The sequence below is a fragment of the Pinus tabuliformis genome, chromosome 7 (genome assembly GCF_031772625.1).
Source record: "Pinus tabuliformis cultivar Carrire ecotype Pingquan chromosome 7, CPIR1, whole genome shotgun sequence".
NCBI classification, from domain to species: domain Eukaryota; kingdom Viridiplantae; phylum Streptophyta; class Pinopsida; order Pinales; family Pinaceae; genus Pinus; species Pinus tabuliformis.
Genome location: NC_142293.1, coordinates 296924975 through 296997063, shown reverse-complemented (window position 1 = coordinate 296997063; position 72089 = coordinate 296924975). Strand labels below are relative to the sequence as shown.

The window sequence follows — 72089 nt, the reverse complement described above, 5'->3', positions numbered from 1 at the left end:
GTTTACCTTTCTCAGCCTGAGGTGAAATTTCAAGTGCTAACAGTAACCAGAAGTAGTCACAGAAACAAGAACTCAGCAGTTACGAAATCGATCAATTTTGGAGTATCTTATCAAGTGGAAGAACTTATCCGCTGAAGATTCCACATGGGAGGATGAGAATTTTATACAGAAACATCCAGAACTACTGAAGCGTTGAGGACAACACTTTTTGAAGGAGAGGGGCATGTTGGGTCCCTATAATACTAATGATTACCCCATTACTATTGTAGTTGTATCCCTTATTAATATTGTTGTGACCCTATTGCCCCCATATTGTTATTACTGTGCCCCATAGAATCCCTCTATTGTTATTTTTGTGGCTTTATATTATTATTGTTAGGTCGGTTGGGTTATATTGTGACTCCTTAGACTCCTGTATATAGAAAGGAGGTTTTGTTATTTTAATCATGGAAGAATTTCTCATTTATGTAATGTAAAGGAGGTTGCCCCCTCGAAGAGGCTGAATTCTAAGGCGCGGATCTCTCATTTCTATCTTTTTGTGAGCTGGTTTCATAACAGACTCTTTGGACAGCTGAAATCGCACCCACCATGATGATACTCTACATGAAGCCTACATCTACCATAGGAATCCTTCTAATCCATGCATTTTTTGTAGCATGTAGTCTTTCCAGTATGGTTGAAAGGAGTGCCAACATTCATGCACAATACTAGCACAACCACCATCAATTGTCCAACAAATGTTTCGTATTTTTTATGAAGAAAGGCTTGAAGGAGGTATGTGATATGATAATTGCAGTGCCAGCATCTTCCTCATTGTGTTCATCTTGTCTACAAACATCATTTCCCACTCAAATGATGAAAAAGAGGTGGCGTTGCGCTTCTAAAACTGGTGCTGCATTTTTTTGCTATAGGAGAGTTTGTTGAAGTTTGAGGTTTTGTACAGTAAGCGAGAGCTTCCAAAAGGGAAAGTGTTCATATGTAGGTTTTTTTATATGTGCTAGAGGCTTTATTCAACTCAATAGGCTATTGGAGGCATCACAACCATCAAGCGTTGCACTTCTGATGCTATGTTTTTGGATTTTTGGAAAATTAGGTAGTTGGCACTACGCTTGCACACAAACTTTTGTTTGAGTGATTTATCTTAGTCAGAACATGATGTAATTTTTTTTTTTGGTGTTAAAAATTGTAATAAAACATTTGAACACTCACAAGCTCGATTTGGGGTTGAGGAATTTATGTAAATGCTTAGAAAAGAATTGGTTTAAACAAGTCCCTAGTTTTTAGCAATTAGTTCTATTTTCCTTGCAGAAGTTAGAAACAACAATCCAAATGAGGAATTTGACACCTAGGGTGGGAAATGACTCTTTTGATTCTATTTTATGATGTGCATGTAATGGAAAAAGGGTTGGTTGGTCATATTGGATAAAGAGAGACTTGTGTATGTGATATCGTTTCTGCAATTTTTGCTGGTGAATGAAAGACAGAAGGTGATTTGCATGGATTCATGTGTTAGGTCTAGATGGGGTTGTGCTTATTTCATGTTGTAATTTTATCTTATGTTTTTTACATGTCTTAAATGTATTTCTTCATGCTTGGAAGAACCAGATGTTTAGCTCAGATTTCAGCTAAAAGGTGATCTGACTTAGTTTTACCAAGTGATCTATGTTTTCTTCTTTAAAAAACACTAAAAGTTTATCTACAGTTTGATACTCTTTGTGTTGTTTCCCATTATTTCTCACACTCACCCTCTTAGAATGGATTAATTCCATCACCAAGGCTGCCTACCTTGTCCCTGTGGAAAAACCCTTTCATTCTTCATCTTATCACTAGACAAATAATCAATTTGACATGACTCCATGTCCAATGGATATGTCTCATTTCTTACCAGCAAACCATTGAAAATCATACTGTATTGAGCATTATACCTAGCCTAATATCATATTGGTTGAGAAACCTAAGTGAGAGATCCCTCTCCAAAGCCAAAAGGGCTAGATTCTAGCTTGCAAGTGGTTTTGTAGTTACCTTTGGGATTTCTCTCCTCAACCTAAGGAAATTTATGGAGTTCTAACACACTTCTCTACTTCCTAGTCCTTGGGTGATCCATCCCTTGGCAAGGTTTCCTCACATCAGAAGGTCCCAAAAACAAGGCATATCCCTAGTTCAAAACCATTATACCATTCGTAGCATGCTTTTGGAAATCAATGGAAATTATTGGGTACCATTGTCCCACAATGGCTCTACTCCTAAAGTCCTTTACCAACATACTATTCCTTATTCCAATTCCTTTTGTTGTTGCTACTAACACTCTTGCAACTAGTTCCAACCATCGAAACTGGGAATTTTCCTTACTTTCCTATACCAAGCACATAATTTCCATTAGACTCAAAAGGAATTTTAATAAATTCAAATCATACTTCATTGATTACTCATCAATGAGGTGACATTTGCAATTATGTTTAATTCCTATCATAACAAGTCAAATTAACTCCTTGATCAAATCATCATGTATAAAAATATCACATCCAATTAGCTCGAAACTACAGCATCATAAATGAGAATCATATATTATGTAAATAATTTTAAAATTGAAAAACTAAAACAAAATACAGATACTTATCTTTCAAATGATTCTTTTCTTCTACCTTTGTTCTTTGTATTTTCCGTACACACACTAGATTGATTTCCAAACCCACCAAACACCCAGTGCCTTCTCTTCTCTTGACCACCTACATAGACTAGATCAGTTGCAAAACCCAACAAGAACCTAGTTCCTTCTCTTCTCTTCTCTTCCAAAGCAACAAGGGAATCTAGAGGCTATACTGCCTCCTCACTCAATATCAACAACAAGGGAATCTGGAGACTATACCACTTTCTCCCTCAATATCAACAACAAGGGCATCTAGACAATCCCATACCTACATTTCCCAACATATTACACAACACATAAGCCTACACTTGGTATACCACAACATTTTAACATATACACATGATACAATATAGGACATACACAATACACATGGCATAGTACAACACGTACACAACACATGTACATACCAAAACATGTAGAACATGCACACAACAACAATATTTCACATCTAGAGATGACACATCTCTACTAGGAATTATTGCCTCTAGTGTCTTCCCCATGCCTTAATACATGCATCTAAAATCCAAATACAAGATTTGTGGTGTTTCTAATTATCCATTCTCGTCTTAGAATGCCACAGATCACACTACTAAAATTAAAGCATAAACATGGAAATTTTCAGCAATAACTTCTATAGATATTAAATCAATATTGGTCTCTTCCCAAGCTATCTAGGGCTCCAGGAAATACGATCTCCACCCATGGCCTCTAGGGAACCTAGGTTGTTACAAGCCTCCAACCTGCAACCTCTAGGTGTTGACAAGAGATAATCCCTAAGACCGGGGTTGAAAGCCTCAACATATCGGAATAAATCAATCAACAAAGAACACTCAATCAAGAATTCCAAACATTCAAATTATTAAATTTGGACTTAGGAGCATAATTGAGGGTCCTACATTTGAAGTTGTTCCCATATGGTCCAAACACGTTGCTTCCTCAAGGATGTGTAGAGCTACAAATAAATCACAAAAGCATAGATAGAATACATAATTCAAAGTATATGCATAATAATATGTTAGATAATCATAAATATAAATTTAGACTATCATTCATAAGATGAAAACACATATCGGGAACAAGACATGAGCTTATTTATTGATGAATAACATTAAGTATAGGATATATACAACCTTATCCAAGTCAAAGGCATTGACAAAGCCTTCCTCCAGATCCATCCATCCCGAGCCACAAAGAAAACCTCTCTAATAGATGCAAGAATATGAAAGATAAGGAGAATGAGCATCTCTGCAGATGAAACCAGGGTTTCTTAGAGACTAGGAGTGCATGAGGCACGCGAAAAGCAAACTTGGTCTAGGGGAAATCCAAGGAAAATTTTAAGGATGGAAAATTTTCTTGAAGCTTAAAAACATTGGCGAATCTCACTAATCCCTAATATGCAAACTATAAAATGTTTATTTATATATTTGTAAAATTATTCAAATTTATAATGATTTTATATATAGTCTCTATATAATGTTGGCGATTTTTAAGGTAAAATAATTTTATATTCTAAAATTTGGGCGAATTGTCTTTTATAAAAATTGGAAATTGGCGAATCTTTTTTGTGGAAAAATGTTAGGAAACCATCTCAAAAAAAGATATAAAAGATAGATCAAGGCCTTATAATTCAACCTCTTCGAGGGGGAAACCTCTTTTACATTACACAAATGAACAATTCTTGGATGATACAAATGACTAAAACTCCCTTCTATATATAGGAGTCTAAGGGGTCACAATATAATCAAGCCGACCTAATAGTAATAACATAAGGGCACAAAAATAAAAATAATGGGTTTCTATGGGGCACACTAATAGCAATATGGGGATAATAGGGGCACAATAATAACAATAAGGGATACAATGACAATAGTAATGGGGGAATCACTAGTGTTGTAGGGACCTAACATGTCCCTTTCCTTCCGAAAAGCGTTGTCCTCAACGCTTGAGTAGTTTTGGATGCTTCTGTATAAAATTCTCATCCTCCCATGTGGAATCTTCAGCAGATAAGTTCTTCCACTTGATGAGATACTTCGAAATTGATCGATTTTGTAGCTGTCGAGTTCTTGTTTTTGTGACTGCTTCCAGTTCCAATATGATTTTTCCTTCCACGTCAAGTTCTGGCAATATTGTTTGAACTGGGAGCTTGTCACATATAACCTTCTTTAAACATGAAACATGGAAAACTAGGTGCACTTGAGAAGTTGCAGGAAACTCCAATTTGTATGCCATAGGACCAATCTTTTGCAACACCTTGTACAGACCATAATACTTAGGTGATAATTTATTATCCTTCTTAGCTTGCTTGAGGGACATTTGTTTATATGGATGTAGCCATAGGAATACCCAGCCACCTACATCAAAACTTCTTTTGTTGTGATGTTAATTTGCCCGTTGTTTCATTCTATTCTACAACAACGTGAGGTTATCCTTTAAGAGTTGGAGAACTTGTTGTTGATGCTCGATGTGATGTTCCACTGCTTGAACCTTAGAATTTTCTCTTAAATATGATATGATGGATGGTGGATGATATCCATAAAGTGCCATAAATGGGGTCATGTTTGCTGCAGTATGGAAGGAAGTGTTATGCCACCATTCAGCCAAAGGAAACCATTTGACCCATTGTTTCTGTTTATCAAATACAAAGCAATGAAGATATCCTTCCAAACATTTTTTTGCTATCTCAGTTTGCCCATCAGATTGAGGATGATAAGATGAGCTGTGAGCTAACTGAGTACCGAGACAAGAAAATAATTTTTTCCAAAAATTTCCAGTGAAAATGGGATCTTTGTCTCTTACAATATCTTTGGGTTTCCATGCAGATTTTGAATTGTTTCCTTAAATGCAGTAGAAACTATACTAGCTTTAAATGGATGCGATAAAGAAAAAAAGTGTGCATACTTGGTAAGTCTATCAACTACCACCATGATGATACTCTTTCCTTTGGACTTGGGTAAACTTGTGATAAAATAAATTGAAACCTTCTCCCAACATTGGCTTGGAATGGATAAAGGTTGTAATAGACCTGGGGTCTTAATTGATTCAACTTTATTTTGTTGGCAAACCAAACATTCCACCACAAAATTTTGAATATCTGATTTAAGGTCATCCTAAAAAGTCCCTCTTAACCTTGTGGTAAGTTTTTAAACATCCTGAGTTCCCTCCTAAGGGAGAAGTGTGCAATTCCATAAGAATCTTTTGTTTGAGTTGGGAATTCTAACATAGGTATAATCGATCTTTGTACCATAACGAATCATTTTTCCATCTAAATCTATCATATGTACTGGGATCTTGTTGTAACTTTTGAATGAGTGCCCACACTTCTTCGTCATTCTTCCATTCATCCCTTGCTTCGTTTATCCAATCCAATTGGATAATAGAAATGGCGAACAACAATGCTTCCACATCCTCATCCTTTCTTGAGAGTGAATCTGCCACAACATTTTGCTTCCGTTTTTTGTAGATGATTTCAAAGTCATAACCCAACATCTTTGTGACCCATTTTTGTTTCTCTTCAGAGGATAATATTTGCTCTAAAAAGTATTTAAGACAAGCATGATCCGTTTTTACCTTGAAGTGTCTTCCCATTAGGTAGGGTCGCCATTTCTTAAGTGCATGTAGTATTTCCAACATTTCCTTCTCATAAATAGCTTTGTGTAAATACTTTCCTTTGGTTGGACGACTTTCGAAAGAAATGGGTCTTTCATCTTGCATTAAAATAGTACCAATTGCATTTACTGAAGCATCACATTCCACAACATAGCTAAGACCAGTGCTTGGCACATTTCCTCTTTAAGATGCTCGAAGGCCTTTGTTGCTTCTGGAGTCCATGAAAATGCATATTTCTTCAATAATGTTGTTAGAGGTGTTGCTATTCTCCCATAATTCTTAACAAACTTGTGATAATACCCTGTCAACCTAAGAAATCCTCACAAATGCTTTATGGATGTGGGGATTTTAAATTCCTTAATGGCTTTAATTTTGCTAGGGTCTACCTTAACACCTTCATGCGATACAATATGACCCAGATATTCCGCCTCTTGTACTCCAAATAAACATTTGGATCTTTTTGCATATAATTTTTTCTCCTTCAATAGTTTGAGCACCCTCTGAACCTGTTCAACATGATCCTTCCAAGACTTGTTGAATATTAGTATATCATCAAAAAATACTAACACAAATTTTCTAAGGAAGAGTTTGAAAATGGAATTCATCAAACCTTGAAATGTAGAAGGTGCACTGGTAAGGCCAAAAGGCATGACCAAAAATTCATAATGACCCTCATGAGCTATAAATTTTGTTTTTGAAATGTCTTTAGTCTTCATTCTGATTTGATGATATCCTGAACGAAGATCAAATTTGGTGAAGTAAATTTCTCCATGCAATTCAACCAATAATTCATCAATGATAGGAATGGGAAATTTATCGTTAATAGTAAGCTTGTTGAGCTCCCTATAATGCAGACACATGCGCCATGATCCATCCTTCTTGTGTACCAATACTACTGGAGTCGAGAAAGAACTTTGACTAGGTTGAATTATACAAGCCTCTAACATTTCTGCAACCATACATTCAATTTCACTATTTTGGGCATAGGGATATATGTACGGCCAGATGTTGGGAGGAACACTTCCTAGAATCAAATGAATATCATGATCATGATCACGAATAGGTGGGAGGCTTTTGGGAGTCTCACATGCCTTGGAATGATTGTCCAAGACTTCTTGGAGATCTGGATAAATAGATGATTTCAATGTGGGAACCTCTAGCAAACATAATTGTGCTATTAAGCCTCGTTGTTCCTTCTTTAGAAGCTTTGTCATACCATTAGAGCTGGTTATCTTTCCTAGTTTCCTTGCAATACCCCTTAATTCAACTTCCTTTCCTTCTACACAAAATTTCATGAAAAGTTCTTGAAAGTTAAAAGCTATTGTACCCAAGGATTGTAGCCATTGGACTCCTAATACAACATCATCACCACCCATTGGAATGGAAAGCATTGGGCTATTGAATACATATTCTCCCATGGATATCTTGATATTATGGCACTTTTTAGAGCAATTCATGGTTCCTCCACTTGCAACCCTCACTTGACACTCTGGTGCTAGATATAGGAAGCAATTCAATTCCTCGGCTATCTTACAATGAATAAAATTATGGGTACTTCCCGAATCAATCAGCACTATTAACTTTTTCTTCTTGATATGTCCTTCTATCTTGATAGTTTGAGGAGTGGTAATTCCAGCCAATGCATTACAAGATATCGTCGGATTCATTTATTCTTTATCTAGGGTTTTTTCCTAGAGTATATCCTCTTCTTTTGACATTTCTTTTTCCTTTTCTTCCTCCTCTTCACAATCTATGTAGAATAATTTCTTCTCAACACACTTATGACCTTTAGTGTATTTGCTATCACAACTGTAACAATGCACTTTTTCTCTTTTTTCTTCCAAATTTTGTGCTGTCAACCTTGTAGGTTGTGGAAGGTTAGGGGCAACAACACTTCCATCTTTATAGTTGTGAATGGTAAGCTTCCTAGTTGCCATAATTTTTCTTTCCATTTTTCTTGCTAACCTGAATGCCTTCTCTAATGAATCAAGTTCCCAAAGGCAAACCTCATGCTGGATATTATCCTTTAAATTCCATATGAACACATCAATCCTATGCTCCTATGGAATATCTTTTACCCTTATGTTCAATTTTTATAAGTCCTCAATGTGCTCCATCATTGAACCCTTTTGTTTGAGATTTATCAATTGGCTAAAAAATGTGTTTCTTTTTGTATCCTCAAAATGTGCTATCATTTCTTCAATAAAAATTTCCAAGTGACAAATTTTTTACGAGAGAAAAGACATCGATACCATACAAACTAATTTGGTTCCAAATATAAAGTTGCAATACGTACCTTTTGTGTGTTTTGCACATTATGGAGATCAAAAAATTGCTCCATTTGTAATATCCATGTTCCGGGATCCTTACCATCAAACTTCCTCATATCGATTTTTGGAACATGGTGGGTCTTCAATCCAAAATTAGATTCTATGAAATCATGATTAAAATTTCTTTTGTTCTCATCATGATTTTCCTTTACCACACTTTCACCATTAGTAACCATTTCTTGTAGCAACTTATTCAAATTTATCTTCAATCCTTCTATCTGAGCGTCCATGATCTTAGCATCCATGTCATCCATCTTAACTTGCATACCATTCATATTAGCTTCCACGCCATTCATCTTGGCTTCAGTTACCTTTGTGAGAGTGAAATTTGTTGTACTTGGTCTTGTAATTTTGATATATCATGTTGCATTTCTTCCTCTTCTCCACGAGTCATGCTAGATCTTTAAAGTTTCTTACTAGGTGTTTCCATTTTATTTCTTTACGGCATCAATTAACGCTAATAATTCTTCACTATTCCCTTTTAATTCCTTCAAATTAATTTTTAAAACCATTCTTATGCAAAATTTAAAAAAAACTACACACCTTTTTTTCACTTTGTAAGAGCTCGATATTGAATCTATTTTATCTTTGTAACTACAGATCTTGAATATTTGAAATCACTTCCTACAGTACCCCTTTGATTCCTCTTTCTAACCTTGCAAGTCTAATCAAGATTGGATTCTCCAAGGAAGATTTATGCCAAATCGCCCACAATGACCTGATTATAGACTAGTTCAGTCGAGCAAACTTGTACAAAGTGCCAAGTGTCATTGTTTCAACTTTAGTACATGAAGCTGATATACAGAAAACTACAAGCTATCCTATTTCTAAAACTTATTACGAGATTTCAATCTGATACTCAAAACAAACGTTATGATAATTTTCCCCAGGTCACTTGTTTGGAATGTAATTCAGGAGTCTGCAAAAACCCTAACTCCCCAGATCATATCTCTCCAAATATAGCGATAAAAGCTCTAAAATTTGGACCCCGAGTTTAGAACGATTTCGCATCAAATGGGTTTTTTTTTAGATTCTAAAACGAGCAAAAAAAAATTATAGCGAAAATGCCACGATGACCTGTTTGGAGCAACAAAACCATAGAATCCAAAGCTCTCATACCAAATGTTAGGAAACCAACTCACAAAAAGATAGAAAATATAGATCAACACCTTATAATTCAGCCTCTTTGAGGGGGAAATCTCCTTTACATTACACAAATGAACAATTCTTGGATGATACAAATGACTAAACCTCCTTTCTATATATAGGAGTCTAAGGGGTCATAATATAATCAAGCCGACCTAACAATGATAACATAAGGGCACAACAATAACAATAATGGGTTTCTATGGGGCACACTAATAACAATATGGGGACAATAGGGGCACAATAATAACAATAAGGTATACAATGACAATAGTAATGGGGGAATCACTATTATTATAGGGACCTAATAAAAAATCATGGAAAATTAGCCCACTGGGCGAACATTAGCCCCTAAAATTTTCCATGGGGAAATTGAGTATGATGTCTATATATCTCTTCTCTTAAGAATTAGGCCTACCCAAGGGGTGTATATATACCACCTAAAATTGGTTATTTCGTTAGGCCATAGGATCCTGTAGGTGGGCTCTCGGTAAAACCCGCAAAACCTGCTCGAAAAATAGCTTTTTATTTTATTTTTCCAATTTTAAATATGTATACACTGGTATAGAGTTTTGAGACTCGTGTGTGTATGCTTTTTTGTGTGGTAGATTCACATAATTTGAAATATAGTTTTTAAATATAAACTCAAGTCACAAAAGGGTAAAAGGACTACCCAAGGCCATAAAAGAGCATCAGGTCTACATGAGTGTTGAATGATGCTATAACATATGCCCCCTAATATATGAGGTCATAGGGGAACGTGATGGCCAAAATATATTAATTATAAAGAGAGGAGTCATTCAATAACCCAGGAGGAGATCACTAGATTCTAGCCCATCAAAAACCTGTGGAAGGAGTCAGAATGAAAACTCCTGTCTAAGCTGGGCATACCCATGCTTATAAGTAATAAATCATGTTCGTTGATCAAGTATATTGTGGATCTAAAATGTATACATAAGTGTACAAAAGGAGCTAAAGAATAAATAGTGGATCAACATATCATAGCTGCAAAATTACACAACAGAGTTATGTCTTGATATAAAATAGAAGGATGTTTGATCAATGATGTTATATAAATGATCCTCATAAAATTACCAAGTCATAAAAGTAGAGTAGTGGTACTTCATAGACTTGGGTGCCAACATATAGGATGTTGCTGAGAAATTCTGCAACATATAGAGCGGAGAGATGTCACTGGCAGAAATCTTAAGGAACTACCAAGTGAAGAAATATGTTGACACAACCGAAGGTCTTCACCGACCGCAGATGGTACACTTCTACACCATGGGCATAAATGACCTGAATTCGAACATGTGAGAAATCGTTTGATTATTGGTTATTGATGTAAATTGTTAACGAACGTGAGACAAATCACCAATAATGATAACGAGTGTCAAGGTAACCTAATACAATCTAACAAGTGTGAATATATATGTTGAATTCGAACACTTGAAAGAATATACCAATAAGGAGACATTGATGTATCCTCACTTTCAATACTGAAGGAGTATTCCACTGATGACTGCAAACCCTATGGTACTGAAAAGAGAACTCTAGTTCTTTTACCTAGAGAAATGAGTTGATTTCTATGGGAAAATATCTTCTAGAAGGAAGGCATTAAGGCATCCCACATTAACCAATGCGAGCGTAACTCGCAGACTAATAACTTGGAATATCTCAGATGAAGAAAGACGAAGCAACAACCTCGAAGGTCATTTCTAGCATGCACAAAATGTAGCTAGCACACAAAATAAATCCTCTGAACCAACCAATAATTAAAGATGACACAAAGGCAAGGAATCCACCAATAGGGTCAAATGGAAACTAAGGTACTACATGAATCCCAATGTGTGATAATGTAAGTTGACTTTTGGGTTTAGTATATGTTTGAATTATGGACCAACATTAAATGTCAATCGTCGGTCCGTGGACTTCAAGGCATAGCACTGGAAATTCCAGAGAGAGCCCCTAGCAACCCGCAAATCAAATTCTAGTCTAACTTGTGCATCAACCTCTTTATAAATTCCTGCAATCAATGATCAATTCAAATCTTGTACTCAAAATAAAACTTTAGAAATGAAACCATAAGAACTAATCTTGCAATCCATCAACAATTGTAAGCAAACCCTAGTTATTGGCAACTTAAAAAGTAAACCCTAATTAAAGAACAATCCCTAAATATTAATCAATCGGGAAAGCATGAGAATCAACCAAGCTAATGTAAATATTGCCTTTCCAACTATAGAACACAAAAATGAAAACTTTAAACAATCTAAGCTCTTTTAATGCTAAACAAGACTCTTAAATCAAAAGAAAACCTCTATTCAAGTTCCTACACTAAATCCTCTTTCCTCTCAATTCTATGTGTAAGCAAAAGAATCAAAACCACTCTACTCTGGGTGCAAACAAGAAACCAAAATTCTAACTCAATTTTTTTATCAATTCAACAAAGAAACCATTGTGTGCATACAAAAAATTAACATGTCTTCAAACTAATGTTTTCTTGAACCCTAAAACACACTTCAACAAGTGATCTATTCAAACAAACTTAAGGAATTAGAATCAACAATGACCATACTCATGAAAAAGAAATATTGACAACAAAGTATCCCATGTCAAACCAATGAATAAATATCAAACAAGATTGTTGGTCTTCTTCTCTCAATTACCGTTCCTTCAGTAAATACATGTCAATTTTATAGGTGCATATTTAATACAAATCACTATTTAAATAACCAAATATATAAACTCTTTAAACTATATCAATAACAATGATTCGAGTATGTACTTAGGTGAATCAGGCAACCACAAAATCATATGTGCATACTTTGTTTGTGCACCAATCCAACATAGACCAAATCACATCACAAAGTTGAAACAACACTCAAACAGTGGTTTTATTTCTAGATCTATATTAATTAGCGTTTAGAGCATCATTAACAAGCTTCATATTGAATGGTTATGAATGAAGTCTTATCACAGTTCATATCTTGACAAAATTACTAACTCATTCAACAATATTGAAGGTATTGTTATATCATTTACAACCCTAGGTTACAACACACACAATAAAGTCTTCAAAGGTTCATATATATATATATATATATATATATATATATATATATATATATATATATATATATATATATATATATTCCTAAATATTGAAGGATCTTCCACTTTGGTATAAAAAAAGGAGTCACACATCCATGCAAGATCAAGTACACACTATGTTTTGTACCAATCCAAAGAAAATCACAGAGTTGCAACTATGTTTTTGGGTGCTAAAAGGTGTCTTTTAAAACTCCTAATTACCTCACATTAATTATCAACTTGGGTAAGTCCTTTTATTCCAAGAGTGTACACAATATGTGCAAGCTATAAATCAAGAGACTAATGCTTTAAAATAAGTTATTAAATTCAATACAAGAGTAAACGGATGCAATCATAAATCTCAAGCTTGTAACTTTAAGGGAAGTAATTCATCTAAGCATCACGACTCAATCTCAAACAAAAACATAATTCAATCTTAATCAACCAATTCAAATGATAATCAACTGAGAGCACTGTAGCATTAACTGAGCTCTTTCAGTTGGACTTAAACTACTAGCTAGAAGGAAAGAATTTTATCTAATCAATAACACTCTATCCTTTAATTAATCGGAAATGATGCTTTAACTGATGACTAATTCAATTCACGACATGAATAAATAAAACCAATTATAATTGCACATTAATGAAATGAATACCAGAAATCCAAATTAACGGAAGTAAATCAACTGCAAAGTTGTAAAGCAAAAATAAACTTGCAGGAAACGGAAAAGTATAAAACAAGGAACAACAGTAAGATCCACCAGAGACCGGGCCCTAGCCACTAGCAAATACTTCTTAGTTACTTCAGAATATCCAAATGAACAGCAACGCAAGTTATATATTAATCATTAAATTCACCTATCATTACAATATAATCTCGTTCTTCAGAATAATGCTTCTGTAAATTGAAATTACAATTGAAGTAAAAGGCGAGAGATAGATATCCCTTTCTTCAGTTTTCCCCTTTATAGTCAAAAGGAAAGAGATAAATGTGATCCCTCAAGATGAGGAGATCCTGAGGGATTCACAACTAAATTCTATCTTCAGACAATTCTTTCATCTGGTGCTGATCTTCTTGATTCGTTCCTTGGTTCGACCCAGGGGAAATTTTAAGAACCCCCCCTAAATTTATAAATATAATAAATGGGCGAATCTCCATGGTATATAGGAAAAATGGAAGGCGATTTTATCAATAATATAATATGTATATATAATTTTTTGGCGAATCTCTCACCAGGCATGGCGAATATTTTACTCAATTATAAAATCTTGTAAGATCTTGGTGAGTCTTTCACTAAATAATAAAACTTTGTAAATTCCTAGTGAATCTTAGCATAGGCTACATGCTGGTTTAATTCCCCCATTTAAATAGACTACATTCCATGTGAATACCATGGGTCAATACCATGTGCCATTTTTATTTTTATTAATTCTAATATTAGGGTTAATAATGGTTTTTTGCATGGTATTAATAACAATCTAGTCCATGGTATTTGTCCCATAGTATTTTGGCCATAGGTTTCACCTAAATATAACCCATTTTTTGAGTGTTCGTAAATATAAGGTGACTTATGGAGTAAATATAAAAAAATGTTTCATTTGTTTACCATACCTCTCGTTTATTTATATTTTTATTAATTTACCATACCTCTTTTACAAATATGGTATTTGGCCCATAGGATTCACTTAAATAAAACCTCTTTCTTGAGCCTTCATAAATAGAACGAGGGTTATGGACTAAATATAAAAAGAGGTTTTATTTATTTACGATACGTCTAGTTTATTTATATTTTTATTTATTTACCATACCTTTTGAGTAAGTATAAAAAGACGTTTTATTTATTTACCATACCTCCACTTTACTTATATTTTTATTTGTTTACACCCTTACATATATATAAGGTGACTTATGGAGTAAATATAAAAAATGTTTTATTTATTTACCATACCTCTCATTTATTTATATTTTTATTAATTTACCAGACCTTTTTATAAATATGGTATTTGGCCCATAGGATTCACTTAAATAAAACCTATTCTTGAAAATAGGCGAATGTATTCACTTAAATAAAACCTATTCTTGAAAATAGGCGAATGGAAGGTTGTAAGTCCTAATTTCAAGGGCTAAATTTACCTTTTTTACCCTCTCCCTTAAAATAAGGTGGGCTATTTGAGGTGATTTGTAAAAATGTACTATGATACAAAATATTCGCCCACTAAAAATTTAAAACCCCTTAATTTCGCCAAAGGGCGAACATTCGCCCCTAAAATTATCCTTGGTTCGACCGCACATGACATGCCTCATTTCTCTTGATTAGCTTTTGTTGTTCCGACTTTGGAACAACAGTTGTTCCATCTGCTGTTTTTCTACATAAAAAGCAATGAGAGATAGTTTGGACAATCAAATCGTATCAAGAGAAGTTTCATTCATCCCTTATCAAAATACTATCAATATGTTATTATATTATGGCACAAAATGGATAAGAAAAGAGGAAAAAGACAGCGTAATCAAGAGTAAATACATACCTATTGCAGAGCTCAACATACTCCCCTGCTTACCTTGTTTCATGTCCTCATGAAAAATGAATAGTTCCTATGTAATGTAGTTAAGGAGTAAGCTGGAAAGAAGGTTTCTTTATCAAGCCTAAAACCGTGATGTTGTGCCAGAATTGCAAAGGCTTCCTTTTCGTGTCCTTCAGGCAACCCATAGTCAAACCGATACCCTTCACGAGGATACCAAATAATGGGACTCCTAAATCGACATCCCAACCAATAAGGCCCTTCCCTCAAGATAAGATTGTTGTATGTGATCAATCGGCTTGTAGAAGCTTTGAAATTCCCATAATTAAATGGTTCTATTTCCTTAACATTGTTAGTTGAGATCGTCCATCTCATTTTGGATGCAATCAGGGATCTTTCCTGAATGGAGAGGAAATATGTTGTTCCTTTTTGTATAATTTCCTTATCTATGGGCCCTAAAATTTTAATCACGCCCTCTTGTGTCATCAACCTTTTATGTTTAGAAAACAGTTGCAAAGGATGAGTAGGTTCACTCCTTACCCAGAAATCCAACCCATGTTCCTTTCTTTGGAACGAATTATAAGCATTAAACCACTTAAGTTGATTAACTGTAAAAGAGATAAAACCCTAGAACTGAATATCCCCAACAAAAGGGCTAGGATTCTTATCCACTTCGTCTTCTAATCTTATCCACTTCTTCTTCTAATACGAAATTATGCAGATAAAATTCGCAAAGAAGCCATTGGACTTTTGCCCCATGTTCCCTACAACAACATATAAAATCGTCAGTTGTCTTTAATTCGATTGGCTTGCCAGCTCTTATGGCTTTAATCTTTAACAATAAGTACCATTCTAATAAGAACAGGGCATAATTTGTGGTAGGAGACCTACATGTCAAGACATCCAAATAAAGCGATCAAATGATGTCTATCTGACTCATGACTCTATCCATCTTGGTCTTCACCTTCTTTAGTTTTACTTCCTCCTGTCTAAATCTATCAAAAAGTCCCATTCTCAGTTATGGTTAATTCCCTAAATTGCTTTTGTAACTCCTGATATTTTTGCAAGGGAACTGTCTCCTGTTCACATCGTTCTAAAGAAAGTTGGGCTTGTGTCAGCTCCTCCTGTAGCTTTAGAAGAATAGGGTCATTACTTGACAAGATATCCTTGGCTTTCTCTTCTGTCTGAGTGCCTGTGCTACGATAGGATATATCCTCGGTCTGCACTTTATTATTGTGGGAGGACCAACCCTCTGTCTAAACGGCTGCATCCACTAAGTCTACATGCAAATTTTCCTAGGTGGCTATTGTTTGAGTAGGAATGAGTTTGGTTTGGGTTTTTGTTGCCTTACCCTTACATATTTCAATTTGCGTAGCTACAGTGACTACCTCAGGAGTAGTGCTCTGGCCTTTGATGTTTGCAATTTATTTTAACTTCTGACGTAGCCTTTTAATTGTCTTTTGCAGCTTTTGGTATTTTTTTCTCAGCTTCTTTAGTTTTGCTCCGGTTACTTGCCTCTTCCGAGGAGCATAGTTTACACTAACGAGCTTGTCAATAGCTTCTGTATCTAAAGATTCCTGTTGTTTATCATGGTTGTGCTCCAATAGAACCATGTCACCAAACTGGTTGTCAGATTCATGAATAACTTATGTGTCTGCTTCCTCTTCTTGGTCTGTAGGCTCTGGAGAAGTAAGAATTTCTGTATGACCAGAATCAACTGGGGATTGGGCTTCATTAGGTTAGGATCAAGTGATCCTCCAAGCTGTATGTATGCATTCAGATTTTCCAGGACCTAGGCCATCCCTATCTCAAAATCCTGCAAAAGATCATTTTGGGGGCTCATGGTTGGTGTTTGAGGATACCCTACTTCATTTTCTTGTTCATCATCAAAATGTTGTGCTCGTTCTTGCTCTGAGTCTGATCTATCCTCTTCCTCGGGTTCTTGTTCTGAATTGGCCTCTTCCCCAAGTTTTGATTTTGAATGACATCCTTCCCCTTGTTTAGGTTCTTCCTTCGACTCGAGTTCTGAATTATCCTTTTCTTCTGGTTCTGGCTTAGAATTGCATTGTTCCTCTGGTTTTGACTCAGAGTCATGTACACTAACTGGTTTGGATGGCTCCGTAGGTTGTTCGGTGCTATCCTGAGGATTTACAGACATCCTCTAGGCTAGTTTTAACCTTGCAGACCACCTATGCTTATGGGGTTCAATTTTTGAGTGAGCAGTCCTTTTCCTCTTCGGAACAAGGCTCTGCTGGCTCATCTCCAAGATTGCAGAATTTTAGATTACAGGGTCTTGACTAATCTCTAGGGGCGCTATGAGACCATCCTAGGTTAAGTTTTGTTGAACAAGGTTATGGCTAACAATTAATCTAATCAAACCATCGTGGCTAACTACGATTTCAGGGTGCCTAGCCCGTCTTATTCTATCAGCGGTATCATGCAACAATGAATTCAAGAAAGATGGCAGATTAATAGTGAGCTTTTGTTTTAAAGTAGCTAAGAGTTTGAGTTTTTGTGGTCTTACCACATCTTATCATCCATCACAGGTAATGTACCTTTGGACAACACTTGCTAACTCACGCCAAGGTTCTACCAGAGAAGTTGGTTGGATGCCCTTGCCTTTTCTGGTTAATTCCTTGCCTGCATCTCTGAAAATCTCCATCGCGTCTTGCGACATTATGTGTTTTTTTGGCCATACAGTCCCTTCCGCTGGCATAGATACTTCAACTATCACAGCGTCTGATATTGTGATTCTTCTACCTCTCACCAGGGATTTCCCATTCTATAGATGATGTAGAAACTCAATAGTCATTTCCTCACTAGGGGGCTGAAATCTTGTGAAATATGACATCCACCCTGTGTGGACCAGAATTTCCCTGGCTTTGTCGGAGACTTGCAGCACTAAAGGTTCTCAACGCACTATCTTTCCACCCATAATGCTTGAGTTCTTCATACTATTGCAAAGGATTAGTGCAGTGGATAAAACACAGCAACATACAGCAACATAGAGATAGAACAACAAGTAGTTGTAACAACGAAGTTTTACAATGTTAAGCGATATTTCTATGAGAATTAATATTATTAATTTGAGGACTATTATTTTTCCACATGCCGCATGATCATGGGATACCATATCAACCTATGAAGTCCAATAAAACAACTACAACACATGCATGAGTGTAATGGAGGTCCCCTCCCTCCTTCAAAATGAGAGGTTTCCTATGACCGAATGGATAGGGAAATGTTGTTCTGACGACAAAGTACAAGGGTGAAAGATACAACAGTAAATGAGACAGAGTATGTATATTAATGAAAGGACTGTAAAAGGTATGGGTATAATGAAAGCGAGGTGTGTAATGATAGTAATTGATAAGAGAAAAGATGCTTTGGTTGGTGATAGCTTATACAGTAAGGAAAAAGGACAACAATATGCAAGAAAAAGATGCTTTGTTGATGATATTCTGACTGAAAATGATATGATTAATTAGAAACATTAACTCATGCATAAAGGTTCAAAGTAGGGAGAAATTAGTGAAATAATCTCTCTGATAAAAATAAAAGTAAGAAGAGGGTATTATACTAATTATTGATGTTGAAAATAGAACTTCAATACCATAAGTAAAGCTTATGCTGCCAGTAGGCATCCATAGCCTCGATAGAGTTGCTTTTTAACCCATATGAGCCAGGATCCTCAATTTATAGTTGGATAATTCTATTGCTATTTCTACAAAAGATATAAGTGTGTTGGCATGGTAACTAGATGACCACACTGCCATTCACTAGGAAGTAGAAAAAGTGATCAGGTCAGCTTGTGATGAGACCTCCCGTTCCAAGGATATTTTAGTCATCCAATGGATCATAACCCTAGTGTGGTGGCCATAGTGGGAATGTCATGTCGCTACATCCTTATGAACATGGTGGGTTGGCTCTTAATGAGACCCCCTATCCTCTATCTGTAGGCAAAATTTTGTTGTTATTACACATTTTTATGATAAATAGAGGGAGGCTCAGTACTCCTTAAGAGCAAGGATGGTGGAAGAAGTTGAACATGTCAATAGAAAAAAATATACCCATAATCTCACTTATAATAGACAGAGAGGATTATAACTAGGAGTGGAACCAGCATGGTAAAGATGATCAATCAGTATCATATACAACAGAAATCAATACAGTAAAGTAATATATAAATAATTGTGTCCCTTTCGTTTTTTTTTTTAAATCTATCATCGAAAGTTTTCTTGTTAAAGATCATAACGTTAAGGGTATTCACCTACTTCAATAGAATCCATAATTCTTGTCCTTATAAAAATATTGTACTTCATGCCATGAAAGGGAATCAGAAAAGTGGGGCGGAGATGAGCTAGGAATAATCCCGCAAGAGGAAGGAGGTGTTGTTCAATAGAAAAATAATGCAAGGAAAAGGGTGTTATTCAGAAAACACAAAAATTCATAAGCAAAAATGTTATTCCAAAGATGGAACAACAGTTGTTCAAAAGTTGGAACAACAGTTGTTCAAAAGTTTGAACAACAACTCACAAAAAGTGTTGTTCCAAAGTTGGAACAACAAACACGCAAAAAGTGTTGTTCCAAAGTTGGAACAGCAAAGATGCAAAAAGGTGTTGTTCCAAAGTTGGAACAGCAAAAATGCAGAAAAGTGTTGTTCCAAAGTTGGAACAGCAAAAATGCAGAAAAGTGTTGTTCCAATGTTGGAACAACAAAAACCTAGAAAAGTGTTGTTCTAAAGTTGGAACAGCAAAGACGCAGAAAAGTGTTGTTCCAAAGTTGGAATAGAAAAGACGCAGAAAAGTGTTGTTCCAAAGTTGGAATAGAAAAAACACAGAAAAGTGTTGTTCCAAAGATGGAACAAAAAAGATGCAGAAAAGTGTTGTTCCAAAGTTGGAATAGCAAAAACGCAAAAAAGTGTTGTTCCAAAGTTGGAACAGCAAACAAACAGAGAAAAAAAATGTAGAAAATCAAATCAGCAATCATATTTACAATTTTTACAAAAAGGAATAACTTTTTACAAAAATGAAGTTGCCGAAGGATTTCCTTCTACAGCTAGAACTTGCATGGTGGAGTCCTCGTGTATCTGCTGGTAAAAAGATTCTCTTGTAAGTGGTTTTTGGTAGAGGCGCACCCAATGCCCATTTGCTTTAAAGGAAAACCAGACCCATCAATGGTGGCCAATGTAAGAGTTCCATTTTCATGCACTTCCTTTATTTCATAGGGGCCTAACCACCTAGTCTGCAGTTTACCAGGGAAGTCTTGAAACCTGGAATCGTAAAGAAGTGCCCAGTCGCCCTCATGAAATGTCTTTTTCTTAATCAGGGAATCATGTCATTTGGTTCTTTGTTTTTGAATGAGTGCAGTATTTTGTAGAGCCAATAGCCGAATTTCATCTAATTCATTTATTTGTTATAGTCTATTAATCTGGGCTTCAGTTAAATCCAGTCCCAACTCTTGGGCTATCCTTAGTGTTTGTATCTCAAATTCTATGGGGAAAATGGGTTCCTTCCGAAATACCAGCTGATATGGAGAGTGTCCAATAGTTTTCCTCCAAGTCATGTGATATGCCCACAAGGCCTCTAGCAGTCAAGTAGCCCAGTCTCATCTGTGCGATGAGACTGTCTTCATTATAATAGCTTCAATTACTTTATTGGTACTCTCCACCTACCCATTCGCCTGCGGGTGATACGGAGAGGTAATTCTATGCATAATGTGATGGTTCTTTAGTGTAGCAGCGATCTGTGGCCTACAAATTATGGCCCCCCATCAGTAATTACTTCTCTGGGTAAGCCATACCGCACAAAAATTTTGAAAAGAAAATTAATCATTGTTTCCTCTATTGCTCTTGGTAACACTACTACCTTCACCCATTTATTCACGTATTCTTTTGCAACCAATATATATGATTTCTGATTGGATGAAGGGTTGATCGGCCTGACTAAATCTAATGCCCAATTCTCAAAGGGTTCTATCACCAGCTGTGGATGTAGGGGCATCTCATTATATTGGCAGGGCGGCCCATCCTTTAGCAACTATCGCATGCCTCAACGAATTTCTTAGCATCCTTAAAAATCGTGGGCTAGCAGTAGCCCATTTGCGAAATTTTATGTCCAGTTCTGTTGTCTGCAAAATGTCCACCACAAGGTCCATCGTGGCAGGCTTTTAAGATATCATAAATTTCATCTTCCTTGATACACCTACGGATGTGCATATCAGCCCCTGTGTAAAAATGGTATCCTCCGATCCAGGAGAACCAAGTACTGCACTGCACTATCAATTTCCTTTCTCTGGGTGTCCGATGTTTGGGAAGTTTTCCCACTGCTAAGTAATTTGCCACATCTGTGTACCATGTTGTTTTTACGGCCATAGCAAACAAGTGTTCATCCGGGAACTGGTCTTCTACTGCCACTGCATCATCTGTTCTTGGCTCTTGGGAGAGGAATTCTGCCACAAGGTTTTCTGTCCCTGGTCGATCCCTTATAGTTATGTCAAATTCTTGTAAAAGTAGTAACCAACGTGTCACTCTTCCATTCGTAATGGGTTTATTAGCTAATGATTTGATAGCAGAGTGATCAGTATATAGAACTACAGGGTATCCAGTTATATAGTGTCTGAATTTGTTAATAGCATAAATAACAACTAGAAACTCCTTCTATGTTACTATGTATTCAACTCAGTAGGAGTTAATTTTTTTTCTAATGTAATATATAGCATAGGGTTTCTTGTCTTCTTCTTGGCCAAGAACTACTCCAATGGCTGTATCTGATGCGTCTGATGAAATCTGGAATGGTATATCCCAATTTGGGCCTCGTAATACTGGTGTTGTTGATACTAGTCATTTCAAATCTGTAAAGGCAATGTCACATTTGTCAGTCCATATAAAATCAATATTTCCTATCAAGGCATATAATGGTGCAGCAATCTGTGAAAAGTTCTTTATAAATCTACGATAATATCCAGCAAATCCCAGAAAACTACGTACCTCTGTTTGAGTGCATGGAGTAGCTAATAAGAGGATTACCTTTATTTTTGTTAGATCTACCTGAATTCTAGCCGCTGAAATGTAATGACCTAGGATCAGGCCCTCTGTCATCATCATATGGCACTTCTCATGGATTAATCATAGCCTAGTAGCAATACACTACTCCAGGACTTTCTCCAATGTCTGTAATGCCTACTCGAAGTCATCTCTATAAGGTGTGAAATCATCCATGTACACTTCCAACCCCTCATTTATCAAGTCTGCAAAAATAATGAGTATGGCTCTTTTGAATGTAGCAGGTGTGTTGCACAATCCAAAAGGCAATACCCCGTAAGCAAATGTTCCCCACGGGCAGGTAAAAGTAGTTTTATCCTGGTCTTTAGGGGCAATCTGAATTTGGTTGTAGCCACTGAACCCATCCAGGAAAGAGAAGAATTTCTTCCCTGCCAGTGTATCTAGCACCTGATCGATAAATGGAAGAGGAAAATGGACTTTTTGTGTTTCCTTGTTGAGTTCTCTGTAGTCAACGCATATCTGCCATTTCCCATTCTTTTTGGGGACCACAACTAATGGAGAAACCCGTTTACTATCAGATATAGGATAGATAAAATTCACATCTAACTGTTTTTGAAGTTCTTCTTTAAAAATATCCTTTAGGTGAGGATTTAATCTACGCTGAGGTTGTTAAATGGGTCTTGCATCTTTTTCAGTGTAGATGTGGTGCATGCATAGCTGAGTGTCAATCCCTTTCATGTCTGGATAATACCAAGCGAAAACCCCTTTATATTTCCTAAGGACTTGAATAAGTTTCTATTGTTGGTCATCACTCAGATTACTATTAATGTTCAGGATCTTCGCTGGCTCGACATCGATAGGTTTGCTATTATAGATAGTGGTTGCTGGTATTGGTTGATCATTTATATCTCTCAGGGAATCTTCTTAAATTTCATTGTCAAGGACTGCTTTAATCATGTGACATCTCAAACTAGACACCGTAGCAGGGTGATTGATAAAAGCATTAATTACATTGTCTTCTGTTTGGTTTTTGAATTCAAGGGCATCTGCCACAGTCAATGGTGACCAAATATTTTCTGTTAAATATGTTACAGATTTCTTCCTAGTTTTTACAATGGTTAGGCTTAGCTAAGCAAGAGGGTATTAAGCTAGATTCTTCACATCATTCCCTCTGGCTATGGTCATACTTCCTGTCCGGCAACTGATATAAGCATCAACAGTTGCTAGCCAAGGCCTTCCTAATATTAAGGGATGTCCATCTAGCTGGTTCCTAGGGTTAATAATAAAAAAATCTACCGGATATTCCCAAGTGTCTACAGAAACCATCACATTTGATAATGTTCCTTCTGGCTTAATGACTGAGCGATCGACAAGTTCTAGCAAGGTAGTTGTTGGTTCCAAGGCTATGATGCCAAGCATTTCGTAAGTTGTTGTTGTGAGAATGTTAATGGTTGCCCCTAAATCGACTAAAGCATTGGGAAAAGAGCGACCATTTATCTGGACTATGACAATGGAGTTTCCTGGGTCTTCATATTTTACAAGTGTCCCTTTGCCTAGTAATAAATTAGGCAAAGTCCTGACAACATGGACAGTTGGGGTTATTTTTGTTTTCCTCACAGACTTCTTTATCCACAATTCTTTAATAGTTTTGGCATATATTGGAATGTCTTGAATAGCCTAGAGGAGGGGTATTTTTATACAGATATTCTTGAGTTCACCCAGAAGATCAAAGTCGGGATATTCAATTGGGCATGGTATCATCAATCTTTCTGGGAATGGGGGGGAAGTAGTTATGATCTGTTCAGGATTTTTCTGCATGACTGTATCTTCCCCTTGTTTTGTTTGTTGATCATCTACAGTCAAAGGCTTATTTGGGTGCGGTTCTTCAGGTTGCAAATTTTTATCCTCATTTGGAGCGATTACGCATCCAAATCTTAACTTGAGTTCGTTACACTCTCTCAACTCAGCTTCAGGGTCCAGACCCTCAATGATTTGTACTGACTGGATTGGTTTGTTGTTCGAATTTGGGTTGGGCTGAGCTGGGAGTTGCAGTCATATATTAGATTGAGGATTATGCTGCAATGTGTAAGGTGCTAGTAAAGTTGGTTGGGGCAGAGGAACTATCCCCATAGGTTGGTTCGTGGATCTTTGCCAATTTCATTGCCAGTTCTGATTTTGTGAGGTGGAACGGGACCATTGAGATGAATAGGGGTTGTTCTACTAGAATGGTGGAGGGTAAGAGGGATTTGGCCAATTATTTTTTGGATTTGACTGGTTGGGCCATGGTGGCATAGAAAATGCTTGAGGTGGCCTAGTAGAAAAAGGTGGCTCGCTCTGCCATGCTGCCCCTGAATATTGTTGAGAATTATATTGTGAGGGAGGAAAGAACGAAGATGGATTGGTAGGCATACCTGCCTAACGTGCTTGCCATTGACGACGCTGGTTCAGCGGATATACTAGTTCCACTTCTTCTTCCGCTTCCTTGAAGACTTCTTTTAATCCTGGGAGTGATGGGAAACTTTCTGTGGCATGCTCCTTAGTGCATATGGCACATGTTTGTATCATATCTAGAAGGCATTCTTTGTGACTATGTTTCTTTCTGCAACAGGGACAGAAAATAGCCAAGTTCTGTTCTGCTTCGGCTTGCTTTCATTTAGCTTGCATGATATCCAATTGTGTCATTAGGGTCCCCAGGATATCAATCTTTAAATCTTCCAACAGATTGCCGATTTTGACTCGTGTAATGCTTCCTCTTGAGGCTTTGCTGTCTCTAGTGATTGCTTTGTTTCCAGCTAGTTTCAACCTTGTACTGCCCCTGGAGCACCTGATGCACAAGTTTATAATATTGTCATAATCTTCTTGATAAATGTTGCCCTTACCCATTATATTCAATGTTTCTACCCATTGTTCTTTCATACCTTTAATCATCGTGGCTTTTAGAACATTATCAGGCATATTTTCATAAGGAGGTCTTTGCAGATTATATTGGAAACGCTCCACATATTCTTCCAAAGTCTCGTTAGGCTTAGCTACCATTTGAAATATTACATCTTGTAGTTCTCTAGTTCAGCAATAATCTTGGCATTTTTTAAGGAAGGATGTTTTCATTTGGTCCCAGTCATTGATGGTACCTCCACCAAGTCCCATAAAGCAACGCAATGCTGCTCCCTTCAGAGTAGAGGGGAACAATTTCAACTTCTAGGGGTCGGTGGTGTAATCATATCCCCTACATAGGACATTGAATTCGAAAAGGAATGCATCGGGATCTTCTAAAGTTAGCCCATGAAAGGTAGGAATATTCTGTAATGGAATAGCTTTCATGAGGGCATTGATAGTTGTGTCAACAATAGGGTATTGTAACGTAGAGGTTTGGGTCTGTCATTGATTATTGGCCATTTTGTCAAAAATATGTTAGTATCCTTCAGGGATCTCTGGAGCTAGAGAGTTGTTAATAATATGTCCAAAAGAGGCTAGAATGATTCTAACAGCACTACCTCGATCCGGAACACTAGGTGTCCTCTGTTCAATCACTTCTTGAGGAGATCTAGGTTCTGATGATTTAATTTCAGGATTATCTGTTTCTCAAGAATTCCCTTCTTGTGAAGAGCGTGGTTGTGAATTTTCAATATCTTGAAAACTTTGTTCCGACCCTTCAATCTTATTGTGAATCTCAGCATTAGCTATAGATGGTGATCCTATGGCCTGAAGGGAGATAGTAGGATGTCTAGTAGCAATAGTTTGGGGTCCTACTGATGACTGAGACTCATCTTTTCTTATGATTTCGTCAATAAAGGTTGATCGTCCAAGGGTCTCCGGTCCCTTATATTTTTCAGGTTTGGGAGGGGGAATTATATCTTTTTCTGGTCTTTTCCTCTTAGTCATTCATACAAAAATACAAACGTTCATTTCTACCTTAAATTCCTACACAAATCTGCTGGAAAGCAGGCAGAGGAGCGAGCATTTTACTCGCTCGTTACACAAGTTCTTACCTTCCATTTTTAATACCCAATTCTCTCTCAGCAGACAAACATCAAACATACATCACTCTTTGTAAAATGGCAACACTCTCCCCAGCAACAGCGCCAAAATGTTGGGTGCTAAAAGGTGTCTTTTAAAACTCCTAATTACCTCACATTAATTATCAACCTGGGTAAGTCCTTTTATTCCAAGAGTGTACACAATATGTGCAAGCTATAAATCCAGAGAGTAATGCTTTAAAATAAGTTATTAAATTCAATACAAGAGTAAACGGATGCAATCATAAATCTCAAGCTTGTAACTTTAAGGGAAGTAATTCATCTAAGCATCATGACTCAATCTCAAACAAAACCATAATTCAATCTTAATCAACCAATTCGAATGATAATCAACCGAGAGCACCGTAGCATTAACTGAGCTCTTTCAGCTGGACTTAAACTACTGGATAGAAGGAAAGCATTTGATCTAATCAATAACACTCTATCCTTTAATTAACCAGAAATGATTCTTTAATTGATGACTAATTCAATCCACAACATGAATAAATAAAACCAATTAGAATTGGGCATTAATGAAATGAATACCAGAAATCCGAATTAAAGAAAGTAAATCAACTAGAAAGTTGTAAAGCAGAATAAACTTGCAGGAAACAGAAAAGTATAAAACAAGGAACAACAGTAAGATCCACCAAAGACCAGGCCCTAGCCACCAGCAAATACTACTTAGCTACTTCAAAATATCCGAATGAACAGCAACGCAAGTTACATATTAATCATCAAACTCACCTGTCATTAAAATACGATCTCGTTCTTCAGAATCATGCTTCTGTAAATTAAAATTACAATTGAAGTAAAAGGCAAGAGATAGATATCCCTTTCTTCAGTTTCCCCTTCATAGTCAAAAGGAAAGAGATAAATGTGATCCCTTAGGATCAGGAGATCCTGAGGGATTCACAACTAAATGCTATCTTCAGACAATTATTTCATCTTACGCTGATCTTCTTGATTCGTTCCTTGGTTTGACTGCACATGACACGCCTCATTTCCATTTATTAGCTTTTGTTGTTCCAACTTTGGAACAACAGCTATTCCATCTATTGTTTTTCTGCAAAAAAAGTAATGAGAGTTAGTTTGGATGGTCAAATCGTATCAAGAGCAGTTTCATTCATCCCTTATCAAAATCCTATCAATATGTTATTATATCATGGCACAAAATGGGTAAGAAAAGAGGAAAAAGACAGTGTGATCAAGAGTAAATACATACCTATTGTTGGGTGTGGAGCCTGATTATCTTTTGTATTCAAAGGTATCACCACATTGAACCCCAGTTCGAAATGGGGGGGCAACGCCGCCCGAAAAATATTCGTTGCAGGGGGGGTCCAGGGGGTGGGGGGGGGGGGGGGGCTGCGACCTTTGGGGAGGCCCCCCCTAGCGAGGGGTTTCAGGGGCAGTGCCGCCGAAGCTAAGAATAGATGTAAAATTGCCTTGTAAAAGTATAGTAATTTCTAGTCAATCTGGGTTGTTCATTAGGCAGAGATCTGATTATAGAAGTTATGTTTAACTTAGGGTTTTTTTCCCTAGAAGGCAACCCCTCACTATATATGATGGAATTGTATTGCGTCTATTTAGATCTGTATTCTGAGTGAGAAAGAGAGAGGAGATTGAGAGCGAAGAGGGTGTTACAGCGGATCTGTTGTAGGTTGTATCTCTTCAGTTTGCTGGATAATATAAAAGGAAGGACTAGTTGTTTCTTTGTGGATGTAGCCCAAACTGGGTGAACCACGTATATCTGTGTCTCTCTTGTTTTATGCGTTTTCTTTGTTTATATTTCTGCAATATTTTATGTGTTCCATTGCTCCGTAATATATAATTTTCTAACACCTATTCCACGACTCAACATATGCTCAAGCAATACTCCCAAAGCTCTTTCTTGGTTCAGATATAAATACCAATAAATATCAAGTCAAAGTGATATAAATATGTAGAGAAAACAAGGTATAGAAAAGAGAATCCACAAATTTATTACATTAACAAATAAACCTCATTATTAACACATTGATATTATAATAAAATGCACACCATTTTCCAGATATGAAAACCACACAAAACTATTCTAAAATGACGGATGTTGAGCTTGCTTGGTTGGGACCAAACCAACAAGATCTCACCCTCTTAAAATGAAATCAAATTAGAGAATGAAAATGATCGTTAAAAACAACAGATTTGGAGAAATAAACCTCACATTAGAATTATTGTATTTAAAATTCAATCAGTCTTTTACATCAACAACCATGTGCTTAGGTGATGATCAGATCTACATATGATAGAGATGGTCCATGGCACACTAGTTGAGTTGTCAACTAGGTCTTCATGTCTATTCCTATGAGGAGACTTTTTATAGTGATGTGATGGCTTGATGATGGTGCTACAGATATGTTGCAAGTTTGACAGAGGTCTTGCAGCTTGTGGTGAAGTCTGATGGAGAGTGGAGGACTTGTAGGCATACTTACAAGCCTTGTTTTTTGACCCTTCAGGTCAACTTGGTAGGGACACTTAGGAGGATTGTTTCATTTACTTGTAGAGGTTTCAGAGCCTATGCCAGAGGTATGGAGGCTAGTAAAGATGTAGGGGAAGGTCATCCATCAAATGGCAATGGTTCTGGACTGAAGAACAACTGTTTTACTTCAGTTTTAGGCCTAGTTGTTTAGTATGGTGTTTAGATAGAAGTGAAAAATTTTAAATGGATTTTATGGGAAAAAGAGGATGGATCTCAAAATTTTGAGACATGTGTTTTGTGCACAACAGACCAAATTATCTTTTTAAAGAGTATTTTTTCAAAATTAAGTCTACATTGAGATAAAATGAAGGTTATTTTCCAAGTCGCCTACATAGATGCCTATGGGAGCAGTTGGGATTCTCTAGTCACATGGAGGGAAACTTATGGGAGAAACTATGGCTCCAATAGGCTAAAGACTCATGCATAGAGGTGTTAAGGGAGTGAATATGGGTTTAGATAATATTTTCTTTGCATTCCTCGCGTTGTTCAGAAGAAAATTAGATTCGAAATTCCCAAAGGTTTCGAGAATTAGTGAAAAAGGTTGGAAATAGTTTGAAAAAGTCCTCTCATAATGTGAATGCATTTATGTTAGGTCCCTATAATACTAGTGGTTACCCCATTACTATTGTAATTGTATCCCTTATTAATATTTTTGTGCCCCTATTGTCCCCATATTGTTATTACTGTGCCCCATAGAATCCCTCTATTGTTATTTTTGTGGCTTTATATTATTATTGTTAAGTCGGTTGTGTTATATTGTGACTCCTTAGACTCCCATATATAGAAAGGAGGTTTTGTCATTTGAATCATCCAAGAATTGTTCATTTATGTAATGTAAAGGAGGTTGCCCCCTCGAAGAGGCTGAATTCTAAGGCGTTGATCTATCTTTTCTATCTTTTTGTGAGCTGGTTTCATAACATTTGGTATCAGAGCTTTGGATTCTAGGGTTTCGCTGCTCCAAATAGTCATCGTGGCATTTTCGCTATAACTTTTTTTTGCGATGTTTCAAAAGCTAAAAAAAAAAACCATTTAAGACAAAATTGCACTGAACCTCGATTCTGAATTTCAGAGTTTTTCGCACTATATTTGCGGAGATATGATCTGAGGAAGTTGGTCTTTTTGCAGACTCCTGAATCACATTCCAAATAGGTGACCTTGTGAAAATTGTCATAACTTTCTCTCTGAGCATCAGATTGAAATTTCATAAGAAGGTACAGAAAGAGGACAGACTGTAGTTTCTTGTATATATTTTTCAGAGCTAAAGGTCAAAACAGTGACTCGTGGCACGTCGTATAAGTTCGCTCTACTGAACTAGTCTATAATCAAGTCACTGTGGGAGATTTCGCATAACTCTTCCCTGGAGAATCCAATTTGGAGCAGACTGGTGGCATTGGAAAGAGGACACAGAGGGATAATGCAGGTCACAATTTTAGAACTAGATGATCCGAAATTACAGAGACACATCAGATTCAATATCAAGCTCCTACAAAGTGAAAAAAAGGTGTGTAGTTTTTTTTAAATTTTTGCATAAGCTTGGTTTGAAAAATTAGTTTAATTCAAAGGGCATAGTAAAGCATTATTATTGGTAATTGATGCCCTGAGGAAAGAAAATGCAAATACCTAGTAAGCAACCTGAAAGCTCTAGAATGACTCATTAAGAAGAGGAAGAAATGCAACATGATATATCAAAATTATGAGACCAAGTGCAACAAGTGTCACTTGCACAAAAAGTAACAAAATCTAAGATGAATGGTTTAAAGAAAGATGTAGAAGCTAAGATGGATGGTTTAAAGAAAGGAGTAGAAGCTAAGATGGATTGTTTAAAGAAAGGCATAGAAGCTAAGATGAATGACATGTAAGCTAAGATGGACGATTTGAAGATAGATTTGAAGACATGCATGGAAGATTTGAAGACAGATTTGAAAAAGCTTCTACAAGAAATGCTTACTAATGGTGAAAGGGTAGTAAAGGAAACTCATGATGAGAACAAAAGAAATGATAATCATGATTTCATAGACTCTAATTTTGGACCGAAGACCCACCAAATTCCAAAAATCGATATGAGGAAGTGTGATGGCAAGGATCCCGCAACATGGATATTAAAGATGGAGCAATTTTTCAATCTCAGTAATGTGAAAAACACACAAAAGGTATGTATTGCAACTCTATATTTGGAGCCAAATTAGTTTGTATGGTATCAATGGCTTTGCTCTTGTAAACAAATTATCACTTGGGCAATTTTTACGGAAGAATTGACATCACATTATGAGGATACAAAAGGCAACACTTTTTTTAGCCAATTTATAAGTCTCAAACAAAAGGGTTCAATAATGGAGCACATTGAGGAGTTCCAAAAATTGAACATAAGGGTAAAAAATATTCCAGAGGAGCATAGGATTGATGTGTTCATAGGAACTTTAAAGGATAATATCCAACATGATGTTTGCCTTTGGGAACCTGATTCATTAGAGAAGGCATTCAGGTTAGCAAGAAAAATGGAAAGCAAAATTATAGCAACCAGGAAGCATACCACTCACAACTATAAAGATGGAAGTGTTGTTGCCCCTAGTCTTCCAAAACCTATAAGTTTGACACCACAACAATTGGAAGAGAAAAGAGAAAAAGGGCTTTGTTACAGTTGTGATAGCAAATACACTAAAGGTCATAAGTGTGCTGAGAAGAAAATATTCTACATAGATTGTGAAGAGGAAGAAGAAAATGAGCAAGAAAGGTCAAAATAAGAGGATATACTCCAGGAATAAAGCCTAGATAAAGAATAAATGAATCCGACCATATCTTGTAATGCATTGCCTGGAATTACCACTCCTCAAACCATCAAGATAGAAGGACAAATCAAGAAGAAAAAAGTAATAGTGTTGATTGATTTAGGAAGTACCCACAATTTTATTCATTGTAAGAAAGCAAAAGAATTGAATTGCTTCCTATATCCAGCACTAGAGTGTCAAGTGATGCTTGCAAATGCAGGAATGATAAATTGCTCTGGAAAGTGCCATAATATCAAGCTATCCATGGGAGAATATGTATTAACTAGCCCAATGCTTTCCATTCCAATGGGAGGTGCTAATGTTGTACTAGGAGTCCAATGGTTACAATCCTTGGGTACAATAGCTTTTAATTTTCAAGAACTTTTCATGAAATTTTCTGCGGAAGGAAAGGAAGTTGAATTAAGGGGTATTGCAGGGAAACCGGGAAAGATAATCAGCTCTAATGGTATGACAAAGCTTCTAAAAAAGGAACAAAGAGGTGTAACTGCACAATTATGTTCTCTAGATATTTCCACATCAGAATCATCTATTTCTCCAGATCTCCAAAAAGTCTTGGACAATCATTCCAAGGTATTTGAGACTCCCAAAGGTCTCCCACCTATTCGTGATCATGATCATGCTATTCATCTGATTCCAGGAAGTGTTCCTCCAAACATCAGGCCCTACAGATATCCCTATGCCCAAACGAGTGAAATTGAACGTATGATTGCAGAAATGCTAGAGGCTGGTATAATTCAACCTAGTCAAAGTTCTTTCTCTGCTCCAGTTGTATTGGTGCACAAGAAGGATGGATCATGGCGCATGTGTCCAAATTATAGGGAGCTCAATAAGCTCACTATTAAAGATAAGTTTCCCATTCCAGTCATTGATGAATTACTAGATGAATTACATTGATCAATTTAATTCACCAAGTTGGATCTTCGTTCAGGATATCATCAAATCAAAATGAAGACTGAAGACATTCCAAAAACAACATTTAGAACTCATGAGGGTCATTATGAATTTTTGTTCGTGCCTTTTGGCCTTACTAATGCACCTTCAACATTTCAAGGTTTGATGAATTCCATTTTCAAACCCTTCCTTAGAAAATTTGTGTTAGTATTTTTTGATGGTATACTAATCTACAACAAGTCTTGGAAAGATCATGTTGAACATGTTGACCGGGTGCTACAACTATTGGAGGAGAAACAATTATATGCAAAAAAATCCAAATGTTTCTTTGGAGTACAAGAGGTGGAATATCTAGGTCATATTGTATCTCATGAAGGAGTTAAGGTAGACCCTAGAAAAATTCAAGCCATTAAGGAATGGAAAATCCCCACATCCATAAAGCATCTGCGAGGATTTCTCGGGTTGATAGGGTATTATTGCAAGTTTGTTAAGAATTTTGGGAGAATAGCAGCACCTCTAACAACATTATTGAAGAAAGATGCATTTTCATGGACTCCAGAAGCAACAAAGGCCTTTGAACATATTAAAGAGGCAATGTGCCAAGCACCGGTCTTAGCTACACCAGACTTCACAAAAACCTTTATTGTGGAATGTGATGCTTCAAGAAATGGAATTGGCGCTGTTTTAATGAAAGATGAAAGACCCATTGCTTTTGAAAGTCGTCCAATCAAGGGAAAGTTTTTACACAAAGCTATCTATGAGAAGGAAATGTTGGCAATACTACATACACTTAAGAAATGGCGACCCTACCTAATGGGAAGACACTTCAAGGTAATAATGGGTCATGATAGCCTTAAATACTTTTTAGAACAAAGATTATCCTCTGAAGAGCAACAAAAGTGGGTCACAAAGATGTTGGGTTATGACTTTGAAATCATCTACAAAAAAGGGAAGCAAAATGTGGTGCCAGATGCACTCTCAAGAAAGGATGATGATGTGGAAGCATTGTTGTGCACCATTTCTATTATCCAACCAGATTGGATAAATGAAGCAAGGGAGGAATGGAAGAATGATGAAGAAGTGTGGGCACTTATTCGAAAGTTACAACAAGATTCCAGTACATCTGATACATTTAGCTGGCAAAATGATTTGTTATGGTACAAAGATCGCCTATAGCCCTATAAGAATTCCCAACTCAAACAAAAGATTCTTAAGGAATTGCACACTTCTCCCTTAGGAGGGAACTCGAGATTTTTAAAAGCATACCACAGGGTTAAGAAGGAATTTTTTTTGGGATGGCCTTAAATCGGATATTCAAAAGTTTGTGGCGGAATGTTTGGTTTGCCAAAAAAAAAAAGTTGAAACAATTAAGACCCTGGGTCTATTACAACCTTTATCCATTCCAAGCCAATGTTGGGAGGAGGTTTCAATGGATTTTATCATAGGTTTACCCAAGTTTGAGGGAAAGAGTGTCATCATGGTGGTAGTTGACAGACTTACCAAGTATGCACACTTTTGTGCTTTATCACATCCATTTAAAGCCAGTACAATTTCTACTGCATTTATGGAAACAAATCAAAAGCTACATGGAAACCCAAATATTATTGTAAGTGCTAGAGATCCCATTTTCATTGGAAATTTTTGGACAGAATTATTTTCTTGTCTTGTTACTCAGTTAGCTCATAGCTCATCTTATCATCCTTAGTTTGATGGGAAAACTGAGATAGTAAACAAATGTTTGGAAGGATATCGTTTTTGCTTTGTATCTGATAAACAGACACAATAGGTCAAATGGTTGCCTCTGGCTGAATGGTGGTATAACACTTCCTATTTAATATTTTCAATCTCTTGATATTTAATATTGATTTTTGGCATTGTCTCTTCTAGTTTTTTAAGGAGGATCAATTTCTGTGGTTTTTAATGTAGATGTAGATGATGCAAAAATATGTTCACTCTTCTCTTTCGTTAAACTCTAAATTTATTGTTCATGTTCTCAATTTACTTGTTTTCTTCAATAAGCAAAAATAATAGTTGTTTTTCCTCTTTCTGAGTAGTTTCAATCTCTAGAGTTTGACCATGTTCCAAGGTTGGAATTTTAAACTTTCTTCGAAGTGCCTATACATATTCCTTGATTTAATAATGTCTTGAATGGAAGAAGAATCATTTGGATATGCACCCAAATTTATTATGCACTACTCCAAGTTCTCAATCTTTATTTGTTTATTCCTTTTAGCTATTTTCTCTTATTTCAGTTGATTTGTAACCTTAGTAAACATATTTTCCAATTTTGAATAATTTAAAGTTGTGTTTATTATACTACTGAAAAACATTTCTCATGTTTTCTTGTGCAAATCCATTTGATCAAATAAATGAATCTGCTTCAAATCTATAGTAAACTTTGTTGCTTTATAATATTTTGTAGATTTAATAACCAATGATTCTGGTTCCAAAACTACCATTTTTAATTGACCATTTTCACAATCTAGGGTTGATAATAATCTTGTTTGAGTTTATCCTGAACCTAGCTTCCAAAGTTCACTATATGCATCATGTTTTAATTTTAAAAATTTATTCTTTATCTCCATAAACTGAGAGAAAATACTTTCTTTTATACCTATTGTTTTGTATAAAGCAATAGAAGATGATGTTCCATGTTGAATAGAGGCTTATGGTAGGAGTTTCAAATTAAAACAAGGCTCACTTGATGTCGCTTCTTCTGTATTTAATCTAGAATATGAAACTTCTTCTTCTTCCTTTACCTCTTATATCTTATGTTCTTTAAACTCTTCATCTTTAGTCCCTAAAGTTGATGATAGCTATTGTGTCCTAATAAACATTCCCTTAATCTTTGATTCTTTCTACTATGCGGCTTCTATAATTACTTTTTATGATGATTGCCCTATTTTTGTGACTTTTTGAGTAAATTGTAATAGATCCTCCCCCATACCTCTTTAATTGCAGATTTTTCAATCTCTGGTTTTGGTGAAAGGGAGTTTTATTTTGATATACCCTTCCATCCAATATAACACTATATGGATCATAATGTCAAACCTCCCCTTGTACGAATTTCATTTGCATTAATGTTTCATCAACTTCTTGTAGTGGTGTCCTTGTGCTAACCCAAGAAAGGCCCCAATTACATTTTCAATTTAAACATTATTGGATACTTCTTTGATACAAAATGGATCTGGTCAAAGTTCGGACTCTTCCTAATATATTCAAGTGCAAAAATTATTTTTGGTAGGAAACTAGGAAGTATGTAAGGAGGAAGTTCACAACCATAAAACCTTCTTTACATAAAGTATTCAAAGAGATACCAATCACCAACCTTGTTTTCTGAAATGGGATTCAATATTTTCTTAATATTTGGAAAAAATTTGGGAGAGGGTTGATCATATAACATACTATATACAATTGATAGAAGTTGACTAACAAAATTAAAAAAAACTAAAACTTTGAGAATGTCTTCTCACCATTGGGGTCCAATGAATTATAGATATGACATTTCCATCTTGATATTGAGTATGTAATTGAAGCTTGAAAAACTTATCAACCTGAAGGTAAAGAAAAAGATATATCAAGAACTATTGATATATAAATGGTGGGGTAAGACTATAATGGGCTAACTATACATCAATGACATCTCCCAAAAACTTACTGAAATGAAATATGATGAATGACTTTTTGGTTGGTGATAATATGGTAAGAAACCCCAAAATAGTCTCATGTAATGTCTGGTCATCAACATAACCTATAAATCAAAAAATTATTGAAATTGATTGTCTTAACATCTTAGGAAGAACACTAGAAGAATAAGGAGGAAGGGTTTCTGGTAATGGATAACTCAAAGGAAAAAATGACTCAAGAACAATTGCCTTTTTGTCAGGACTAAGCTCACTATAGCTTTGACTTAGAAAATATTCATTTAAGGGTTGGGTATGGTTAGGAATTACAATATTTATCATTTCTTGGATAGACATAGAATTTAACATAAAATAAAATAATTCCATTCTTCGAAACAACAACTTGTTTGCTTGGAATATACTACTCACAACACCAAGAAAAAAATTCAACATATGGATGAGTCTGTCGTGGCAGAAAAATTCGTTTGTGCGGACACAACTGACCTCCCTAGGAGTCTAAACTCTCTAGCGACAAACAAGACAAAATGGAGCGATCTTTCTCTAAATACACCTTTTAAAACATGAAAATTACAAGTGTTTAGGCTTACCTTATTCCAAAACGCTGTTGTTGTAGTCCGTCCTTGCCGATCCGGATGAGCTCCTCCTTCACATCAATTCCTGCAACCACAAACAATCAAACAATTACCAAGCACTTGCATCTCATATAATAAAACATATATCCAACATGCAGACCAAGGAACACATGAAATAACTCATTAACACAAGCTATTGAGAAAAATGAACCAGTTTGTATTAATAACGAAACAAAGAAACTCTTACAACCTGGCCTTGGTGTTGTGCAAGTTCCTCCCAGGGTCCATCAAGGGTTTTCCTCTACTTTGACAAAGCTCACCCACTTCCAAGTAGAATCAAGCAAAGACAATCTCTCCTCACAAGGTTCTAAATGGGAGTCCTAATTCCTGCAGCATTTACCCAAAGAAAATGTATAGCTTCAACCTCTTCTCCCTCTGGCTCAATGCCTTTATTTATAGTGCTGTAAAGAGGTTATTCAGGTCCACCATCAATGGGATAATCCCCCTCTTTGGGTGGGATAGCTCCCTTATTGATGGGATAAGTTCCTCCTTAATAGGGATACATGAACCAACTGGAGGCGCATCCATTTCATCAAACCGACCTCTAGAAAGCTCTAGAAGTAACCACACGTAACTTTTTTAAGATGAAACTTGTGCATTTTTCCTTTTACAGAAGGACGCACCTGTCCCTTAACATACAGAGCGTCCAAAGACGCAGCCTTTGTGAACATTGTGAGCGTCCCCGCAGGTAAGGCTTGAGAGAACCTGCGTCCCCAGAGATAAACACATTTTTTACAAGACTTTCTCTCTTTTTTGAGTTTGAGATGGATAGCAGAGGCATAAGACTTGCCTAAGAGGGTAGCATGACTGTTGATTGAGCCATACTAACTGTAAATAGTCATGGTGACATTTTTTAGTGTAACAGATTGCCCCCTAAAGTGCGAAGCCTGGAATAGATTAGGGTTTTGTAATTCTAGGAAGGGTGAAGCGCTTTATCATTTCAAGGATTGTCTTGTGGATGACCTGGTTGGAACCTGCAATTTTCAACACAAAATACATGTATAAGATTATATCATCACTGAGGTAGGCATTCCCATACTCAGATTCAAAACTTTAACTAATGGACTAACTACTCTAATACAGGAATGATCTTGCAGTACATCATTTTTATAGACTTTTGTAGACACAGTATGGACGCAGCCATCTATTTATGATTAGTCTACATAGATAATGAATACAAAACTCCTCGTAGCCTGGATGGTAGAAACTAGATCCAGGGTCTTCACTTCTACTTCCCGAATTGGTACGATTCTAGCCATGTGATTAAATGATTTGATGTCGAACATGTTAGAAACCACTTGATTACCAGTCGATGATGTAAACTGTTAACAAGCGTGAGAGAGACCACCAGTAATGTCAATGGTTCTCAAAGTACCAAGCACAACCCGTGAAATGTGAATAGATGTTTTGATGTCGAACACTTCACGGAATCCTTTGATCGAAAGTCAATGATGTAAACTGACGTCAAAGGCGAGAAACCTGCCATTGATGCATGCAGAATTCAAGGTACTGTCGATTCCTAAGTCATCTTTCTAGATAATGTGTCGATGTCGATAGAAAGCGACCCGTTGCAGGCAAGCCCGCAACACGAAATCATTGTTCAAGTTGAAGAAATGTTGCTGTAAGGACTGACTCAGGGATGGTCAAATGGATGACAAGTATTTTGCAGATGAAAGTTTTGCTTGCAGACCTCTTGAACACATAACGACACGACAGATGGCTTGGTGACGAATAACTCAAAGTTAATCCCCGGAACCCGGTTAAAGACTTTCAAAGTGGTTTGATCAACTGTGAGGTAAAAGATTTCCCAACCCAGGTGAATGAAAAAGTGTCGTGTTCAAGAGTGGTAATAAAGTTTCTTTTGAGACAAAAGGTAACAAACAGGTTCATTCTTCTCTCTTTTCCCCCACCATTTCTGGCAAGTACCTCTTTATTTTTAACAAGCTTGAGGAGGATAACATATGCTTGATTATAAGCTCATCCTTCGGACGAGTCCAACCTAGTTTAAATTCGAACCCTAGGAAGGAGTGGTTCGTTCCTGTTTGTAATTGAACAGGTCCTCTACTGTAAAAGTTTAACGAGCCCAGTATAGGAGAAACTCGGCGTTTTTCAATTTTAGAGAGTCTGAAAAAACTAAAGAAGACTCCACGTTGAACTTTTTCGTACATTTGTGTCCCTCAAGCCCGAAAAAGTATAAAATAATACCTGGGGGAACCGCTTGATCTTGCGACCAAGGAGTACTTTCATAATAGTGTCGTTGACCTGAAAAGTAAAAAGCGATCAAGGACACGTCGTTTTATTTCCTTATCGAGTTTGAAACGACAAAAACCCGGCAATCTTTTCCTGATTTTGCGGTCAGAAAAGAGCTAAAAGGGGACCGTCTTTTAATTCCATTTTAACGAGTGTAAAAGAAACGCTCGGCGATCTTTTCATGTTTTAGGAGTCAAAAAAGGGCTTAAAAGATGACTCTGATATTTTTGTTTATGAAAAATGACAATTTCCCTCGAAATCCCTTTGTCCTGCACAAAAGCAACACATTACTCATACCTGTTTAAAATAGGCAAAAATACATCGAAAAACATCTTTTCATGGTAAAAAATGAACTAATTCATCCAAAAAACCTATAAAAAGACCTTTTACCATGTCATTTTTACCGTTTGACTATTGAGGTTGAAAAAGGAGCTTTTGACAAGAAACTTCCCGTGGTCGCTGCGGAAAATCCGACCGTCGGAATCGAACGCCGTCTTATCCAGGTATTTTACACATCCCACTCTGCATTTCTATCCGTTTAGAATTAATTTTTAGGTCTTATTTTCATTGTTTGGGGGGGTTTTGGTTTTGGAATGCGCCTCTCGGCGGACGCGAGTGCCCTTCGGGTGACCCGCGTCCCCCGACTTTTTCCTATACAGGAAAACGGTCGGAAGACGCAGTTCGCCTTCAGGCCAGCCGCGTCCGGGCGCCCTGTGCTGTAAAGGCGGGGTGCGTCTTCCGTGAAACGCGCATTTCAAAACCCCAACCCCCTCAAATAACTATCTAAAAATTCCCAAATCAATTTCTAATGACTATTTCTGGTGTGCAGGGCATTAACCATGTTAGATTGGAGAGAAAGAGAGCATGTAGAGGATGATGAAGCTGCAATAAATCATCAACCTTCCCTGGATGCCCTAAGAGCATGCGGGTTATACAAATACTGGACCATACCGGGCATGAGGGGCCAGGTAAGATTCTTGGAATGGCTGGTTGAGCGATGGAACGTTCAAGAACAATGCTTTTACATAGGAGGGCACCAGCTCGAGATAGAGCCCTCGGATGTATACTTTCTCACTGGCTTGCCGAACAGAGGCGAGCAACTCAGTCTTGCGGGGACTAGGCCGGGTGGCCAATCCCTTGATAGTCTCCGCGACGAGTGGTGCACACCTGGGGCTCACCATTCGAAAGGCATAGAGATAAAACACATCACTCTGCGTGAACTCAAAGTCATAGCGTTCACGGTTACCAGAATTTGCGGTGCAGCCGCTTTACACATTGCTTCCGGATCCCAAATGCGGATGGCAATTGACTGTTACCAAGGCACCATTTTCAACTGGTGTGAAGCTGTGTCGGCTCATATGAAGAGCCAACTGACCAAGGCAAAGAACGGACGACTAAAGACTTTTGGATATGGGCCTCTAGTCGTGAGCTTTGCCTTGGAGAGAGTTCCAATGTTGATCCCTCAGCAACTCACTGTTGATATCTTGGGTCCTCGGGAGCCAAAGCTGATACGATGGGTTGCGGTGATGGCCCGGCATCCTGACGAGGGCACGGCGGTGGTTCGATTCTCAGATAGTTACCTTCACTGGTTAGAGGACCAGGTTTTTTCGATACAGGACTTTCCGTATGCCGGAGTGGATTTTAGAGGTGATCCGGACATGGTTCTTCCACCGGGAGAACAATGGGATGACAGAGGTACTTTATTTTTCACAAGTTTTCTAATTATGTATTTTTTTTATTTTTCATATATATCGTCTCAAAACTAACAGTAAAATTTTCAAAATGCAGATGTTGGTCCACAGCGTCCAGCCAACCTCCGGCCTTTTGATAGACTACATCCAGCTGCACCGGTACCGGCCCCACAGGACGCGGCTGCAGAAGTACTAGCTGAGTTGGAGCATGATCTAGAGCGTCTCACGGCAGATATACCCGAGACTACTATGGACGACATTCCTACCAGGTTTCAGCGCTTCGTAGTCGCGGTCCCTGGACCGTTTAGGAGATTTTTGCGTAAGGTAGCCCGCGCAGTGGTGTCATACAGAGAGCACCACCAGTGATTGACTAGTCACTTTTGTAGTCACATGTGACATTTTGACTTTTTGTACTATCATTTTGCCGATCATAAGGTGTTTTCAACCTATGATCGAAGACGATGTATATATTTTTTGACACACTTCTATCTATATATATCACTATTACCGGCTTATCCTGTTTAACATATGTGATGAAATGTTTTTTAAATTTACTTGCATGATTATCGTAAATGTCTGTCCAACATTCGAGAAGCAATTGCATCTGCTAATGTATTCAAAGACCTTGGAATATGTTGATATTCAATGTAATCAAATTCACGTTCCAAGAGACGCACTCTCAAAAACAACCTTAATAACACAGGATTTCTAATGGCATAAACTCTATTAAGCTGTAATACAACAAGTTCAGAATCTAACCTCACTATCAAATGTCGAATTCCAAATGAAATAGATTCGGATAATAATTCAACCACTGCACTGTATTCTGCAATGTTGTTCGTTGTTTGACCGAGGCTTACCCCATGCATAGAAACTAACTCGTCAGAGGGCGAATAGATAACCCAAGCTGCGGAAGAGATATTCCGTGTACTACGACAAGCACCATCAGCAAATCCAATGTATGTTTGGAGAGGCGTCGACATCTGCAATATCAAGAGTAAAACCAAGATAAGCCAGAATAACGACGAAAAACACACTCTCTAAGCTAAGCACACTGACTAAACTAACAAACACGCTAGCTAGAAAGAAAATCTAACCTATCTAAAAATTTCTCCATACCCATCATTTAAGCATAATACCTCTTTAGGTAAAGTCCATTTCTGGGTTTACCCAAAGAGTCCCCATCAAAGTCAACTAGCTCATAAGCCCCTTTTGCTAGCTTTCGCTTTACAATGTAGGGCCCATGCCACATGGGAACGAATTTTCCGGCACCTAGCTTATCGTTAGCTTGATCATATAATAGTACTAGGTCTCCTTCCGAAAAACTTCGAGGGGTTACATTTCTATCATACTGAGCTTTCATTCGTTTCGCGTGAGTCTCGATTGCCAATGTAGCGTCACGTCGAGTCTCATCTAATTTAGCCAAGTACAATAAACGTTTCTCCTCTTCGGAAGTAGCTGGAAGTAATTCGACAGCCATTTGAAGTGATGGGATTTCGCATTCAATGGGTAACACAGCTTCCAAGCCATAAACTAGCTGGAAAGGAGTGAACCCTGTTGAATTTTTCACTGAGGTTCGGTATGCCCATAGCGCTGAAAATAACATGTTGTGCCAATTCGACCGATGAACACCAATGGTTCGTCGGATCATGATAACTAGAACTTTGTTGATAGACTCAACCAAACCGTTGGCTTGCGGATAATAAGGAGTAGAGCTATCGTGGCGCAAACCAAGCTGGCTTGTAAGCTCAGTCATCATGATGTTTCGAAAATGGCTCCCATGGTCAGTAATGATTGCTTGTGGGACACCAAACCTAGTTATGATATGATTGAATACGAAAACTGCAGCTGTTTTGCCGCTTGCGTCGAATGTAGGCATCGCCTCGGCCCACTTAGTAAAATAATCAACCGCAAGGATGATATACGCATGCCCCCCGGCCGAGTGAGGGTTACAAGTAATAAAGTCGATACCCCATTTGGCGAATGGACCAACGGCAATTATAGGGTGGAGAGGAGCAGGTGGAGTGCGCATCTTGCGATCAAAAACTTGACAGTTGTGGCACTTCCTGACTGCAATGATACAATCCTTAAACATAGATGGCCAGAAGTAACCAGCGCGCAACACCTTCTGAGCTGTGGCATACCCAGACATATGACCGCCACATGCTCCAGAGTGACAATCATTCAAAACCCTCTCAGCCTCTTCGTGAGTTAAACAACGTCGAAAAACTAAGTCTGCCCCCCGGCGATAAAGTGTATCTCCAATAATTTTGTATGGCTGGGATTGAAACCGAATTTTTCGACGTTCCGCTTTGGAAGCTTCAGGCCGAAAGGTTTGGGTTTGGAGATAGATGATTATATCCCCGTACCACGGATCTACAGTACTGATAAGAAACAAAGATTCGTCCGCAATGGACTCTTCTGCCACAGTCTCTGTGTCAGCACTCGGGAAATCACACATCAATTCCGCGAAAACTAAGGATTTCTTAGACTTGGACTTCTCGAACTCCAAGTCGAACTCTTGCAGGATAACGATCCATTTAGAGTACTTGCCCCCTAGCAATTGTTTTGTCAAAATGTAAATCATAGGGTTGCAATCCGAAATAACTGTAGTTTTACGGAGAAGAATGTAGTGACGAAAACGCTGGACAGCTTGAACGGCTGCCAGGGCCAATTTCTCCACATGCGAATATTTTAGCTCAGTGGGATTCAAGGTCCTACTAAGATAATATATCACATGCTCCGCTCCGAATTCATCTTCTTGAACTAACACCATTCCAATGGTGGAATGCGAAGCTGCGAGGTATAAGAAGTAGTCCTGGTTGTAGTTGGGAGGATGCAATAACGGTGCATGGGTCAACGCGTGTTTAAGTGCATCAAAAGATTGTTGGGCAATCTCGTCCCAAAAGAATTGTGCGTTCTGTTTCAACAACCGTGTAAAACCTTTAGTGACCTCGGCGTAGTTTGGGATGAATCGGCGTAAAAAGTTCGCTTTCCCTTGCAAACTTTGGAGTTGGCGCAAACTCGAAGGAGGAGGCAATTTGATGATAGCCTCGACTTTCGAGGGATCGACGCGAATGCCGGCTTTTGAAACAACAAATCCCAGCAATCGACCTGTTTCTATACAGAAAACACACTTGTGGGGATTCAACCGAATTCGATAATGCCTACACCTCATAAAGATTGCTCGTAGGTGGACAAGGTGATCAGCTCGATGTAAAGAATGAGCAGGCAAATCATCGAGATACGGTTGCACAATGTGCTTGATGTCATGAAATGCATAAGACATCGCCCGTTGAAAAGTAGCCCCGGCATTCTTAAGCCCAAAAGGTAATTTGCAATAAGCAAATGTCCCCCATGGACAAATGAATGCCGTTTTTGGTTGGTCGGCAGGTAGAATATTGATTTGATTATAGCCCGAAAAACCATCCATGAAGGAAAACATTTCACTTCCGGCACAATCATCAATAATTTGATCGATATAAGGCGTAGGATAGTTGTCTTTTGGACAAGCTCGATTTATATCCCTATAGTCGATACAGATTCTTATTGTTCCTTGTTTCTTATTGACCGGAACAATATTCGATACCCAATCCGTTAACGGGATCGGATAAATGAAACCTGCTTTCAACAGCTTTTCGACTTCTGCTTTAATCGCAGCCGCTTTTCGAGGGTGAATTTGACGCAACCGTTGCCGGACGGGTTTAGCATCCGGGTAGGTCTTTATTTCATGAACAACAATGGCAGGATCAATTCCCGGCATTTCCTCGTAAGACCAGGCAAACACGTCGCGGAATTCTTGGAATAGGGCCTTGTAAGTTTGGATTTCATCTTCTGTACATGCGGCACCTATATGAATGTTTTCCTCGATTCCGGGCTTCACTGAAATATCAATGGGAATAGTACGAGAAATATTCCCTAAATTCAACTCTGAATCAGAATGTTTCGTTGGATCCTGAGCGTCTTTGACATATTCAGCGGTAAAGATAGATGAAAAATCATTTTCAAATGCATCATCCTTAGGTAAAAACGAAGATCTGTGATGGAGATCCTCCCATGGTAGATCGTCTACACTTAGGATTTCGCGAAGTTGTTCGTCAGATGACACGACTTCGGGAAACGCTATCCGTTCTAAGGGTGAGGTGAAAAGTGACTCTTCACTGACCACATTCATTTGGTCGACTTCGGTTGAATGAAAGTCGGTAAAAGACATGAGAGCTTCATAAGCAATTTCATACGGACTCAAAGGCATAGCATTACCGAGTGAGTCTATCTCAGAGTCAGATGGGACGAACCAAGGATCATCATAAATAATGTTTTCTGATGTAATCATATGAATTGTTGCAAACGAAGGATCTGCGCTGAGTGGAGGGAGAGGAAAAGTTCCCAGTAAACCGGAATCCTTAACTAAACCTACACCAACGTCCCTATAAGGGATTGTCGTCTTACCGACATGCTGGATACTCTCTGAAGAGGCTGGGTCGGATGAAAAGTATGTCAGCTGATCAATAGTCACGATCTTACCGTTGTGTGGAAACTTAATTACTCTGAAGACCGATGAAACGACCGCTGTCATAGCATATGACCAACTTCGACCCAAAAAAGGTTGTAGTCTAGAGGGGCATCAACCACTTCCACATCCAGACTAACGGTTTTACCTTCTACCCCTATAGGCAATTCTTGTAGAATACCAAACGGACGGAACCCACGGCCATCAAAGGCCTTAAGGATGGTGGGGGATTGGTTCAACGAAGGAGAACCAAGTGATCTCCAACATTGAATCGACATAATACACGTAGAAGCTCCCTCATCAATCACAGTCCGATGAATAGGCCTGTTTTTGACTATCACTGGAATTTGGAAAGCCATTTGATGGGGGAGACGTGGCGTACTATTTTCTAGATCAAAGATCATTAGGTTCGGGTCCTGAACATCAACAGCTCCGATAGCCGACAAAAGCAATTTTCGTTGTGCTGGGCATGATTGCAGCACTTCTAACGCCGACATTGCTGAGGGTGAAACAGCTAAGTCCTCAACAATGTTGTAATTCTGGGCTGCTCTCGCATGTGGATTGAAAGCAGACCTTCGAAGTACACCCTTGGCGGGCGGTTTAATTACTAAGTCTGGGTTAGGTTTTTCGATCTGTAGTGGATCGGAACCAGGAGCTGAGGTTGATGGGTTAGAGTGAGAAGATTCTGCTTCTTTACCATCAACAGGAGCCTTACTACCATAATCTTGCGATCGAGTCGCAATCCTCACATGAGACATCATCAAAATGGGTTCTTCACTGGCATTCGAAGAAGAACCTATCATCTTATTCTCCTGCTCTGGAAATGGATTTTTTAACACAGCAGGAGTGGGAGAACCTTTGACTATTTTCACAACCTCGGCCCGATGAGGGCAATCTCTCGTAAAATGATCCTCTTCACAAATAAGACAAGGATATCGAGGTTTGTGTCTTTCGTCATTGGTTTCCGACTTTTCAGTTTTCTCCTTTCGAGCCTTGTCTGCTTTAGCCTTCTTCTTTCCTTTCTTCTTTCCACCGTTTTTTGATTTGGCCGTAGATGACTCTACAGCGTGAATGTCGGCGGTAAGTTCAGGAGAAGACTCTCCTGTCGGAGAATCAGGCAAAGTGATAATTGGAGTAGTTGAAGCCTTGGAAGACTTTTTCTTGCTCTTCGTAGTCACGATACCAATCATACCATCAGCGGCATGAGATCCCGAAGGAGCAGCAGCGATTTGATTCGACTTTGGAAGATCCAGAATCTTCTCGTGTAACGTACCCGACTGAGTGTAAACTAAGTCAAGGTATTGTGCCTGAGCAATGACTTGCTCCTCAGTAACTACTCCGGCCTTAGCTACATCTTCAGTAATCTTCGGTAATAATGATTTGACAAACCATTCAGCTAAGATTTGGTCCGGGATAAAAACTTTCACTAATCTCCTTCGACGTCTCCACTCATGAATGTGATCAGAAATATACGTGGACGTCGATTGTTTTAGTGAAGTTAATAACTCCGTGCCGTTATCGTATCTGACCGGCAACTGAAAGTGAGTTAAGAACGAGGTAGCTAACTGGCTAAAGTTGTAAAAAGAGGCCCGTGGTAACTCAATGTACCACTTGGCCGCGAGACCAATGAGTGTACGCTGGAAAAGACGTAAGCGGATCGAATCATCCGAGATAGAATTTGAAGCACACCAGAGGTGGTAAGTCATCACGTGATTGGACGGATCCTCTCCAGACTTACCTTCGAACTTGGGTATATCACTGGGCAACTTATTTGGCATTGGCGGCCAGAACTGAAGATATTGAATTGGATCGTTCGTTAGGCGCGTCAAGTCGGGTAAATCCAAAGTTGCAATAAACGGTAACTGCCGGTTAGGATCTCTAAAACTCTGGGTCACAATACCAGCCCCAGGAGGAGGATATCCAGGATAACTAGGAACAGGAGTCGCATTTGGGATATTATATCCTCCTGGAAAACCAGGATTAACCGGACCGTACTGGGGTTGTTGAGGTTGTTGATAAGTGTACCCAGGATACGGTTGATACTGGTAAACCGGTTGTTGGACAGCTTGCCCATGTTGGTACTGTCCCTGGTACGGAGGTTGAACAAATTGAGGTTGAGTAGTGACAACCGTACTTATACCAGGCTGACCTACAGGCATCTGGACCGTGGTTTGAATCGTAGATCCAGACAACGGTAAAGATGTCTGAGGTGTGGTAACAGGGACAGTAGAAACTGGAGCCGTCGATACTCCAGAAGTAAGTATGGTAGATGTAGCGGTAGTTGCAGCAGCCGTTTGAGATGGAGTACTAGGTGCAATTGACGGCTGAGTAACTACCGAAGTTACAGAAGTTTGAACATTTGGCTGGACAGGTTGCGGTTGCTGGGTTGGACCAGAAACTACGGGTTGTCCAGCTTGAGGAACCATCTGTACACTTGGCTGCAACACCTGTTGACCCTGTGATGGATCCCACACTAACATTCCAGGGTATTGACCCGTAACAGGTTGAGGATACTGAGATCCATAACTAGATTGAGGGTAGGATTGATAATTGTAAGGTGCAGTTCCAATACTTGGAACATATGACTGACCTTGAGGCGGTTGATAACCTTGACTCGAGTATTGACCTTGAGGTTGATAACCTTGAGGTAAATACTGATACTGGGGTTGACCTTGACCTTGAGGTTGGTACCCTTGAGGTTGATAACCTTGGGGTTGATACCCTTGAGGTTGCCATCCTTGGGGTTGCCATCCTTGAGGTTGATATTGATACTGAGGTTGACCTTGGGGTACATATTGAGGCTGAGGTTGACCTTGAGGCACGTATTGCACCATAGGTACATACTGACTTTGAGGTTGCCCCCCAGACACGATTTGTGTACCTTGAGGTTGCCCCCCAGGCGTTAACTGCGGTTGCCCCCCAGGCGGTAATTGGCCACCTTGAGGTTGGGAAACGGGAACTGAACCTGACATCATGTAAATGTCTCCTACACCCAATGGTATATTACCACTGTTTCCAGCAAATAACCCATGATCAACGGGTTGAGGAGATGCCCCCGCAAAGGTACCAGAAAGTGACTGATACCCAGTGGGAACAGAAGGACCGCCGTGTAAAAAAGATTCAGGACTTTGAGTAAACACGGACGACTGACCAGACATATTTACAGGAGTATAAATACCTCCAGGTGGAAAAGGAGTACGAGGTGTAGAAAAACCTACTGAGTTGTCTAAAAAATTGGTTAACACAAGGTACCAAGAAGTACTTCTAGGAGGACTGTAAAAGATGGATTCACGCTCCCTTAGATCAATAGTAAGTTGACCTTCAAGGTGAGAGACACCTATATCCTCTTCTGGAGCAAGTTCTTCTATAGCAATCAAACCAGAAGGAAGATTTTCGGTGATAATTCTTTCTATTCTCGGTGAATCTGGAACACTAGAAGTTGGAGTAACAGGTTCAGATATTTCAGGTTCTTCGCCTGTATCACTAGCAGACGAAAAACTACCAACAAGCTCAGAAACTGAAACAACTTCGGGATTATAACCTGTCTCTAAACTTTGGTAATCTGGATGGACTACCAAGGAAGATTCTCCTTCTTCAGGTGAACCTACTCTACTGTCACTAGGAGGAGTTACAAGGACCTTTAACCCTTCGTACTGACCCGGAATGTCTTCAGGAGATTCACCCCGCGATTTACGGAGTTTTCTTAACAAATCTATTCCGGTAACAATCTCAGGAGACTTGCCCCGAAGTCTACGGGACTGTCTCGGTAATTCCGCCACAATTAAAGATTTTTAACTACAACACACGAAAACAAAGTAAAAATTTCAAATCAAACCACCTAAAGTCTTCTAAAGAAGCAAACAAATTTGAAGCACACGCCTAAAGAATCTAGAGCGTCAAACCAAACACAAACAGTAGTCTTCCGGACCAAAAGCGCTAGTTGGTGATTAGGCCCAACCTCGCAGGATTCAGTACAGAAATGGCGGGTGGAACAGTTACCCCGGCAACCTGCTTAATGAATAGACCGGCACAAGTTCCTCCACTTTAACCGTCTCGAAGTGAAGTGAACCCCCCGGAAAATCCAAGTGAGTATAACCGACGTCTGCTCCAGGTACAGTGGGACCTTCCCTCCACCGTCACCTCGGTAGAACCCTAAAGATTATGGTCACTAAAGTTACCAATCACAACAATTACACCTGGGGGAACAGTCTAAACTCCGACAGCACGCAAGGGCAGAGTAACAAGCTCAATCCCCTTACCGGCTCCTTGACAGTAATCCAAGGTTTACCGATAAGTGACCCCTGGCTCCTCGACAATGGTTAATCCGAGGTTTACCGTTTGTAATACGTACTGTCTGGCGTCGTTCCCAACGAGGGGGGAATGATCCCCTCACTGGTTCGGACACGAGCTCGTGCTTCTCCTTTAAGAGGAGCTTTCCCAGAGTGCAATTGAAACAATTGGATTTATTCTACTCAAGATAAACTATCTGTTTGGTTTTGTAGTCTTGGAGAGTTAAGTACTCACCTACTCCAAGACCCTAGCCTAAGCTATGTTGGTGTTTCAGAGCCCTAGAAAAATAAAAATTACTAGATTGATTTTAATTTAAGCGTTACTTTTAAGGTTGTTTCTTAAGTCAAAAGGTGATGGAAGTGAAACCAGTGGTGTGTTGACTCGACTCGAAACCACTACAAAATGCACCTAGGATGATTTACCCACTACTTTACTTTTTCGATGAATTGCTTAACTAAAAAGTTGAGAGAATTTTTATAAAAGCAACTTCTTAATTAAAGACAATCAAAGAAACAATTCGTTTGTCTTTTCCAAGCATAAAAACATGACCGCTCTTTACTTGCACGAAAAAACTCTTTTTCTTCCAAAAACTTTAAATGCTACTTGAAACAAAACTTTTAAAAGGAGATGTTTTTGTATTTTTCTTATTTAACGAAAAACATAAATCTATTTTAATAAAAATCAATTGCAAACTATGAAATCTATGAAAATTCACTCAAAAAAAAACAAATCAAAAGGAAATTACCCTAATTAAACCTAATGAGGCAAAGCCAACAATGATTATTCTAAGGTGTTTTACTTGATCACAATCAAATCAAGGACTAGCTTATTGCAGAACCAAAAACTAGTCAAAACAAAACTCTAATCTTTTTGTTCTTTTGTAAAATGGAAATCAACACTTTATAAACAAGTAATTCGAAATTTGACCCAAAAGACAACTTAAATGGCAAGCTGCTCACACAAGGAGACTTTACGACAGGCCCGACTTCTAAGAAGGCTGACAAACCAGAGAGATCTAAGGCTGGACAACTTTCTACCGTCAAAGTCACTACAGGACCTATTCAAAAATCAAACCCTAGGCCTAAACTTCGTCGAAATCCACTAAAACACTCAAAGCTCACAAAACAAGTTCAGGTGAAAATTTTTGACAGGGTACTAAAGGATCTGGGCAGAAAACACTAAGAAAAAACAAAATCTAAAAGCAATTAAAGCAAAAATGGAGTTTTCCTAAATTTTTACAGGAAGACGCAGGCAACTCGTTAGAGCAGGCGCGGGCCCGCTCTGTGCAAACGGCAACAGCGCGTCCAAAGACGCACTATGCAGTACTCAGAGGGTGCGTCCTTCTGGAAAAGTTAAGAAAAACCAAATCTAACTAAATCTAAAGCTAAGCCACCCAAATACTAATTCTCACAGTCAAAAACCAGAAAATAAAAATGATTTTCTCAGAGCAAAGTTCACACAAAGGAAAAGACTTTCACATTAATGGCTTCCCCAGCGGAGTCGCCAATTTGTCGTGGCGGAAAAAGTCGTTTGTGCGGACACAACTGACCTCCCTAGGAGTCTAAACTCTCTAGCGACAAACAAGACAAAATGGAGCGATCTTTCTCTAAATACACCTTTTAAAACATGAAAATTACAAGTGTTTAGGCTTACCTTATTCCAAAACGCTGTTGTTGTAGTCCGTCCTTGCCGATCCGGATGAGCTCCTCCTTCACATCAATTCCTGCAACCACAAACAATCAAACAATTACCAAGCACTTGCATCTCATATAATAAAACATATATCCAACATGCAGACCAAGGAACACATGAAATAACTCATTAACACAAAATATTGAGAAAAATGAACCAGTTTGTATTAATAACGAAACAAAGAAACTCTTACAACCTGGCCTTGGTGTTGTGCAAGTTCCTCCCAGGGTCCATCAAGGGTTTTCCTCTACTTTGACAAAGCTCACCCACTTCCAAGTAGAATCAAGCAAAGACAATCTCTCCTCACAAGGTTCTAAATGGGAGTCCTAATTCCTGCAGCATTTACCCAAAGAAAATGTATAGCTTCAACCTCTTCTCCCTCTGGCTCAATGCCTTTATTTATAGTGCTGTAAAGAGGTTATTCAGGTCCACCATCAATGGGATAATCCCCCTCTTTGGGTGGGATAGCTCCCTTATTGATGGGATAAGTTCCTCCTTAATAGGGATACATGAACCAACTGGAGGCGCATCCATTTCATCAAACCGACCTCTAGAAAGCTCTAGAAGTAACCACAAGTAACTTTTTTAAGATGAAACTTGCGCATTTTGCCTTTTACAGAAGGACGCACCTGTCCCTTAACATACAGAGCGTCCAAAGACGTAGCCTTTGTGAACATTGTGAGCGTCCCCGCAGGTAAGGCTTGAGAGAACCTGCGTCCCCAGAGATAAACACATTTTTTACAAGACTTTCTCTCTTTTTTGAGTTTGAGATGGATAGCAGAGGCATAAGACTTGCCTAAGAGGGTAGCATGACTGTTGATTGAGCCATACTAACTGTAAATAGTCATGGTGACATTTTTTAGTGTAACAGAGTCTGAGGTATAGTAAATTGTGCTAAGCATGATTCCCAAACTAGGGAAATGTCTTGGTGGTACTGAAACTAATGAAAATACCATTCTTTGATATCATAGAGGTCACTTTCGAGATGGATTTCATGTGAATCAACCTCTCGATCAATTTTTGGCATTTCATTAAATTAAATGAGTAGAATATTCAACTATTGACAGTTCTATAATTTAGACTTCATTATGAAAATAAAATTGACAGGAAGATGGCTAAGGATTACCCAAGTATGGTCGACGCTCTCTATTCAAGCTAAAAGTATCACCTTGAACTTAAAGTGTGCTGAAGAAGGATTGAAATATTTTGATTTCCACTCGAAATGTTGTGAGAATAGAACAAATAATCTCTTTTGAAACTATTTAACTACCTCAAAACAACTAGAATTTTTTAATTGCAAGTTGTCCTTTATTTGGATATATTTGACATGGAAGGCTATGTGGATGATCACTAGTGCATTTAAGAACTATTGATCATTGGTTATGTGACAACTGTAATGGGAACTAACTATCCCATCCATGATAGTGGTATCATGGGGTGGCACAATATGGCTTATTAACTACCATGTGCCCTGAAGGTGAATTTCCAAGAACAAATATAAACTGCCACCCCCCCACCCTTGGTTAAAGTTCATGAAGTCGAGGGGCCCTAATATGCTTCCTCCATCATCAACTAAAACAAACATATGATCCACAACCTAAAGCTGCAACGTAGTTAATCTTGGTGTAATTTATTAAAATAGAAATTAAACTTTATGTAATTCATAAAATAAAGTTTAAAATTTTTTAATAAAATTTACAATTTTCAAAGTTTGTAAAAAATTGTTACAATAGGGGGATAATTTTTTACCACAAATTTATTTCTCACTTTTCACACTTATCCTTTCAAATCAACAACCTTTCGCTTTAATGTTTGTTTATCAAAAAACTTTGTACACCTAAAATGAATCTTTTGTGTCCACCCATATTCTATACCTCCTACACCTCCATCAACCTTCTGAGATTAAATCCAACACATCTCAAAATCTATTAGTTTAGTCCTTAAGTAGAGTGGTCATTTTATAGCCTACCTTGTCTAGCATTGTGCTATGGTAAAATGCTTATGACAAGGAGTTTTAGGCATTATTTCAAGCTCTTATTATAGAAAAGATTATCTATTTTGGAAAGAGACTATATTGCATACACCATTATCCATTCATTTTTCTGACTTCTTAAACTAAGTTATAGGAGTATCGCCACATCAAATAAGCTTCATATATTTAGTAATTTTACTTGGTTATTTAGTGCAAGAAGTTCAACCCCTATATAACAACAAAATTGCTTCATCATCCTCCTATTTTTGCACTCACTATTCTTCACTTTTTGTTCCTACCTATGAAGAGTGGGAATAGAAATACACTTTTAATTGTTATTTTGGCAGCATCATGCAATCCATACACTTTGATACAAGTAAACAAAATTCTTTTCTTAGGGTTATGTGATTTCTTCTCAAAAGGCAAACATTTATTACTCCAAAAATCTTACCCTTAGATCTATCAAAGTGTGGATCTATCAAAGTGTGGATGGAAATGTGTCTGAAATCTCTAGATCTATTACAAGTGCATACAGGATATTGCATCAAAACAAGTGATGGGAAATGCACTTGATATCCTTTCATATTGGTGAACATTGTGGATCCTGGAGATAGCCTTGGAGATCCTACTTCCACTTGAATATCTTGCTCCTATCTCCTTCGATCCAATACCCTACATACAATAATTACCAAAAAATATGATCGCATATCCTTCGCATAGGGTAGGTTAGCATGCATGAGTATCATTCTAATCCATACATGTATAAAAACATATAACATATATTGAAGATAAATCGTAGATGCTTCTATTAACTCAAAACATAACTACAATATACCTTGGGATATTGATGACCCCTCCTTGATCCTAAAAAAGAATCCTTCCTTTAGCTTACAATAAGATAGGGCTTCTCTCACATGTAATCAAAATCTGGTAGAAATCCACTATCATAATTGAGCAATACCCCCTAAGATGTCCCCTTCTCTGGATAGGGTTAGTTTATATATACTTTTCTCATTACTCAGGATGATGTATCTAAACACCTAGGGTTTCAAGAAGTTAAGAAAATTTTACAATAATTTACCCCTAAGCCAACTCATAACCAAGTAGTTCAATTTGATCTCCTTGAGAATGATAAACTTTAAAAATTTGACCATGATCACTCCCTTCTCAAAGGAGACTAGGGTATTGTGCTCACAGGCTGCTACACTATTTGATAACAACCATACATAAATTTATAAATGTTATGGGAGTGACCATCCTACCAAAGATGGTTATTCAAAGAGGATGAAGGGTGCGTTAATGTCAACAAGTTTGATGGTGAACTAGAGTTCCTCTCATTGAATCAAAGTGGGAAAAATGGGCTATAGAAGTTTCTATCTTTGAGATGCTTGGTTATATAAATTGAATCAATTTTGTATACCTAATATGGAAGACATAGTTGTCCTCATTAAGCAGACCCACACTTTCATATATGGCAATCACTTTTATTTTATAAAAATTGTGTTATTTACAATGTTATCAATTTGGCCTACCATGAAGAAATTGGTATTGGCCTTCATATGTAATTGTACCCTTTGCAACATGTCTAAACTCACAAATCACAATCTTGGCCTATGCTAACCTTTTCCTATTCTTGTGCGGCCCTGGGATTTATAACAATGGATTTGTTAACTTTCTTCCTATGAAAACTTGGTAGCATATTGCCATATTTTTCATTGTATTCCACTTTTCTAATATGATAGTCTTTATTCATTGCACCAAAGAACTCATAACTTAGTAATATATCTATTTTCCACTCATGTTTAGGAAAATTTTGGACTTCCACTATACATCATCTCTAATAATGCTCCAAGTTCCTTAGACATTTCTAGATGACTCTTTGGCATTTTTAGGGGTCTCAACCACAATATTCTACCTCCTTTCACCCCCAAATATATGGATAAACCAAAGTTGTCAATCATACCCTCGTTCATGCCCTTAGAATGTTCTACTACAAGAACAAATGGCAGGACCATTATGTACACATTATTTAGCACAAGCATAATGGGCTAATTCATAAATCTGTCGTTCCCTTCCAAAACTATTATAATTTTTAGCCCATCATGCCATATGATATGGAAATCACACTCTAGTATACTCCTTCCTATCAATAGAATATGGAACATCATAGTCCTTCTCCTTTTCAAGACATTTTAGCATGGATCCATAACTAGTTGTAGAAAATTCTTAAACAAGCTCATCCCAAGCATAAATCGTAGAGTGAGAAACATCAAGTTCTAGTGCATTTCTAGGATGGTGACAATGTATAAATTCATTTACATAAGAAATGTTTCAAGGGGAAACAACATCATAAGATCCATCCTATATGCTATGGTATGTATATAATTATACAATAGGTAGGACAAAATGCATTCAAAGTTAACCTCTCAAGATAGTCGGGCATCCATTTAGTCATCAATGTGAACAACCTAAAGTTGTATGAACCATCCTAGCTATAATAGAACATTCCCCTATATCATCCTACTCATATTCACATCATGTATTTTTAGTGTCCGTTGTATTAAGATACATTATTTGGCATGCATAACCTTTTACTACATCATGGCAAAAATGTAACATATTTAGTGGGTCATCATGGCCACCTTCCAAACCAAGCCAAGCAGTTAGCTATAAAAGTTTTTCATGCCAAGTTCCCATATATGTGATGGAGTGGCAATTCTTTTCATTTGATTTGGGAGGAATTGATATTTCCTAAGGGTGAACAATTGAGGAGAGATAGTTTATTTAATGCATGTATTGTTAGTGGAGTAATTTTCATTTATTGGCTAATGGTGGTATAGGCATGGAAAGTAGTTGAAACCTTCATACCAAATAAATTTCATTATGTATGTTTAACAAGTCAACTTTACCAAGAGAATAAGTAGTTAGTAATGACCTTATAAAGCAAGTTGATCGTTTGGCAATCTTTTGAGAATATTCTCCATTTGATTTATGTTATATGAGTTTTTTCTTTGACTACCACATCATCGAGTATTGATGTGCCCTACTTTCTACATGGGACCTTTTCAATATATGTTGGCATAAAATACCTCTTTTATATCACAAAATTGACTTTTTACAAACAAAATCCATCACCCTTCTCATATTGGAGGAGTTAAGTTCTCTTCCTTAAAGTCATTGTCCTCTTTTCTAGCATTGGGTGACTAGGCCATTTAGAATCATCAAAGTATTACTAGCCCCACTTTCAAACACCATTATCTTTCAATAGCTATCCATTTTCATATGAAGACATGAGATTTTTTCAAACATTAAATCACTCTGAAGGACATTCTCACGTTTTAACTCAGAGGATTAGCCTATTTTGCATTTCAACCTCTTTCACACCATTGATCTCTTTCAAACATTGATTGCTTCTATATGAAAGTATAAATCATTTTCAAAACATCACTTGCAAGTTGTAAAAAATTGTGTGAATTTTTAGTAATTATTCAAATTTGTAGTAATATTAGTGAGTAGTAAGATAAAATAATATTACAGAATAAATTTTGGATATATCATTTAAAAAAAAATTAACAAATATTTTCTAAATATGGAAAACTTACTAACATGTGAATATTAATCTTTAAAAATTTTCCACATTTAATATATATATTCCAAATAACACAATAAAATATTATAATATTATTTTTGCATGATTCGTTCACTTATTTATATTTATATATATCTAGATAGAGTAAATGATGAGGTTTAAAGTGCTTTAACTTTAGTTCCACTGTGAGATGCCACCTCTCCCCTTGCTTTGACATCCTAGCCATGCCTTTTTTGGGTCACTACCAAAAGATTCAAACCGAGAAATTGCACTCTTTAAAACAAATCAATTTAAACCAATAATTAAATTGTTTAATCAATAAAGTTATATCTTTTGAAGGTTGAAGGATCATGGATGTTGACCCAAACTCGGATTTCATATTTGATATTCTATTCGTCTCGGTTGAGAAAAACGAATAAATAGAGATATTTGATATATTCTTTAATCTCGAAAAAAGAGTAAAGATTTCATATAATATATCCTTATAGTAGTGAGTTTACATGCGAAGGAAAGCAAGTCTGATTTAAAGTGCGAGAAAATTGGACAATAGTTGAGCACAGGGGAATCTTTTCTTAAATAAAAGAAAGGAATTTAAATAATTTTATTAAGGTTTTTGTGATATATATTTCTATTTAACTGGTTACTATAATATAATTTTTCATTTTTTTTGACGATGAATCACACTTACTAGTTTAAAACGCATCAACAAATGAATTTTGATATTATTATTGCCAAAAAAAATTCTCAAAAAATTTCTTTATTTATTCATTTGAGCGAATAGAAATATAATAGATTATCTATTATATCGAAATGTCCAAACTTTTGTAAGGAACAATTATATATATAATTTAATAATAATAAATTATAGAGAAAATAAACTAGATAATGTGAAATTACCCTCACAACCATCTCACACTTATCAAATACAATTACCACGTGATGGAATGAATTAACAATTTTTGAAGTTCTAATATTAACATGAGTAACAATCCAATGTACCATGTCATAGTATGAAGAATGGTCAGCCTTATAGTTGTGCGGTTAAGGTATGAAGAAAGTTTTTATTTTCAATCATTTCATGAATTTGAGCTTAAGATGAAAACCTTTTTAGCCTTTTTATTAGTCCCTGCCTGGGACTCTTAGCGATCGATTGTGCGTTGACCGCATATTAATCTCTTGTTTGACCAAAAAATATCGCTGTGCATCACAACTTTAACCAAAGTTTTCATAGTAGAAAATAATATAAAATTTATTATGTAATTTTTGATTGGACAACAAAGTTGGGGGTCTTATTGCGGGCTTCGCAGCTTTCAAGACATTATGTTCGGCTTAAAAATAAGATATCCAAAGTTTTCGGAGATGAAAAGTTTTTGTTATCCAAAGTTTCCTCATATTGCCGAGCTTTTCCAAAACAACCTTTTCGAAATATGAGAGGTTAAAAATATTAGACAAGCAGTAATGTATATTTGTAATAAATAAATTTTTTTCCGAAAACATTATATATATATATATATATATATATATATATATATATATATATATATATATATATATATATATTACAAATAATCAGGAAAATAAAAACTAGTCATCTAATTTTAATATTAAAAAATGTAAAAAGTTAAAAAAAAATAATAATCTAACCTTATCATAGTTATCGATGTAAAAAGCTAAAAACTAACCTAAGCTTATAATAATTACATCACCACATCCTAAACATTTCCAATTTCTCACCCAAAAAAATTATAATAAAATTAGCTCTAATAACTTTTTCAGTTATCCGAAACTCATTTTTCCAATTATAACTCATGAAATCCTACATTTCAAATTTTTTTAACAAATATATCTCATAAAAATTATTTTTTTGGGGGTGTATGTTTCCACTAATTTTCTGCTATTAATTTTTTGTTATTTTCGGTTACTTTTTGTCTTTTTTTTTTACTGTTACCAAATTATTAGTAAGAACTCATATTTTACCGAAATATTTGACATTACTTTTTAGAATAAAATAAAACAAAAGTCACTAAACACTATTTAAATGATTCTAAAATTTTCTGAAATCTAATTAAATATAAATTACTTGATAAGAAAAACATAATAATAGGATGTTTATTGAAAAAGTTTTTGGCATATCAAAATTTATTTCTCCAGGGATTTCTCCGTGTCCTGCATGCAGTGTCGTGCATCCTGCAAGTGCCAGTTGTTTGCATATGCAGAGACGTCCACGGTGGTTTACAAATGCCTTGTCCGGAGTCCCGGTGGTTTACAAATGCCTTGTCCTGAATCTGGAGTAAGTTCAGAGCAGAGAGTGTCGAGCAGCTAATTCTCTGGAGTAAGGTCAGAGCAGAGAGTGTGGAGTAGCTAGTTTGAGGAGTAAAGGAGCAGAGAGCGTCGAGCTGAGGTTCACCTTTACAACTTGTAAGTTCCATTTTACAGTTACTTAATATTACTTTCCACGATTATAGCAGTTCCACCATTACAATAGTTGTTTTTGTTCATGCCATTTCTTCGTCTAGTCCAAGTTCAGCCACTCGTCTTCAATAGTTAGTTAGTTCCTTAAGTTGAATATATTAGTTCCATTTCCATTTTAATTTTGGGATTTGTAAGTTAGTTCCTTAAGTTGAATATATTAGTTCCATTTCCATTTTAATTTTGGGATTTGTAGATGGTGTTTATATTAGTTCCATTTCCATTTTAATTTTGGGATTTGTAGATGGTGTTTAAGGGCTTTTTTAATTGCGAAAAACTCTATTTGTTAGGATCATCCATAACTCACATTCGCGGAATTTACAGCAATAGGCTCTTACAGTGACTTATATATTGTGTTTCGTACCTTTATTAGAACATCTTTTTATCATAGAACCCAACACAAGGGAAGGCGAGGTCACAAGTTGAGATCTTCCCTATGATATGTTGTTTTGCAGGTTCTTTGTAGTGGCGAATGCAATTGCATGTGGGTACACATTGTTTTCATTCATCTTCTCCGTAACCGGCAAATTTTCCTCCTCTACACTGTCAACCTTTCTTCTCTCTGTCACTGATTTGGTAATGCCTTTTTCTTCTTCTTTACTATGAACGTGTGAAAGATGCGTTATAAATGTTGTTCAAATCTCGAATTGAATTTCATAACTGTGTGCAGGTGATGGTGGCGCTGGTATCAGCGGGGGTCTCTGCAGCGACTGCCATTGCTTACGTTGGGTACAAAGGAAATTCTCATACTCACTGGGGAAAACTCTGCGGTATATATGATTGCTTCTGCCACTCCATTAAAATTCAATATGCTGTAAGATATATCCGAAGGGTTGTTATACATGAATATCAAGTGGGAGACGGCAGCAAAATAGACAACCAGAAGCAAAGTAGAAATAATAAGGGTGATAATTGAGAAGCTCATTCTCTCCAACCCAGTCTGTTAGATAAACAAAGAAGTGAGTTTATGAGCGAAAATAGAGATTCATTTCTATATATCTACTTAAATAATTTGTTATAAAAAGTTGTTGATTTAGGATCTGTTAGATTTTTTTTTTAATTATTTGAATATTCATAGTGGTATTTGAAACGTGGACAATGTTAGCAAACGTGACGCCAGAGCACGCATGGTGTGTTTTAGAATATAAATTCGCGTGTAGCCCATGAAGCTTTCTCATCAAATAGTTAATGACTTTCGTTCGCAAACGATGGTTCTGCGTGGCTCAACATTTGTTTATTTGTTTTAATTCTTTTATTATAAATTATGACGAGTATATAAATTTAGTTCTTAAATAAAGTTAAGAAAATAACATTTTATAAATTAATATTATTAATTATAAAAGTAATAGTTAGATATCTACATTTAAAGGGATTTGCTAGAAATTTTTTAATAGTGGAGATTATTCATCAATTTATTATATTTATTTTATAAATAAAATTATTTAAAATATTATTCGTAAATATTATATTTTATTAATATTATTTTTAATTTATAAATAAGCTTGCTTAAAATATTATGAGTCAATATCATACTTTATTAATATTAGGTGAGAAAAAATTATGATTCATTTCACATTTAATATATTGTAGATAAAAGACTAACATATGACTAATATTAGCAAGGAACTAATATTTCGATATTTATGGTTCTTATGCTGCATTTTACTATTTATAGTTCCCTATCTCTTTATTACTATTTAAAATTTTCCTATATTATGATTTATTTTGTTTAACATAATTATTATAAATATACTCTTAACATTTTCTTTTTCTTTTTACATAAATCATATTTTATAACAATTTCTTAATTCTTTATCTTTATTCATTTTTTGCAATATTATAAATTTATTTAATATATTTAAAATTATTAAATACACTCTTAACTACTTTATAAATATATAATATCTTTATAGCAATTCTTAACCCTATCCTTTATAAATTTATTAAAATTTTGTTATTATAATTAGTTTATTTAATATAATGAAAACCTCCAACAACTACTTTATATTAAATATACTAATTCTTATTTTTTAGAGTTTTTTTTTAATTAATTATATTATTTTTTTAATTAAACTGAAAAGTAAAAAACTTTTAAATTACTAAAATATTTTATCAATATTTTGTAAAATTCAACTCTTTATTATTTATCTATAATTATAATTATTGATAATTAATTAAAATTTAAAAAATTATATTTTAATTTTTTTTTTATACATTAAAATATTTGAAAAATATTTTTTTTTATATTAAATTATTTATCAAATAAATTATATATATATATATATATATATATAAAATTTAGAGTTAAAAATTTATTTAAATAAAAATAATAAAGAAAAATATAATAAATTTATTAATTTTTAATTAATGAAAGTAAACTATTCCCATATACTTATTTGAATATACCTACAATATTTTTTTACTCGTAACGTTTCGCATGCTCTTACGTGAAAACCATGTTCTAGGGATTTCAAAAAATTTAAGTTATTGAGTAATAGGCCTAAACTACAAGGAAATATTATAACAATAAAATCACATTCGTGAATGTTAGTTTTTTTATTATCATAAAACCATCTATTTTTATGTCTTTCATTATGAACATCCAGTTCAACATCTTATATCATGTATTCCAGAACATCTTATATCATGTATTCCAGAATGAACGAGTTATGAATAACAAGTTCAACGTCTTATATCATGTATTTTAGAATGAACGAATTATGAATAACAACTTCAGTGTCTTATATCATGTATTTTAGAATGAACAATTAATTCAGTAATTACATCGTGTATTTCATAATGACCAACAGTTCAATGTCTTATATAGTGTATTGTATTTCAGAATGAACAATTAATTCAATAACTATATTGGATTTCCCATTCATGGTTATACCACCACTGCTTTGCCAACAATAGACAAGACATATTTGTTAAAAAAAAAAAAAAATTACTTCCCTTACGATTTCAACATTGTACTCTGACCAATACAATTTGTTTAAAAACAAATCTGCAAAAATAATTTGAAAACAATTTCGACCCACATCTTTTTATTACAAAATAAAAAATTACTCTTACGATTTCAGTATTGTACTATGAGTAATACAAATCATTTAAAAATAATTTCGAAAAAATTTCGGCGGGTATGCCATCTGCAACGTAGACCTTCTGGCAGACCCCGGCAGGGACTACCGGCTGCATGCAGCACTTGTTGTGAGTGGTGTCAAAAAAAGAATGTTGAATTGAGATTTTTCTCTTTATTGTATGATTTGTCTTCTAAAAGAAGAGGAAGAAGTTGAAAAGAGAGAAAAAAAAAAAGCATCAATTAATTCATTTGTATAATTAAGATTACTATTTATCAGAGCTTATTGATTCATTTGTATAATTAAGATTACTATTTATCAGAGTTTATTGTAGTCAATATATACATATTGAAGAGTTTATTATCCTTGTTGTAAGATAGGAATAAGATAGGAATAACGTATTCGATAATGTGTTGAATTTCAAATAGTTAATCTTTGACCAAAAATCAAAATTATATTTGTCATCTTAATTTTATTAAAAAAAAAAATTAATTATATTAACTCTAGTTTTTTTGAAATGTGATTGGTCAAAATAACTGAGGTCTTAATTGGTAATGATGGTGTTTCCACGACCACATTGTTTGCCGTACAAATAAGACATGGAAATACAGAATCCATTAATATTAACATATGGAAATATGAAATCCATTAATATTTAATATTTACATATAGACAATTGCACACTGTACATATGTATTTACATCTATAGCTTCCAAATTTGTTTTAACGCTAAAGATTTTTCTCGCTTATTATTTTGATTAATAAAGATTTTTCTCACTTATTATTTTGATTAATAGTAATTTTAATTTAATAGATATTTTATAGGAAGTTATTGTTTATTTTTTTGGAAACATTATTATAAATGTTTCAATTTATTTTAAAATGATTCAATTTACTAAAATTTAAAAAATCGAAATCAACATTTCAAAAAATTATAAAAAACCGAAATTAACATTTTAAAAAATGACAAAGAAAATAATATTTATTTCAACCAACTTAAATAATAATAAAAATTAAGAAAAAATAAACATTTTAACCAACCCCAATTTAATTAAACAATACTTAATTATATAAATGAATCATTACTATAAATCATAAAAAAATGTTGTTACATAATTTAATTTCTTTAATAATGAAATATTTTTGTATTAAGAATGCTAACTATGTAGAGCCTTGTTAATCACATGAAAAACGGAATGACACTTCACTGCCGCGAAGGGACAGGGTATACAGTATCCATATGCAAGTGTATCAACTAATATACAAAGAAACTCAGATGTCCACCATCTAGATATGCAGCATCGGAATAGAATTACTTTATGAATGGCATGGATAACTAAATCTCATATCTAAATGCCGTAGTCTTTAACGCGACTTTTTGAAAGCCTTTCCGGCGATACTCCGGCAGTGATTTATGGAAATCCAAGTTTGATAACTAATTTCTACACAATGAAACTGTCCCAGCATGCTGAATCCGAATATGCAGTTACTTTATGCAACAAATCATGATTTCAGCTCAATGGATAATCTAAATCTAGACAATATCTAAATGCCATGGAATAGAATTACTTTATGAATTGCAGGGATAAAACTAAATCTCAGATCTAAATGAATTGATATTAATCATTTATAAATATAATAATAATTATATTACAATGACAATTTATAATATTATTGATATTATTAATAATATTATATTTATATTATTTATATTATAATATTATCACATATTATTATATTATTTTATTTTATTTTATTAATATGAATATTATAAATCTTATGCATTATAAACTTTAGGGAAAGATATTAAACACGAAGGATTGATATTATAAATTGATGGGATTATCATTATAAATCCAAAGGGTTAATATTGAGGCAATCTTTGTCACAATGCGACATTGGACCATGGTTGACCATGGGTGATTTTCATATTGAGACAACCCTTGTCACAATGCGACATTAGACCATATTTGACTTTGGTTGGCCATGATTGATTTTCATATCAAGACAATATTTGTCACAATGCAACGTTGGACCATGGTTGGCTATGGTTGATTTTCATATTGAGATAATCTAATTTGTCAAAATGTGATATTGCACCATGGTTGACCATGATTGATATTATAAACCCAAGTGATTAATACTAAAAATCGAAGTGATTATAAACCTAAGAGAATAATATTAAACCTAGGAAAATAATATAACCCCAAGTAATATAAACCCTAAGAAAAATATTAGAAACCCTTAAATAAATACGGTTCACAATGGTTGACCATGCTTGATTTTCATATGCAAACAATCTTTGTCACAATGTGATGTTGCGTCATCATCAACCATGGTTGTACCCTTAGATTAATAAACCCAAGAGATTGATAATATAAACCAAAGGGATTATCAACCCAAAGGAATAATATTAAACCCAAAGCATTAATATTATAAATCCAAGGTACATAAACCCTAACATAAATATTATAAACCCTAAAAAAACATGGTTGACCATGGTTGATTTTCATATTGAGGCAATCCTTGTCGCAATGCAACGTTGGACCATGGTTGATCATGATTGATTTTCATATCGAGACAATATTTGTCACAATACGACGTTGGACCATGGTTGGCCATGGTTGATTTTCACATTAAGACAATCCTTGTTAGAATGTGACATTGCACCGTGGAAGACCATGATTTACCATGGCATACAAAAATTGATTTTATAAAACATGGTTAACCATGATTGACCATGGTTGACCATTGTTGATGATGATTGATCATGGTTTTCCATTGATATTATAAATGTTAGGGAATAATAAACCCAAGGGATTAATACTAAAAACCCAAGGGAAAAATATTACCTAGGGAAATAATATTAAACATACGGGCAGTTGTGCAACGAAGCGATTGTGTGACCTAATGATTTGGGCAGAACAAGGTGTGTTGGATAGGGGTCCAATGTCACATCTTTTAAGTTGAGGATAGGGATTCTTGAGGCAACTTGAAACTTTACGAAGAAGGTTAAGCTAGAACTTGCAAATTGAAAATATCTTAAGTGCTGGAGGAAAACCTATCTTAGTTCGACGAGTGTGAAACCTTAACACAATGCAGATGAAGGTCAAAATCTCAAAGAGGAGGGGGGCTCCAAAATTTTGAAGTGGGTCAAATTTTTGGGTTGTTGTAACAGCTACAACAATTGGCGATTCACTGGTGGAACCTCAAAGTCTCTACCTGTTCTCTATTAAGAGTGCAGTCACCCCTTGTGAGTGTGTCATCCCAAGCTCATGGGTCCCATTGACGTCTCCAAGTTACCATAGATGTTGATTAGAAGCACCCCATTTCTTTAACTTGGATTACTCAAACACATCACTTGAGAGTGTTCCCAATAACTCTAATAGGTGTCTGGATGATGATGTATTGGCTATAAAAGTTCGGTTATGTAGATTTAGATCTCTGGTGTTTCTCCATTGTCAGCAAACCTAGACAGTACCTTGACGAAGTCACTCCTATAAATCATAGACATTTCTCCACTGCCAGCGAGTTTGGACGGTACCAAGACAAATTACAAAGGAGTCTTCATACATTTAAATATGCTATATTACATAAGAATACCATTGAAAAATCATGAGTTGTCAAAACCTAAAGCCCAAAAATAACCAACAACAAATTGACTCTATAACCTAAATTTTCCCTAAATTACCCTATAATATTTATAAGTTATTTTAAATAATTTGACTTCTCTAATTATAATTTTTAGTTTTTTATTTAGATTATTAACCCAACATTTATTATTATTATTTACATAACATAACATAAAATTACAATATCTCTTTCATTATGAATGAAAAAATTCTTCGAAACATAAATTAAAAAAAAAAAACCATGGACTGAGAGCCTCATTATCCCTATTTTTAAAAGTGGGGATACAAATAACCCCTCTAATTATCGGACAATTGTGATCATCCCTCTCTTAGCCAAGTTATATGGTAATATTTTGGAAAAGAAGTTGAACATATGGCTTGAAAGTGAAGGTAAGCAGGCTAAAGGCCAAACGGGTTTTAGAAGGCATCACTGAACAACAGACCACCTCGTTACGCTTAGGATCATTGTGGAGGAATGTCGTAATGATAAATCCAATCTCTTTTGTTGCTTTGTGGACTTTAGAAAGGCTTTCGATACGATTCCTAGAAACAACCTTTGGAATAGATTAGAAGAGCTAAAGGTTCCTTTCGAGTTGAGAGTTGTCGCTATAAGGTTATACGAGAATGTAATTTCCAAGCTAAAGAGCAATGAGGGGTGGTCGAAATATATTAAGTGCAATATCGGAGTTAAACAAGGTTTCCCCCTCTCCCCTACCCTATTTGGCATCTACATAGACAAGCTCAAAGGTTATTTAGAGGAAGTAGGATGTGCTGGCACGATCTTAGTCGGGATAGTCATCATCCTTCTTCTCTATGCTGACGATATTGTTCTTCTCGCAAGGTGCCCTTCTGATTTTGATAAGAAACTTAGGCTTCTTAAGGATTTCTGGTCTACCATGGGTATGACTGTTAACACTGACAAAATAAAAGTTATGATTATCAAATCCAAGAAGGACACTTCCGCTAATTTTATGTATGACAATAATAACTTGGAGGAAGTGTATTCTTACAAGTACCTAAGAATTGATATTTATCATAAGCTCAACTGGAACTATAGCATTGAGAAAAGGATTAATGGTGGGTGGAAAGCTTATTTTGGTCTTGAAAATAATTGTAAAACAACAAACCTCGTAATGTGGGATAAAAATAAGTTCCTATTTGAAACTTTAGTCACTCCTGTTATCTTATATGGATGTGAGGTTTGGGGTTTCAGCATCTCTAGATAATCCTGGAGAAAGATTGAGCAAATCGAGAAGCGTTTTATAAGGTATAACCTGAAAATTAAAAGCAATACACCCTATTCTATTCTCCTTATAGAAGTAGGTATTTCCCCTATCGAGAGCCTAGCTACGATTAGGCTTCTGTTCTACAAGCACAAGCTCAATAACATAGGAGATCATAGACTTCCTAAGCTAGCTTTACATTCCAGCCAAAACCACCTAAGGCTCAAATGGGGGTGGTACAAAGACACGAGGGCCTGGTTAAACTATTGGGAGATCAACGAGAATGATGCATTGCAAAACATTAATAACATTAAAAATATTGTTACTTCTTAAGTTCAAGGAAAAAATGTGGTGTGAGAAAGATTTAACGGCTAAAAGAAAATTAAGTTATTATAAGAAGGTCATCAACCCCACTCTAGAAGATCAAAAGTATCTCTCTATTTTAACTAACTCAAAGAAGAAAATTAATATAGCAAAGATTAGAACGAACTCTCATGAGCTCCATAGTGAAACAAGTCGTTGGGCGGTTCCTAAAACACCATGGATGGAAAGGATCTACCATCTCTATGAGAATAGGAGCATCGAGGATGAAAACCACTTCCTCTTAGAGTGCCTTGTGTACAACCACATTAGATCTCAGTTTCATAATCTTTATCACAATACTGACCTTCCTAGCCTTTTACGATGTCAAAATTATAGTGAGCTCAGAAGGCTTCTCTCCAAGCTTTTTGAACATAGAAATAAAATCTTAAATCAAACTAAATAATTTGTTTCTTTAGGTCCGATAGACCAAAATTTGATCTCAATGAACGTTAACCACCACAATCATCATCATATATATATATAATATAAATTATCTTTTATACTATTTTCTTCTTATTATATATTATTCTATGAAAAATACTTAGAAAATTTCAATATACAAAATATTTTATACTTCAATATGTAAGTTTTTACTTAAAATAAACGATGGAAACTAGTTGTTGATTTCAAATAGACAACCCGGTTGGTAGACCAATTAATAAGTGATTATTTTATTTTATGAATTTAAATAGTAAATAATTTATTTTTTTCAATAGATTTATAGCTTTTGAGGGTACAATGATGGTGACCAATATTTTAAGGGATCATGATCACTTTCTCACATTCACTAGAGATAAGCCTTTTATGCATTTTTCCATGAACATATTCTTGCACATTCACATTCATATTTGAATAAGAATGTGATAAGTAGATTAATATTTAGGAATAAGTAGATTAATATTTAGGAATAAGAATATGTTTTTTTTTTATAAGTTTAAAATAAAGAGATAGAATATGTATTTTTTTAAAAACAAGTAATCAAAGTATTATGAAAAAGTGGGTCTCTTGTTTCATTAATGAGCGAATCTCATTATTAGTTTGACGTTTAATTTGACTATGAATTTAGAATTTATTTATTTTTATTTTATATTTAAAATGCAGGTTGAGTATATTTAAAAATAAAAATTAAATTAATTATGTGTGTTAATTTGGGGTTTAATTATATCATGAGATGAAAATTGAATTATTATTATTTTATAGAAATACATATATTATGAATTTTTATCTTATTTGAACTTTTTGGTTAATTTTTTATGTTTAATACGAGAATTCATTTAGTAAAATATGTACATTCATTACTTTATAAAATTAGGATATATTTATGTTATAGAAATTTATAAAATTTACCATATAATTATTTTTGAAAATTTACAATTTTATTAAAAAAATAATAATGTGAAGTGTTTAAACATAATATTGCATAGAATTTGTATATTAAATTATGAGAAGTATGGAATGTTGACACATGTTAATTTTTTTTTATATGGGGTGATATGGGATGGGCATGAGGTATGGGAAGGGAGTTTCCTATTACAATTTTTGAGAAAATATAGGCCACAATGTGGCAAACACCTCCCCTCCAAAGGAATTCATGTCAAGTTGAAATGAATTTACATTAGGTGAAAATGTGTTGGAAGTGACGCAAGGTTGATAACTAGAGTAAATGCATCATAAGGATAATATGAGAGATGGAAATGCTCAATGATGGTGTTGAACACCTCAAGGATCCCATCAAGATGGTTGTGTATGAAGTAACATTGATACTAATATTAACATTGCTTCATTTTATGGACAAGAGGAGCTTTTCAGTGGATAGCCAACCCCGAGACCATTTGTGTGCTTGGTAACTTTCTTTTCTCATACCTCATGCTTATTCAGAACAAGGAGCAATTCCTCCCAGCACGGTTCCTCCTTCGTATAGGTGCTCAAACTTAAGTGATTTGGGAGTAGAAATATGTGCAAATTTGAGTTTTATGGGTTTTCAGCAAGTTTTGCAAGGTGTTTCAAGGTGTTTCTCTCAATGGGGAGACTACTCAGTATACTAAGGGACCCCTGACCACTAGAAACAAAATCATTAATCGATACAACATGGGTGTGATTTATCAACTAATATCTGGGTCATCTTATGCCTCACAAGAACGACACACTTAGCACATAATTGAAAACGCATGCAACATTAAGCTACAAGTACTCCATAGTCTTTATATCTTGTTGTTCACTCTATTTTTAATTGGATGGATTTGGTAGGGAGTCTATCTACCTAGCTTTGGACTTTTCTTTTCAATGTATCACCCATTTCATTTTGTTGGGTTGAGATGACATTCATGTCATCTCCCCCTCTATTCGTTTTCTCTTGTCCTCACCATTTTCCTCTTGCCACAACTAGCCAGAAATGGAATAGCTTGGTCCACAGTCTTCTTTCCCCCCTACATCTTTTAAGTAATCCTTCCTAACACCATGCCCCACCTATGAGCTTGCTCTAAGAGGGGTGTTGGTGGTTTGGGATATTATAACAACAATCAAGAATGCTCCAAATAGCACTACTCTATGAGAAGATATCAACAAAAAATTCCATTAGATGTCCAATAAAAGATTCAATATATTAAATATGAAAATATTCAAGATCGTGAAAACCATATAAAATCCGAAATGATGGCTATAGTATCAAATTGGGTACTAGATCTAGGAAACTCTTGTAGCTAAAAAATCAATATTTACACACCATAAATCTTTATTGCCACATTAAGTACTTATTAGGAAAAGTATTCTTGGAGAGAAATGACACCTATGAAGAATTACTCATGTGCATGGAGGCACCTCAATTCCTTTTTTAGAATATGGACAAGTGCATGTAGCATTTTGAGACAACAATACTTCAGGATAGGAAGCCATCTCCCATAGGAAACCTAGAATGACTAATAAGCATTGTCATTCTGTAACATATTTACTGTGCATGCATGCTACTAACAGTGGTGCCTTATCTAATCTAGCTCTCGATTTTTATGTTTTTACATGTGTTTAGTAGCTATGTACTTGGTTGTTATGCCAAGGTTTTGTAATCATGATATCCATATTATAGAGAGTGTTTACTTCATTTTGAATTTATGGATCAAAACTCTCAAATTTTTCCTTTGGTCTAGTTTCCAAACCGATGGGATAAGGAATATGAGAGAATGGATATATGTATGTGATGTATATGCTTTATTAACTATATATATATATATATATATATATATATATATATATATATATATATATATATATATATATATATAATATGATTTTAAAAAATATGATTTTAAATTTTTTACCCATATCATCACACCAAAATTTATGTGGAGAAAATTATATGTCTCATATGTAGTTATATGAGTTTTTAAAGATTACAAGGGTGATTTTAGAGTGATTAATAAATCTAGAGTTAGGATGAATTTATACTAAATTATACATAGAGGAATTCATTAAGTTTCTTTCTTTGTAAGTTAAAATCTTTCATTAGCTAAAGAAAGAGTACATATTGTCTATGTTCCTATTTTCCATGGTCTACCACTATGGAAACTAAAACATTGGTAAAAAATTAGATATTTTATTTAAAAAAACATAAGTTACCATGAGCTAGCATAAATAAATCTTGTATGAGACTTACCAGTCATAGAGCTTATATGAATGACTATACAAAAACAATTAACTTTCACAGGCATAAACATACTAGAAAAATAAACATGTAGAACAACTCCAAACATTCAAGGGATTAATAAGAGGTGGGTTTATCCACCTCAATAAGCATGAGGTCAATTGAAATTTCTAAAAGTAGGTCCTTTTCCACATGTGATAGCAGCCTTCATTCATGCTTTGTAGTTTCCCATAGCCCTGAACTACAATTGGATCTCATCCAACATCAGAAGGATTTCATCCCTTGCATTGTTCCTCTCCAAAATGACTTTACTCATGAGAATTTTTAACTAGAAATAGACATCTACATTGCACAAATACTGATTTATAATCCCTCTTGTATGGCTTGTATTAGGCACCCAATAATTCATGGTTGTGCTATCCTCATAGTTGGATACAAACTCCCATTATGTGCTACTTTTTTCTCCGCCTCATAAGTACTTGTTGGACTATGAGGGGAGTCTATGTATGAAAAAGACGAGTTGAGGCATGAGTCTAGGAAAAATATATCAATCCTCCAAATAAACCCCTTCCAATATCACCATGATGTGACCAGGCTAATTTCCTTGCCAAACTCGTCACCTACCTGATTTGATTCAAAACCAATGCTTAGGGTCCTCACACCAAAGAACTAACAAATATCCTTGCATAGTTATAACTTACGCAACACCTTCCATTATAGAATTTGTGAGCATATAGCGATGATTGAAGCCTTCCTTGTATTAGACCAGCAAGTAGTTATCACTGCCAAAAAAATAAACGTAGAGAAACTGGTGATTTGAATCCCATTGGCTAGAAGAGATGAGCCCAGCACCTAGGAAACC

At 36.0% G+C, this 72089-nt stretch overlaps 1 pseudogene; it reads left to right on the top strand.

Annotated features, from left to right (window-relative positions):
• The first annotated feature begins 20370 nt into the window (after positions 1–20370).
• LOC149247042 (CASP-like protein 1U1 pseudogene) lies at positions 20371–60211 on the top strand (annotated as a pseudogene).
• The last annotated feature ends 11878 nt before the right edge of the window (positions 60212–72089 follow it).